Raw genomic sequence first — 72,089 nt, 5'->3', positions numbered from 1 at the left:
AGTAGATAGCAGAGCAGGTGGATACCTCCCTGCTCTGCTATAGTGGCATTGCTACCGCTGTAGAAGCCGCAGCGGCTGCTAGCGGCGCCGCCGTCCATGGCGGGTCCCGTCCCCCATCGCGATGGGCGCCCTCATGCCCGTTGTCTCCGCTAGCAGCCGCTATGGCTGCTACAGCAGCAGTGACGCCACTGAGTGAAGAAGCAATATTAAAACAAAAAAATTGTAAGGATGCACTCCTATTAGTTGGTGCTATTCAGGTTCGGTTTGTACCCCACTAATAGATGTATAGAATAACCTAAAAGCACTCCAAAGACATATGGTTGCATTGATTCCAAGGAAGAATTATTTATTTTCATTCATTCCACATGGTATGATATTGTACAGAACAGAAATTTTTAATGCAAGCGATAGGCATTTAATTGACATTTCGGCCCAACCAAGGCCTTTCTCACAATCGCTGCATGTAGTTTCGGAGACGTATAGTGTAACAACGGCGTCTGTTCTGTACAATATCATACCATGTGGAATGAATGAAAATAAATAATTCTTCCTTGGAATCAATACAACTATATGTCTTTGGACTGCGTGAAGAAGCGGCCGGGCGGAAAGGCAACTGCTGAGTCGCCGGGCCCGGGAGCTTCTCAAACAAGCAGGGGAAGGGAGCCAGCGCAGCGCCCCTTTCACCTGCTGGGGTGATGCGCCATGTTCAATGGCACAGGTCGCACACCCGTAAGGCCGGCCCTGGGTGGGAGGGTAGTCGTCACGGTCTCCGCCTAGAGCAGAATCCCCGGCAATGCTATGGCCGGGGATTCCGCTCCTAGCTCACATCTACCTTCCCGCTGGGTGCTAACGGGATACGGTGACAGACCTCCCTGGGCAACGGAATCAAAAACACTGCAGGTAACGTTTTTAGATCTGGCTCCCAGGGAGGCTCCCATATGGCACCACAACTGATGTCCTCCGTGCCAAAACAGATCCCATAGAAACTATGGGATCCGTTCTAGCATCAGTTTGCCTCCGGATTTTCCTCAACACGCCGGAGGTAAACTGAAGCGGACGCCGGACATATGTGAAGGGCCCCTAACATATATGTGCTGATTGGCATCTAGTTTGCAAAACTCAAAGATGGAAAAGGATGGAAGACCTCACTCACCTCCCTTTTAAAGCAAACCTAACCTTTTTAAGATTACTTTTTAGAATAAGCTGTCATCTGTTTGTGTACATGAGAAAGAACACTATTTCTGAGCATTATATGACTTGTATTCTGCAGTTTTTTTCCCCCCCTGCAGGCTCTATCACTAATATTCAGTTTTCTCTGAACTAGTCGGTGGAGCCTAACTGATACCATATCTTCTATACACTGCACACATAGAAGTGGAGAATCCTGCTCCCCTCTCTTTATCACATATATAAAAGCTGAAGTAGCATGGATGACCTAACACAGCAGTAATGAGCAGTGTACATGTGAATCCAGCAATGGGGTGAGATAATACACCTACTAGGAAGATGCGGCAGCGTCTGTGTCTCTCTCTCTGCCTCTCTCTCGCTTTGCCCCTGCTTCCCCCTCCCCACTCCAAAAACTTCTATGGGCAGCTGTAACCTTATCCCTCTTTGAGCTAATGGTCCATCTTGTCTTAAGGAGACAGAAAAAATCAGTAAATTTAGAGTGAGTGAACAGTTGGGGGAGCAGGAGGCTGGTAAGTGGTGAAAGAGGCATTTTCCTTTAATAAGATATATTTGAACGTTTCTTATATTCGCTTGTACTACTGAGTTATACAAAGTTTTTTGAAAAGTTAGTGACTTAAAGGATACAGAGTCCACCAACTTCACTTGGTACCACTGGCTGGCTTTCCAGGGTACACTGGACTACCACATCTAAGTGACTTTGGCAGATTGTCCTGTCTATTTTTCCGCTCCCTAAACCTAGAGAAAGGTATCTGAGTTTATAGATATCTAACTCACATAGAAAGTTAGATAGATGGAACTATTTAAACACATGAAATAGATAGATAGATAGATAGATAGATAGATAGATAGATAGATAGATAGATAGATACTGGTACGCCTCTGGTGGCGCACAAGACCGCAATACCACACAATTGCAATCACATGGGTGGAGCACGCATCAATACTGACAAAAAACAAAAGGCACCAGTAACTCAACAGTGGATAAGCGGAACTGAATACTGAAAGAGTAGAAGAGACCATGCATAAATGGAGAGTATGGCAGATGAATAGCATGCAAGCAGTTAACAAATAAATAGACTGTGGACAAGAATTAACATCACTCACTGACTCTATCTAAATGCTTTCCCACTGCAGGGTAAGACAACAGCTTGGCAGCAGACAAATGCACAGGAAAGGCAAACAAACAAGTGAAACTACTTATCCTAGGATACACATAAAACTACCATACAAAAACTAGATCTCTCAGAGGACCAACAGGTCACACAGTATAAACAAACATATAGACAAGAACAAAGACACCAACTACATAGTTACATAGTTACATAGTTAGTACGGCTGAAAAAAGACACATGTCCATCAAGTTCAACCAAGGGAAGGGAAAAGGGAAGGAAAAATTTCTACACATAGGAGCTAATATTTTTTTGTTCTAGGAAATTATCTAACCCTTTTTTAAAGCCATCTACTGTCCCTGCTGTGACCAGCTCCTGCGGTAGACTATTCCATAAATTCACCGTTCTTACTGTAAAGAAGCCTTGTCGCCTCTGCAGCTTGAACCTTTTTTTCTCCAGACGGAGGGAGTGCCCCCTTGTTTTTTGAGGGGGTTTTACAAGGAACAGGATTTCACCATATTTTTTGTATGTGCCATTAATATATTTATATAAGTTAATCATGTCCCCCCTTAGTCGTCTTTTTTCAAGGCTAAATAGGTTTAATTCTTTCAATCTTTCCTCATAACTTAAATACTCCATGCCCCTTATTAGCTTCGTTGCTCTTCTTTGTATTTTTTCCAACTCCAGGGCATCCTTTCTATGAACTGGAGCCCAGAACTGGACTGCATATTCTAGATGAGGCCTCACTAATGCTTTGTAAAGTGGTAATATTACATTCCTGTCCCGCGAGTCCATGCCTCTTTTAATACACGACAATATCCTGCTTGCCTTTGAAGCATCTGACTGACACTGCATGCTGTTATTGAGTTTATGATTTACAAGTACACCCAGATCCTTCTCAACAAGTGAATCCGCCAGTGTAGCTCCCCCTAGGACATATGATGCATGCAGGTTGTTGGTACCCAGATGCATAACTTTACATTTATCTACATTAAACTTCATCTGCCAAGTGGACGCCCAAACACTTAGTTTGTTTAACCCCTTCCCGCTCCTTGACGTACTATTACGTCATGGCAGCTGTATCGTTCGCGCTCCATGCCGTAATAGTACGTCTCGGGAGTAACGGCCGTTTCGGCCGTCCTCCCGACACATACAGGAGCTGTGACGCTGCTGTCTTGTTCAGCAGCTGTCACAGCTCCTGCAGCGGGGACCGATCGCTGTGTCCCCGCCGATTAACCCCTTAAAAGCCACGTTCTATAGAGATCGCGGCTTTTTAGGGGTTAAGCTGCCATCGCCGGCCTGCTACGCGATAGCGGCCGGCGATGGTGACTATGGCAACCGGACACCAAACAATGGCGTCCGGCTATGCCATAGACGGAAGCCTAGTGGGTCCTGACAACGTCAGGACCCACTATGCTTGCTGTCAGTGAGTAGCTGACAGTTCTAATACACTGCACTACGCATGTAGTGCAGTGTATTAGAATAGCGATCAGGGCCTCCTGCCCTCAAGTTCCCTAGTGGGACAAAGTAATAAAGTAAAAAAAAAGTTAAAAAAAGATGTGTAAAAATAAGAAAATAAAAGATTTAAAAGTATTAAAAGTAAAAATCCCACCTTTTCCCTTATCAGTCATTTATTATTAATAAAAATATATAAACAAACAAATAAACTATACATAATTGGTATCGCCGCGTCCGTAACGGCCTGAACTACAAAATTATTTCATTATTTATCCCGCACGGTGAACGCCGTAAAATAAAATAATAATAAACCGAACCACAATCACAATTCTTTGGTCACTTCACCTCCCAAAAAATGGAATAAAAAGAGATCAAAAAGTCGCATGTACCGAAAAATGGCCCTGATCGAAACTACAGTTCGTTACGCAAAAAATAAGTCCTCGCACGGCTTTATTGATTGAAAAATAAAAACGTTCTGGCTCTTAGAATAAGGGAACACAAAAAGTGAATGATTGTTTACAAAACTTATTTTATTGTGCAAACGCCATAAGACATAAAAAAAAACTATAAACATCTGGTATCGCCGTAATCGTATCGCCCCGCAGAATAAAGTGAATATGTCATTTATAGCGCACGGTGAACGCTGTAAAAAAAAACGAAAAAAAAAACAATTGTAGAATTGCTGTTTTTTAGTCACCACGCCACCTAAAAATAGAATAAAAACTGATCAAAAAGCCGCATGCACCCCAAGAAAACTACAATGGATTCCTCAAGGGGTCTAGTTTCCAAATTGGGGTCACTTTTGGGGGGTTCCCAATGTTTTGGCACCACAAGACCTCTTCAAACCGGACATGGTGCCTAATAAAAAAGAGGCCTCAAAATCCACTGGGTGCTCCTTTGCTTCGGAGGCCGGTGCTTCAGTCCATTACCGCACTAGGGCCACATGTGGGATATTTCTCTAAACTGCAGAATCTGGGCAATACGTATTAAGTTGCGTTTCACTGATAAATCCTTTTGTGTTATAAAAAAAATGGTATAAAGAGGATTTTCTGACAAAAAAAAAATGTAAATTTCACCTCTACTTTGCTCTAAATTTTTGTGAAACACCTAAAGGGTTCATAAACTTTCTACATGCTGTTGTGAATACTTTGAGGGGTCTAGTTTCTAAAATGGGGTATTTGATAGGGGTTTCTAATATATGGGCCCCTCAAAGCAACTTCAGAACTGAACTAGAACCTAAAAAAATAAATAAATGAGGCAATACTTCGCTTCTTACATTATACTGATAATGAGCCGTGCCCACCCCGAGATGACCCCAGTTTTGACCGTTTGTATAAACGGAGACCCCTATTAGACCGTTCCAGTGCCCGGTTTTCCCAAGCATACACCCCCGAGAAGTGTATTTCTATTGATGAGTCCCTGGTACATTTTAAAGGGAGGGTTCAATTCCGCGAGTACCTGCTTGGTAAGAGGGCAAGGTATGGCGTGAAGATGTATAAGCTGTGAGAGTGCATCAGGGTATACCTACAGGTTTAGGATATATGAAGGAAAGGCCACCCCCAAACCAGACTGCATCCTGGACTACAATAGGTACATGGGAGGGATGGACTTGTAAGATCAAGCCCTGAAGCCCTACAGCGCCATGCGGTGTGGTATAAGAAGCTGGCCGGGCACATCATACAGATGGCATTGTACAAAGCGTACGTGCTACGTTGATGTGCAGGCCAGACGGGAACTTTCCTGGAATTTCAAGAGGTGATTATCAAGAACCTAATCTTTAGGGACCAAGAAAGGGGGGCACCCAGTACTTCTGGAAGCGAGCCCACACGCATCGTACCAGGGCAACACTTTCCAGGAGAAGTTCCCCAAACTGGCAAGAAGGGAAAAAGTCAAAAGAGGTGCAAAGTCTGCTATAAGAGGGGGATAAGGGATGACACAATATATCAATGTGACACGTGTGCCGAATAACCAGAGCTCTGTATGAAAGTGTTTTAAAATTGATCATACATCCCTTGGTTTATAATTTACCCCAATTTTACTTACCCTGATGCACTCCACACAGCTTATCCCCCCTCGTTTTTCCCCTCTGGGCCCTGCTGTGTGTCCAGGCAGCTGATAACAGCCACATGTAGGGTATTGCCATACCCGGGAGAACCCACATTACAGTTTATGGGGTGTAGGTCTCCGGTCAAAATGCTCACTACACCTCTAGATGAATGCCTTAAGGGTGTAGTTTTTAAAACGGGGTCACTTCTTGCGGGTTTCAACTGTACTGGTACCTCAGGGGCTTCTGCATACATGACTTCGCACTAGAAAATCCCCAGTAGGCCAAATGGTGGTCCTTTCCCTCTGAGCCCTCCCATGGGCCCAAACGGCAGTTTATCACAACAAATGGGGTATTGCGGCACTCAGAACAAATTGCGCAACAGAATGGGGTATTTTGTTTCTTGTGAAAATAAGAAATTTTCAGCCAAAACTACATATTATTTGAAAAAAATAATTTTGTTTTCATTCCCAGCCCAATTCAAATAAGTTCTGTGAAAAAACTATGGGGTCAAAATGGTCACAACACCCATAAATGAATTCCTTGAGGGGTGTAGTTTCCAAAATGGGGTCACTTCTGGTGGGTTTCCATTGCTTTGATACCTCTGGGGCTCTGCAAATGCGACATGGCACCCGAAAACCAATCCAGCAAAATCTGTACTCCAAAGAACACACAGCGCTCCTTTCCTTCTGAGCCCTCCCATGGGCCCAAACGGCAGTTTATCACCACAAATGGGGTATTGCCGCACTCAGGACAAATTGGGCAACAAAATGGAGTATTTTATTTCTTGTGAAAATAAGAATTTTTGAGCTAAAATGACATATTATTGGAAAAAAAATATATTTTTTTAATTCCCAGCCCAATTCAAATAAGTTCTGTGAAGAAACTATGGAGTCTAAATGGTCACATTACCCATAAATGAATTCCTTGAGGGGTGTAGTTTCCAAAATGGGGTCACTTCTGGTGCGTTTCCATTGCTTTGATACCTCTGGGGCTCTGCAAATGCGACATGGCACCCGAAAACCAAACCAGCAAAATCTGTACTCCAAAGAACACACAGCGCTCCTTCCCTTCTGAGGCCTCCCATGGGCCCAAACGGCAGTTTATTGCCACAAATGGGGTATTGATGCACTCAGGAGAAATTGGGCAACAAAATTGAGTATTTTGTTCCCTGTGAAAATAAGAAATTTTGGTAAAAAATTACATCTTATTGGAAAAAATGTCATTTTTTTAATGTCACAGCCCAATTGAAATAGGTGCTGTGAAAAAACTGTGTGGTCAAAATGCTAACAACAACCATAAATGAATTCCTTGAGGGGTGTAGTTTCCAAAATGGGGTCACTTTTGGTGGGTTTCCATTGCTTTGATACCTCTGAGGCTCTGCAAATGCAACATGGCACCCGAAAACCAATCCAACAAAATCTGGACTCCAACAAACATATAGCGCTCCTTTCCTTCTGAGCCCTCCCATGGGCCCAAACGGCAGTTTATCACCACAAATGGGGTATTGCCACACTAAGGACAAATTGGGCAACAAAATGGGGTATTTTGTTCCCTGTGAAAATAAGAAATTTTGATCACAAATGACATTTTATTGGAAAAAATGTCATTTTTTTCATTTCAGAGCCCAATTCAAATACGTGCTGTGAAAAAACTGTGCAGTCAAAATGGTAACAACAACCCTAAATGAATTCCTTGAGGGGTGTAGTTTCCAAAATGGGGTCACTATTGGGGGATTCCTACTGTTTTGACACCTCAACACCTCTTCAAACCTGGCATGCTGCCTAAAATATATTCTAATAAAAAAGAGGACTCCAAATGCACTAGGTGCTTCTTTGCTTCTAGGGCTTGTGTTTTAGTCCACGAGCGCAGTAGGGCCACATGTGGGACATTTCTAAAAACTGCAGAATCTGGACAATACATATTTAGTAGTGTTTCTCTGGTAAAACCTTCTATGTTACAGAAAAAAAAATGAATAAAATTGAAATTCAGCAAGAAAAATGAAATTTGAAAATTTCACCTCCACTTTGCTTTAATTCCTGTGAAATGCCTGAAGGGTTAAAAAACCTTCTAACTGCTGTTTTGAATACTTTGAGGGGTCTAGTTTTTAAAATGGGGTGTTTTATCAGGGTTTCTAATACATAGGCCCCACAAAGCCACTTCATAACTCAAGAGGTACCTTAAAAAAAAGGCTTTTGAAATTTTCTTAAAAATATGAGAAATTGCTGGTTATGTTCTAAGCCTTGCAACGTCCAAGAAAAATAAAATAATGTTCAAAAAACTATGGCAATCTAAAGTAGACATATGGGAAATGTGAACTAGTAACTATTTTGGGTGGTATAACCGTCTGTTTTACAAGCAGATGCATTTAAATTCTGAAAAATGCAATTTTTTTCAAAATTTTCTCTAAATTTTGCAATTTTTCACCAATAAACACTGAATATATCGACCAAATTTTACCACGAACATGAAGCCCAATGTGTCACGAGAAAACAATCTCAGAATCGCTTGGGTAGGTTTAAGCATTCCGACGTTATTACCACATAAAGTGAAATATGTCAGATTTGAAAAATGGGCTCTGAGCCTTAAGGCCAAAACTAGGCTGCGTCCTTAAGGGGTTAAATCTGCCTGTAATTCATGAACATCTTCCATAGTCTGAACTATATTACATAGCTTGGTGTCATCTGCAAAAATAGAAATCGTGCTATTAATCCCAACTTCTATATCATTAATAAATAAGTTGAATAATAGTGGTCCCAGCACTGAACCCTGGGGTACACCACTTATTACCGGGGACCATTCAGAGAAGGAATCATTGACCACAACTCTCTGGATACGGTCCTTGAGCCAATTCTCAATCCAATTACAAACTATATTTTCTAAACCTATAGTCCTTAATTTACCCATTAGGCGTCTATGGGGGACAGTGTCAAATGCCTTTGCAAAGTCCAAAAACACTAAATCCACAGCGGCCCCTCTGTCTAGACTTCTGCTCACCTCTTCATAAAAACAAATTAGGTTGGTTTGACAACTTCTGTCCTTAGTAAAACCGTGCTGGCTGTCACTTATAATGCTATTTATTGTCACATAATCCTGTATATAGTCCCTCAATAGCCCCTCAAACATTTTCCCCACGATGGATGTTAAGCTTACTGGTCTATAATTACCCGGGGAAGACCTAGAGCCCTTTTTGAAAATAGGCACCACATTTGCCCTGCGCCAGTCCCTTGGCACTATACCAGTCACTAGAGATTCTCTGAATATTATGAAAAGGGGGACAGAAATAACTGAACTAAGCTCTTTAAGAATTCTAGGGTGTAACCCATCTGGTCCCGGGGCCTTGTGCACATTTATTTTATTTAATTTAGCTTGGACCATCTCTACATTCATCCAATTCAGTATATCAACTGATATATTAACAGCACTGGCACCGGCTACATCAGCTGCTCCTTCTTCAGTTGTATATACAGAGCGGAAGAACCCATTTAGTAACTCTGCCTTCTCTTGATCCCCTGTGACCAACTCCCCATTACCATTATCTAGAGGTCCTACATGTTCAGACCTGGGCTTTTTTGCATTTATATGCTTGAAGAATTTTTTGGGGATTTGTTTTACTATACTTGGCCACCTGCCTTTCATTTTGTATTTTTGCTAATTTTATTACATTTTTACAGATTTTATTAAGCTCTTTATATTTTACAAAGGCTGCAGCTGTACCCTCAGATTTGTATTTTTTAAATGCCCTTTTTTTGTCATGTATTGCCCCTTTCACAGAAGGTGTAAGCTATGTGGGGTTTAATTTGAGTCGTTTATACTTGTTACCTGTAGGAATAAATTTTGCACTATAATAACTCAAAGTAGATTTGAAAATCTCCCATTTATCATTTGTTCCATTATTTGACATTAGTTCTTCCCAGTCCATATCCTGAATTGCAGCCTAGAATCTGGAAAGAGTATAGCACATGCAAGAAACAGTATAACCAGCACCTGAGTAATCCAGGCCTGAAGTATATAAAAGCCCAAAATAAGTACTCCGCCCTAATTTACCATGCAAAGCTAAATGCAGACTCAGATCAAAGGCAACGCCTAAAAAGAAAGATAACAGAAATAATTTATTAGCAGCAGTTCTGCTGATAAATGTAACAGATATAGATAGATAGATAGATAGATAGATAGATAGATAGATAGATAGATAGATAGATAGATAGATAGATAGATAGATAGATAGATAGATAGATAGATAGATAGATAGATTAAGAAAGCAGCAGCAATCAAAAGGAAAAAGGAAGAGCGGGTGCCAGTGAGTAAGAAGAGAAGTGTATGACGCTGATTGGTCAGCGTCATACACTTTTCTTTACAACGCCCAATTGGTGAAACGGAAAAAAAAAATGCCCAGTTGGGCTTTTAGAAAAACTTTGCATAAATCTAAAAATGATCAGAACTTTGTCAATAATAAAAGTTTTTCAAAAAATAAAAAAAAGTAGTTACTACATCAAAGCGTTTATTAGATTAGGTAGGAGATAGAGAAGTATTAAACTGGTGACAGAGCCTCTTTAATGTAATTTTGAGATTTTCTTGTTGGTCACATTGAGGAAGCAATAGAGTGAGTAAAATACCGGGGAAATGTAAATATAAATGTGCATAAGTAAAGCTGCTATATAAGTGGCTCCTTTAATTTTTTCTCCGATACACGATTGTTTTGTATTCACTTGATGACCCATTGACACGAAAGTGGACTGTGGACCACCATGTGGACCTGAAGCAAGTATACCGCTGATCACGGAAGTGTGAGATGGGTGTTCATGATCCACGTGTGGATAAAATTGCCATCTTTCCAGTTGTTCATTTACAATATATAACCCCTATATGTGACAATGCTCCCTATTTTTTGCTTCCTTCATGTGTAAAATAAACATCAGACTCTTTGTCTTCTTAGGTCTCAATGAGTCAGACTAGACGGGCTGTTTTTTTTTATTCCAAATAGCGACACACACATATATATATCTCTCTCAATAGTGGCGATCAATGGAGCGTAGCTCTAGCGGTGTATCAGTGCAGATTACGTTACCTAGTACCGCGTCTCACTCTATGGAGACAGAATGTTACTCTGGGCATGCACACTGACAGATCTGAGGACGCTCAAACTGCTGCTTAGTGATGTATTTCAGTTAGCTGACGTAGCGGTAATGACATGCGCAGTAGTTACATTACGTGTAAACGCCGAACAGACATGATGAATATGTTCTGAGTTTAAATCAACTGAATATTTATACAACCTTTACCTGCGTTTGGTGAGTGCTCCTGGCGTCCCAACTTCTCCACATGTGTGGAATATTTGATTTAGGCTAATTTTAAGTTTTTTATATTTGATGCACATCTGTATTAAAAATGTTGATAGATGCGGTGTCACTGTCACTTATACATCATTGTGATGTTTTATATAATGTAACACAAATTATTTATATGTAAGTTTTATAATGATGTTGAATATTGTAATGAGACACATGGTATATATACCTCCAAATCACTATGTATCACTATGCTGGAAAAGGTCCCAATGTGGGATTGAAACCTTGCACCATGATGCTTCAATAAATCACTGCGTTTTTTACCTCTTTGCCTGGAGCGCTGTGAGATATATTTTTTGTTTAGATAGATAGATAGATAGATAGATAAACAACACAAAAGTTTGAACAGTACATTCCAACAAAATGAAACAAAACGTGTATGCAGGTCCAAGAGCGCCTGTGACTGCAAATTTATACAGCACACAAGAACATGGCGACAGCACACTGTGAACACCAATGTCACCTAAGCCACTAAATATACATTACTGCTAAATCTACTTACAATAGGGAGGTTCTAAGCGCACATTTTGATCAAATTGTGTGAACCCACCTGCCACGACAAGGTGTCCTCCATATGTGGGGACCTACGCTGCACATACACCCAGAACTGGGACTAAGCCTACATATACTTGGGGATGGTAGGAACCAGCATTAAACTAATTCAAATCTCCTAGGGCAGAATGGGAGTAGTGCAAGATCAAAAAATGGAGGCAGTCACTAAACCCACATATATGAATCACATAAATAACACAAAAGTTTGAACAGCACATTGCAACAAAATGTGCGGTAACATGTGGTAGGCTTAGATACAGGGTCCAACAGACATTATCACACATGGGCCCTGTATCTAAGCCTACAACATAGTAGGTTTAGATACATGGCCATGTATGATACTGTCTGATGGGTCCTGTATCTAACCCTACCCCATTGTAGGCTTAGATACATAGTTTACTATATTAGTACAAGGTTACTTATTGCTGGGGCCCTGTATTTAAGTCTATCATGTGTGATACTGTCTGCTGGGCCATGTATCTAAGCCTATCATGTGTGATACTCTCTGCTAGGGCCATGTATCTAAGCCTATCACATATGATACTGTCTGCTGAGGCAAAGCATCCAATTCTGTCCAGCGGTACAGCTATAGGAGCCCCAGTCCTATAGACAGTGCCAGATTATCATTAGGGCGGTACGGGCGGCCGTCCGGTGCCCAAGGCTCCCAGGAGGCCCATGGCCGGCCGAACCGCACATGATCGCACGGTCCCCCTCATGCCCGGTGGCGTCGCTAGCACCGGAGGGGGCCCCAGTGCTAGCGGCAGCCACATTCATTTGTATCTGAGTCCGCCTATAAGGCGCTGGGAAGACTCTCTCCGCAGGCCGGCGTGATGAGGTACTGCATCTCGCCGGTCTGCGCATGCGTCTAGTCCGGAGGATTCACACGCGTCCAGCTGGAGCGGCCGCCACTGGGTAAGGTAAGTAAACTTTATATATTTTTTTAGGTGGGGACTATCGCTGTGTATATATTCAAGGAGGGGGGGATTGCTCCGTTACACTATATACAAGGGGGAGGGTAGTGCTGTGTGGGCCTGTATACAAAGGGGGGAAGAGTGCTCTGTGATACTATATACAAAGGGGGGAGCGCTGAGTACACTATATACAAGGGGGAGCGCTATGTGGCCCTATATGCAAGGGGGAGCGCTGTGTGACACTATATACAAAGGGGGGAGCACTGTGTGACACTATATACAAAGGGGGAGGGCTGTGTAGCACTATATACAAGGGGGGGTTGTGTAACGCTATCCACAGCGGTATGTGTGTGGGGCTCTTTATAGGGGGGCTTTTTGGCGCTATTTACAAGAGGGAAGGGCTGTGTGGTGCTCTCAACAGGGGGCTGTATCGCACTATCTATAGGGGGCTGTGTGTAACGCTCTCTATGGGGGGATGTGTGACATCTACAGGGGGCTGTGTGTGGCGCTATCTATGCGGGTGTGTAATATCTACAGGGGCTGTGTGTGGCACTATGTACAGGGGGCTGTGTGTATGTGGTGGTTTACAGTGTGTGGTATTATTATATTCAGGCGGGCAGTGTTTGGTGCTATTATATTTAGGGGCACAGTATGTGGCACCATGATAACTTTATTTTCGTTTATAGGTGTGGAAATGTTGGAAAAGTGAGGAGCTGAAGATATCTGAGTGGCAAATTCTGTAGAAATGAGTCATGGCCGGGAGAAGTCGTCATGAGCTCTGGACCGGAATGAGAAGAAAAGAGGAAAAAAAACTACTAGAATCTGAGACGCTGTCACCTGTGAGTCACTAGATTTATAGAGAATCTGTCATCTCTCCTGACATGTTTATTATAGGAAATCCTTGTATTTCACAAAAAGTCTTTCTGCAGTCCAGGACTGATAGACAATTCCCCGTCAGGAGGATGTGTCCCAGCACAGTGTGATACTGTCAGTATGTAGGAACACAGCCCTGTGACAGGGGGAATCGTAACACCCATTTGGTAATGCTTGCCCAAAAAGGTAGTGTTAAAAGTAGTTACGACACGGCAGGGCGGCGGTGCGGAAGGGGGGCCCAAGTTTGGGTAACAGCCCAGGGCCTATGGTCTACTTAATCCGCCACTGCTTTTAGATATGATATCGCCGATATATATGTAACACAATATATATTTTTCCGAGGGGGGGGGTGAATATATGTCTCGGGACTTGTGCCCCTGATCTTTTAAGACCCTAGCAACGCCCCTGGATCCATATATGTGGGGTTAGTTACTGCCACCATTTTTTTGATCTTGCACTCCTCCCATTCTGCACAGGGTGATTTTAATTAATTTAATGCTGGTTCCTACCATCCCCAGATATATATGTAGGCTTTAGGGATGCATGATGCATCGAAACTTCGATACTGTTTCGATACCGTGCACACCCAAACGGTTCGATACCGTTATATCATGTATTTCGATACTTAGATGTGCACAGCTCAGTATAGTAACACATGAATGTTGTGTGAGCGGGACTGCGGCTGTGTAATAGATATTGCCCCACTCCGGAATCCTGACATGTGCGCGCGGTCAGCATGAGGTGATGCGGCCAGCGCTGCACTAATGAGCGGCGGCACTGAAGACCGATTATGGCAGGCGCACTGCAAAACACCCCCCACGTTCTGTCTTCAGTGCCTGCACCGCCGCTCATTAGTGCAGCGCCGGCCACATCACCTCGTTCTGACCGCGTGCGCTTGTTGTCAGGAGCGGGGCAATGGCTGTACAGCCACAGTCCCGCTCTATAAAGGCAGAGATGAGAGAAACCTCATTCCTCATTCCGTGACAGGAATCCCTGTGACGCGATTGAGGGACATACCATATATGGGCAGACAGACCAGGGTCCATTGAAGGACCCCAGGGCTGTCTTACCATATTTCCTGTTGTTAGAGCATACTTAGGTATGTCCTAACAACTGCCTGTGTACTATCAGTACACAGGCTAATGTACTGGATATGGATATATGCCAGTACATTAAAGTTAAAACAAAGTAATATTACATTTAAAAAAATACACACACATTTTTTATAATAAACATTAAAATAAGTCTCAATACATAAAATATATACATATTCGGTATTGGCTCGGCCGTAATAACCTTCACAACTATTTTTTTGCATCATTTATGTGTACGCTGTAAAAAAATAAAAACTACTTTCTTTCACTTATTTTGGGGCACGAGGTGTGATGAATTTAACCTACGTGTGCCTCTCATTAATAGTAATTAACCCCATCATGTACCTTACACATTAACCCATTATGACTGAGAAACATGATGGGGTTAATTACTATTGTGAAGCACATTCAAAATTCATCACACCAGAAAATGGAAGAACTTTTTTTTTCTTTTTTTTATTACTGTTGGCAAAGTATTGTTTTGGTATCGAAATCGCAAAACTACACACAGTATCGGTATCGAAGTCCAAATTCTGGTATCGTGACATCCCTAGTAGGCTTAGTCCCAGCTCTGGGTGTATGTGCAGAGTAGGATCCCACCTATGGAGGATGCCTTGTTGTGGCATCTAAGAACCTCCCTATTGTAAGTAGATTTAGAAGTAATGCATATTTATTTATATTTAGCAGTTTAGGTGACATTGGTGTTCACAGATTGCTGTCGCCATTTTTTTGTGTGCTACAGTGAAGGAAATAAGCATTTGATCCCTTGCTGATTTTGTAAGTTTGCCCACTGTCAAAGAACAGTCTAGAATTTTTAGGCTAGGTTAATTTTACCAGTGAGAGATAGATTATATTAAAGAAAAAAACAGAGAATCACATAGTCAAAATTATATATATTTATTTGCATTGTGCACAGAGAAATAAGTATTTGATCCCTTTGGCAAACAAGACTTAATACTTGGTGGCAAAACCCTTGTTGGCAAGCACAGCAGTCAGACGTATTTTGTAGTTGATTATGAGGTTTGCACACATGTTAGATGGAATTTTGGCCCACTCCTCTTTGCAGATCATCTGTAAATCATTAAGATTTCAAGGCTGTAGCTTGGCAACTCGGATCTTCAGCTCCCTCCATAAGTTTTCGATGGGATTAAGGTCTGGAGACTGGCTAGGCCACTCCATGACCTTAATGTGCTTCTCTATGAGCCACTCCTTTGTTGCCTTGGCTGTATGTTTCGGGTCATTGTCGTGCTGGAAGACCCAGCCACGAGCCATTTTTAATGTCCTGGGGGAGGGAAGGAGGTTGTCACTCAGGATTTGATGGTACATGGCTCCAACAATTCTCCCATTGATGCGGTGAAGTAGTCCTGTGCCCTTAGCAGAGAAATACCCCCAAAACATAATGTTTCCACCTCCATGCTTGACAGTGGGGACGGTGTTCTTTGGGTCATAGGCAGCATTTCTCTTCCTCCAAACACGGCGAGTTGAGTTAATGCCAAATAGCTCAATTTTTGTCTCATCTGACCACAGCACCTTCTCCCAATCACTCTCAGAATCATCCAGATGTTCATTTGCAAACTTCAGACGGGCCTGTACATGTGCCTTCTTGAGCAGGGGGACCTTGCGGGCACTGCAGGATTTTAATCCATTACGGGGTAATGTGTTACCAATGGTTTTCTTGGTGACTGTGGTCCCAGCTGCCTTGAGATCATTAACAAGTTCCCCCCGTGTAGTTTTCGGCTGAGCTCTCACCTTCCTCAGGATCAAGGATACCCCACGAGGTGAGATTTTGCATGGAGCCCCAGATCGATGTCGATTGACAGTCATTTTGTATGTCTTCCATTTTCTTACTATTGCACCAACAGTTGTCTCCTTCTCACCCAGCGTCTTACTTATGGTTTTGTAGCCCATTCCAGCCTTGTGCAGGTCTATGATCTTGTCCATGACATCCTTAGAAAGCTCTTTGGTCTTGCCCATGTTGTAGAGGTTAGAGTCAGACTGATTAATTGAGTCTGTGGACAGGAGTCTTTTATACAGGTGACCATTTAAGACAGCTGTCTTTAATGCAGGCACCAAGTTGATTTGGAGCGTGTAACTGGTCTGGAGGAGGCTGAACTCTTAATGGTTGGTAGGGGATCAAATACTTATTTCTCTGTGCACAATGCAAATAAATATATATAATTTTGACTATGTGATTTTCAGTTGTTTTTTTTAATATATATATAATCTATCTCTCACTGGTAAAATTAACCTAGCTTAAAAATTCTAGACTGTTCATGTCTTTGACAGTGGGCAAACTTACAAAATCAGCAAGGGATCAAATACTTATTTCCTTCCCTGTAGATAGATAGATATGAGGTAGATTGATAGATACATGGATAGATGACAATGAAGTGGCCTGATTTTTCCTTCACAGTGGCACCCTGACCACCCATTGGCTGTCCAGGGAAATGTGCAAGTGAATGGGGCTGGCTGCATTTCTCTGCACACCAGGGTAGATGGAAACGCCACTGTGCAGGGAAAATTTTGAAGGGGATGCTTTTCCAAATCAGTTGCCCCTTCATTCTCAGGATCTGTGGGGGTCCAAGTGGCCAATCTGCATAGAAAATAAAGTGATTGCATATTCTAGCGATTTGCCATTACTTTATAAGATGGGAATAACCTTATAAAGCAGGGGCAGGCAACCTTAGAGAGGTGGAGATCTACCTTTATACTTTTGGAGTGTCTTGAGACTTCCTTGGTACCGAGTTGGGACAGGAACATGAGGTGAATGATGTGTAAATTATCAGGGGTTGCTAGGGTCTTAAAATATATGGTCCCTGAATGGATATCAATTTTTAAATTAAATTCAGTGCTACAGAACATACAAGGGAATACAGTTTTGATCAGACGCAGTCACAGGCAGAACACACAACAATGACATTCAGTGACTCACAGGTGGCGTCTTCTTTGATTGTAGTTGTTGTCTTTATTTATCTTCTCCATTTTGCCCAGAATACCATGAATGCTTCTATCCATGACTTGTCTCTGCAGATATTAAGCTCAAATAGTGCCACTTAAAGGGGTTTTCCCATCAGGGACATTTATTGCATATACCAAGGATATGCCATATTACTAATAATAGCTGAGCTACGCTGCTTCCGTAAGTCCCATAGAAGTGAAGGGCAGTTACGGAAACAGCGTAGCTCGCATGCTATACTGTTTCCGTAATTGCCATTCATTACTATGGGAGTTGCGGAAACAGCGTAGCTCAGCGGTAACACAGAAAGCTAGGACGGGGTTTAAGGGGACCCGTTCTAGAGATAGGTGCAGGTCCCAGAGGTGGGACCCGAATCTATCTGACATTTATGGCATATCCTGTGGATAGGTCATAAATGTCCCTGATGGAAAAACCCCTTTAATGGCCACAAAATAACTGTACCAATGGGTCGTACTTTGCAAATTTTAGCAAATTAAAAGGGGCAAATACTAGGTGGCGCATGCAGCACACCGCTGTAAAATATTTTTGGGTCAAACCACACCTTTAGTTATGCTGAATCCTCACCCATAAAGTTGAAGGTTGGAGAGAAAAACAAAATCCACAATGGGGAGAGCGCTCTTCTGTTTTCGTCAGTGCCATAGACCTTCAATTGAACGGCATCGTGCATGCTCGACCTCTGCTCCATTCAAACTCCTCCTAGCTAACTTCCTATCATGGGGGGATAAGTAAAAATAGCTTTACACCCTTTAAAGTCACTTCTTGGTAGACATGTGGGGTGATGGTATCGGAGGGGATATCGGTGGCTAGTGCACACCAGTTATTTGGACATCAGTGGCTGCTAATCACGAATATGGGGCATCAGTGGCGGACACACCCCCTGTTACAGGGGCATCAATGTCTGACAGTCTCTGCTATCGGAGCATCTGTAATGTATGAGGACTTCATTAGCTGGTGCCCCCCTCGTTCCTAAGGGGGGAAATGGGTTGCTACTGTTCACACTTTTACAGGAGGCATTAGTGGCTAGCACTAATCACTGTAGGGTCATTGGTGAGTCACTCTTCGGAACTTTATAAATGGTTCCAAGGGTCATGTGTGGGCAGCATCAGTGTCCATCACCCGGCTCAATTAAAAAAAATCTATACAGCCGGGTGATTCATGTGAGCACGTCCTCTTCTATGGCTAATCCGCAGAAGCCTCAGTATGTCGACGATTACGTGCATAGGACCTGGCTCTCTATGGCAACCGGTAAGCCGGGCAGTCAGTAGTTCAGAATAATCTTTATTCTTTATTACTGACTGGTCGCGATCTACTCGGGACCTGCCCATGATCAATCCGTTGATCTCAATCGACCAGTTGCCGACCTTTGCTTTGAAGGGTCTCATGTATTTCAATTCAGTATTATTAATTCGATATTAGTCTGTAGAAGAGAAATTATGTGTTTCTAAGGAGGATGAACTATGGACTGTATAAGTATCCTTTTGTAAACAGTTGCCTGCCGATTAAGAAGAACTTCAAGCTATTGAGTGACTGTTCAGTCATTTTATGGTGATCGTATTGTGTTGCACTGTATGCAGTATGGATGTAATTTTGTCTTACAGGTTTGTTGAAGGCAGGCCGAGATGCCCTGCAGTGTTGTTGGAGATGTGGTGCTGCCACTGTACAAATGAATGAAAGGCTTCTGGGGGACTGTTACAGGGAAGATATGGAGGACTGGCAGGCCCAAGAAGACCCTGGCATTGGTAGAAGACAGAGTATGATGTGCCATGCTAACATACTGATAGGAGGGGCAGAGGGGTGGCCATATAAGGAAGAGGTCTGGCATGGTTAGTGAGAGAGTGGGTGAACCGTGTGAGGTCCAAAGCGTGGCTGCCGTAGTCTGTGCAGTAGCAGATGGCAATGGCAGATTCTAATATAGGTGGTTTGGGTGGCCGCCCAGGGCCCGAGGCTTCCGAGGGGCACATGGCCGCCAAAAGTGCCCATATTGTAATCTGCCACTCAGAGCTGAAGAGGAAGAGCTGAGCCAAGGCAGTCACATACCCCTTCCCAACCCTCCCTCCCTTCCTCTTATAAGGCTTACTGGAGCTCCACCTTTATTCATGGCGTCGCATGGAGTCACAGAGGTACAGTATATACCTACATATAATCCACACAAATAGTATATACCCCTATATGATACACACAATGCTGTACCTTTGTGTATTATATATGTGTTTATACTGTACCTGTGTGTATTATAAACCTGAATATACTTGTGTATAATAAAAAATAATATATATATATATATATATATATATATATATATACACACATACATACTGTACCTGTATGTATTATATATGAATTCACACAGGTACAATATACAGTATATCCATATATAATACACACAGGTATAGTTTATACCTATATAATACACACAGGTACACAGGGCCGGCTCCGGTTTATGTGGGCCCTTGGGCGATGCAGACTTAGTAGGCCCCTTTGCGAGGGAACTCACGGCGGCAGTAAAATGGCAGAAAACTTTCACTTTGTGCCCTCATATAGATGTTAGGCCCTGTATATGCCCCCATATATAAGTTAGGTCCCCAGTTTGTATCCCCATAAATTTAGTGCCCTCTGTAAATAGTGCCACACAGCCCCTCTCCCAGGGAGTGCCACATAGCCCCCCTCCCAGGTAGTGCCACACAGCCTCCCCTCCCAGGTAGTGGCACACAGCCCCCTCCTCCCAGGTAGTGGCACACAGCCCCCTCCTCCCTGGTAGTGCCACACAGGCCCCCTCCCTGTTAGTGCCACACAGCCCCCCTCCCAGGTAGTGCCACACAGTCCTCCCTCCCTGGTAGTGCCACACAGCCACCCTCCCTGGTAGTGAAACACAGCCGCCCTCCCTGTAGGTAGCGCCTTTGGGGTTCCCTCTAGGAGTGGAATCCCCAGCCAAAGCATTGCCGGCGCTCTGGCTGGGGATTCCGCTTCAGGTGTAGCCCCTGACGTCACAGTCCATATATGGACAGTGTTGTCAGGGGCAACCCCAGAGCTATATTTCCGGGCAGAGCACTACTAGCAATCTGATTGGGACTCCTGCCCTGCTCCTGACATCACTGTCCATATATGGATCGTGATGTCCGGAGCAGAGCTGAAGTCCCAAGCAGAGCGCTAGTAAAGGCTCTGCTCCGGTACTCTGACTCTGGGGAAGCCCCTGACATCACTGTCCATATACAGATAGTGATGTCAGGAGCAACCCCAGAGCCAAAGTTCCTGTCAGAGTGCTACTAGCACTCTGCCTGGGACACTGCTCTGCTTCTGACAACACTGTTCAAAAATGGACAGTGTTGTCAGGACCTTCCCCAGAGACGGAGTCCCGAAGCAGAGCGCTACTAGCACTCTGCCTGGGACTCCTTCTCTCCTCCTGACATCACTGTCCATATATGGACAGGGATGTCAGGGGATTCCCCAGAGACGGAGTCCCAGAGCAGAATCGCTAGTGCTCTGCCTGGGACTTCTTCTCTCCTCCTGACATCGCTGTCCTTATATGACCAGTGATGCCGTGACAACGGCAGCGTTAGCACCCGGCGGCCGAGCAGGCCCCCCCAATGGTAGTGGTATATTTTGTGTATATATATTTTTTTTATTATACACAGTTATATACAGGTATATAATAGACATGGTGCGGCTGTGCAGCGGTGGGGCACAAGTTTAGGGAACAGCCCAGGGCCTATTGTCTACTTAATCCACCACTGGCGGGTCAAACCTACAGTGAGGCAGAAAAAGACTGGAGCTGGCAGCTGCGCAAATGGTGAGCAGAGAGGTGATGCAGACCTACCGGGAGCTTGGTGAGATAACTGACTGAAGGAGTGAATCCTTGGAGGGAAGCAGTCTGGCTGCTTTACCAAGCGAAGTCAGTAGTAGGTGTCACAGAGCAAATGGTGAGTTATTAAGTGACTGTAGAGGGGCCTAGTGAGGAAACTAGAGAGATCCCTGTAATGATGGGCCTGTGAGAAAGCTACAGTGAGGACTGGTTACCCTGTAGGTCTGAGACATGGCATAGTGATTGCCATACTTGAAAAGTCTGGACTGCTAGAGTAGTTAGTAGGAGAGGTAGTGTTTGGTTACCCTTAAGAGTCATGGCCCTAGAGAGAAGACTACCTTGATCTCATGTTGACGAGAAGTATAGGAGGAGATCTGAGACAGGGTCTGGAGGCCTTCTGGTGCAAATGCCTTTGAGGCATGACTGGCGGAAGAATCCTGAGAGACAGTGCCCCTAATATACTTAACCCTTGAGAATCAGGAAGCGGCGGCAGGTGCAGAAACTGAGACAGACGTCTGACAAAAAGACTGGAAAACCTGTGAGGGGGGCGTGAGGCTGTGTGAAGAATCATAGCCTGGTGTGGTCTCAGGAAACAAGTAGGGACCTGTAGTGGGAGATATTCCTGATTGGTTAAAAGGTCATCTGGTTAAGCATTCTTGTAAAGTTTAAGAGACTGTGTTGAAACCGTTCAAGCTTACTGTGCCTCATAAAGAGAAAGTAACCATATGCTATGAGTGCCACTGTAGTATCAGTTTTTTTCAGTAAAAATTATCTGGTCAACATTTATTTGGTCCGCTATTGTGTCTGCTCCAGTTACTGAATGTTGTTATAAATAATATGTCACTTTCTGATGATACATTCCCTTTAAGATATTATGTAGCAAGACTTTTTTTTTTTTTTAAAAGGCGGTTATATTCTGTGCAGTTTCTGAAAACAAGTGCCATTTTTGAGTATTTCCTACTGGACATACATTTAGGAAGCTTGTAGTGTTTTTGAAACGCCAAACCCATGTCTTATACTAGTAGACCCACTGTATTATAGTCCAGAGTTGCATTTACAATTCTATTGCCTACAACTGTAAGGGTATGTTCACACGGCAGCGTCCATTACGGCTGAAATTACGGAGCTGTTTTCAGGAGAAAACAGCTCCGGAATTTCAGACGTAACGGCATGTGTAGGCGTCTTTCGCTGCGTCCATTACGGACGTAATTGGAGCTGTTTTTCCATGGAGTCACTGGAAAACGGCTCCAATTACATCTCAAGAAGTGACATGCACTTCTTTGACGCGGGTGTCTTTTTTACACACCGTCTTTTGACAGCGGCGTGTAAAAAAAATGACCGTCGGCACAGAACATCGTAAAACCCATTCAAATGAATGGGCAGATGTTTGCCGACTCTTTGGAGCCATATTTTCGGACGTAATTCGAGGCTAAAACGCCCGAATTACGTCCGTAAATAGGTTGTGTCAACCCAGCCTAACCAGCTTCACTCTGTCAAAAGACACATTTCTGTCATCCTAGCTGGTCAATTGAGCAATGCTGTTGGTCGTGATAATTCTATGCAGGCCCTGAACAAGCAGGGAACCTTGAGATAAGTGTCTAAAAAAGAATCAACCATAAGACCCATTGTAACTCATCATGTCTAGCACTGAGAAGTATAAAAGGGAAGATGTACCTTTTACATTCTCAAATTCATTGTGAGAAATAAAAAGGCTCTCATACTTTTATAAAGTGGTGTTCCAGAAGGTGCGACATGCTCTAGGACATGTTCGTCTACATCTTCAAGCCCCCTTCTCCCTAAGTCCTGGAATTTGTGTGTTGAGGTAGAATCTGGAAATTGGAAGAATAAAAGATATTAGAGATTTGTGGCCGATTGTTGCCTTTGGGGCACCATTTTGTAAAGGTCTAGGACTGTAGGATGTGTTTATTTACCTGCTGCTGATGATGTTTTAGTCCAACAACCACTTTCATCCCATCAAATCTGCTGCCTGTGGATCGGGCAATTGGCTTTTGCACAACAAATATGGCATTAGATAAAAGACAAACACATAGTAAAGTAACATGTAACATAAATACATATGCAAATGGTTACTAAGCTGTGCATTAAAAATTGTGAGATGAGAATACAAGTTTAAAGATAAGCAGATTAAGCAAAACTGCTAACTAAAATAGCACTGACTATATAATTATTCTTGGGAAACACATGAGGAGGAAATTCATCAAGTTTATATTTCGGCATTTTATTGGGATTGTATGTTACCAGAAAAAGAAATGCCCTACGGAAGAATGCCAGGCAGACACCTGTCTAATATACAAAATACAAAGTATCATAGCACTGGATATATCCGATGTGGGTGCAGGCCTCAATAGGACTTGATCCAAGGTCCCGAGATAGACAAAGGCAAGGCAGCACATCCAAAATATGGGAACTGTATTCAGCCACTGGCACTGTATTGGTATTCTTGACCTGTAAGTCTAATGTCACAGCTCAGATGTATATCTCATAGATGGCTATGCATGTGTTTAATGGTGATATGTATATACAGTGTATGTATATATATATATATATATATATATATATATATATATATATATATATATAAATCTATGAATAGCTTTTAGATCAGGGGTGCGTAACCTGTGGCACAGGGGGCCATATATAACTTGCAAAGCCATTCTGTATGGCCCCCAGTGGCACTGCGTGGCTGGTACTGTTATGGAGGGCATCGTGTGGCTGGCACTCCTGGGGAGCAAGGTGTGACTGGCATTCTTATCAGGGGAGTCGTAAACTGTTACTCTGTTACGTCTAGCACAGACCTGAAGGGGTGGTGATGGCTGGTATTCTCTCTATGGGGGTCTTTAAATTCCTCTGTCATTCACTGCCCTCAGGCTCTGCACTAGGCATAATGCAGTGAGTGAGTTTTACCCAAAGTGATCCTTTAAAGGGGTGGACACTTGGTCACCCATGCATTCTGTTCTTTCTATTGTATTTTATGGGAGTAGCAAATTGGTACCCCACCTTCCAGACATTTATGGCATATACAGTCGATATACCATAAATGCCCCAAGATAATTATATTTCAGCTCTTGGGAGCAGTACAATCTGACAATGTGCTCCTCAGACCAGAACAGGTTCTGCACCCCTGTTTTAGATTGTTTAACTGTCCTCTAAGAAAACCCGGGAGATGGTATCAAGGTAGTATGGGTCTTTACATTGCAGATTGTTTATACATGAATTTCCAAAAAAGAATTCTAATATTGGATTGGCTGGGTAGATTGTTGGGAAGTGTAACCTGTGTGTGACTTCTCCTTTCCTTTGTATAAACCAAGTATTACTTTTCTGTGAAGGCCCAGAATGTAATGCTGGTATTAATATTGATATATGATGTGCTTGCAGCTTAAGGCCTACAAACATCATTGAACCTCACTGTTACTGATATTCTTGAATGGAGGGTTTGAGTCAATGAGTTGTGCTCTCTCAAAATCTTTGGTGTGACTAAAGTAGGGCTGTAGATTCTGGGTGATAGAAGTCTCCGACCAACGTTGATAAATGTAAAGTAATGCACTTAGGACGCAATGAAAGCATTAATTCATATACATTAAATGGAATAAAACTGGGGATAACGGAACAAGAGATGGACCTTGGTATTCTGGTAACAAGTAAGCTAAGCAGCAGCACTCAATGTCAAGCAGCAGCTGCAAAAGCAAATAGGATTTTAGGGTGTATAAAAAGAGAGATAAAAACCTGTGATTGAAATGTAATATTACCCCTCTATAAATCCCTTATAAGGCCACATCTTGAATATGGAATTCAGTTTTGGGCTCCACATTGAAAAAAGGATATAGGAGAACTGGTGCGGGTTTGAAACTAGATTATTAAATGCGATGGGAGGTGTCGCTTAGAATGAAAGGCTAGAGAAATTGGGCTTGTTCAGCTTGGAAAAAAGACGTCTTAGAGGTGATGTTATTAACATGTATAAGTATGTGTGTGATCAATACAGAGAACCAGCACATAATCTGTTCTTTCCATGGACTCTACAAAGGACCAGGGGACATCCATTGCGTGGAAGAAAGACATTTCAGACATCAATATAGGGCTCAAACTATGGAATGCCCTACCCCAAGGGGTAGTGATGGCAAATACTATGTCAGCATTTAACAAAAGCCGAGATGCTTATTTATTGATGAATGGCATTAAAGGTTATAATACATCAAGCAATGAATGACAGGTAATTTACTGAGAAATGTTGGACTTGATGGACCTGTGTCTTTTTTCAACCTATGTAACTATGTAACACTGAAGGGGTTCAAACACTCTACTTTCTAGCCCTTGTCTTAATATAAAACCATCAAATTTGTAAGAAATAAGTCATATACCCAAAAATGTAAGCAACCGCAAAAAAAGAAAACAAGTCTTTGCAATAAATAAATGGTTTATTATTAGATAAATATACATTTTTCAAGATGACGTTGTGCTTACATTTACTTTATTAAGAAGCGGCCTATGGCACTGGCCAATGTATGTTTGGCACTTTTACATAGTAGACTTGTGTAAACAATTCGCATAGTATCATCTTTTTGTTAATTAAATTAAATTATAACAAATATATATGCAAAAAAAAAAGAACACTCAAAACACCACTGTGGCTCCTTTACAAGTAGAATTAATGCAGTTTGTAAAAGTTATAAGAAATTCGAAAGCAATGCCAGCTCTAATAGTTCACACTCTTAAGCGGAAATCATTGTCCAACTTCCTCGAATGCTCTGAATGCATACATGTATTATTTTCCTATGTGTCATCAAGATTTCACATCACACAACCCTCCACCCCCCATGAACAAATCTTCACAGATCACGTCACCTCATTTCCTGTCTTGGTGGAGTGAAAGGCTTATTAAAACACAAGTATGCGGTCTATTCTGTCAGGCCTTTCGGTAGGTTGGTTGATTGAACCAATTATAGTCCTCTCGCGAGTATGTAATGACCATGACCTGACTGCCTTCGGAAACTTCTCAAAGAGGTAGAGATGAAAATAATAGCCACCCCCTCCGGTTTACTTATATCTTATCTCACAACTTAGAAGTGAAGATATGCAATATTTGACCCATAATGCTCTGGTCTGGTGTTTGAATCGTATGCCTGTCTATGTAGAAAATATGTTGCTTTAGTTCCTGCCGTTTCTTTTCTCCTTGACCTCATTCTACAGATTAGACCATCACTATGGTACATTTTAGTGTCTCACGTTAATGTGGTTTTAGCCGTTTTCAAAAGAATTTTGTCCACCATCATTGGAACATCCATCTCTAATCCTAAAGATATTTTGCAATCATTTCCAACAGGACATCTTTCGCCAGTTGTTAGACACTAGAATAATTACTGGAGTCCATTTTAAGCAGGACTGATACATTTTCTGACCAATATAGTTAACATCCATTGCCAATCGTTTGGCCACCATAGTGGAACCAACTGAGTTGTCAGGGCATGTGTACCACTTTAAATAAGTCAAGCTGTACATTTATGATAATGTATTTTAACTCCAGAACTAAAGAAGGGACTTTCTGATATTACCCTCTCATAAAGCCTAAAGGTGATTGTATACCTTAAATAGCTGTCGGCCAAACACTTGATCAGCCACCAATATTTCTACCAACCCAGCCTTACATATGCGCACTCAGCTCAGCCAAGCGTGAATGTGTTTTCCGTGGGAAGAAAAGATCATCCATTAGGGGAGAGTCGGGACATCCCATACACATTAGATAGTCGTCCGCTCTCGAGAGGGGAATAAACTGCTCCCGTGAGAACAAAGGAACATTCATTCCCGATCCTTCTTTCCCGCCGAGATGGGACACCCCCCCATACACATTACATAGCTAGCCGACCGTCATCTAATGTGTATGGGCACCTTAAGATATCTGAAGAGGTGATGCAACCATGTAAAGCACTGACTGAACATTGGAGAGGATGGATTGTGCTTTGATTTCCTGTGAACAAACTTAAACTTCATTATCATGTTATAAAATGAAGACTTTTAGCAAAAATTAAGACAAAAAATTTGACTCAAGTTTGTAAAGTAGAAGAACATTGTGCATTTTCTGAGACTTAACACAAAGTTTGTCCCATAAGGCCATTGACTAGAGAAATAACAATCAGGTAAGTGTAACCAAATCATGCCATTAGAAGCTTTTGCCTTGGGAATCTTTCTCCAAATTCAAAGAGAGAGCTCATATACATATATATATATATATATATATATATATATATATATATATATATATATATATATATATATATATATATATATATATGTATGTAATAATTAACATATATTTTAGTAAACCCAAGGACTGATAAAATGGATTAAATAAAATATTTCACATACGAAAGATCTCTGGTTCCCTTCTAGGTGAACTCCAAATCTTTAAGCATCACAGTATTTCAATGGATAACATTTAGCAGTGCAGTATAATACTAGAATGCAATAAGCCTGCTCTGCTGCCTTTGGTGACTTGGCAGACGTTTTACATTCTGCACTTCTGCTCTCAGTTAACTTTGTCGTCCTACTTGTGAATTTAGTCATTTGCCGTTATATGACCCTGTTTCACTATCTGTTCCCCGGAGCTCTTCAGCACCTGTAACTCAGTAGTGTAGTTTGTCATAATTCTCGGCTTCTCCGTTCTGGGACTTGTTGAAGAACCTTTCATTGGCCAAAACTAAGTGCTAAATTTAAGATCCATTATTCATTACTACAATACTCATGTTATATGTTTCTTTCAAATCTCGCATATTTCAACCACAATTCTGTATCTTGCAGTCATGACACGCCATGGGCATCATCCCTGGAAACCTTGTTTAATTTCAGATTTTAAAAAACCATTAATACACTTCCAAAGTTTTTCCTAATTTAAAGTAAGCCAAGTATTTAAAAAAAATCAGCATGGTACTATTCATATTTTATCCAACTGATTGGACACCAATAAAAGAAGAAGCGTCTCTTCTAGTAGAACTCTTGATTTAAGACTCCAATATAAAGGATGATGAAATGATAAGGATGAAGATGATTATGATGATATGATACTAGATAGGAATAAGCCACAGTTTCAAAGTCACACTTCAGTTATTATATGTGACTGTCCAGAATTTAGATGTTTTTCATCCCCCGGTCCCAATCCATCCAGATGTTCTGCCTTGGAATTGATGTATAAATTCTTAGATTTATCCAGTATTGGACTCCTATCCTTTCCTCTGGTCTTTGGAGTATGAGGTGGACCATTAGGACATGAGCCAACATGATTATACTGGCCTATATCTGAGCACTCTGTCTCACGATGGTAGAAATAACTGAAGTTGGAGACAATGACTGGCACAGGAAGTGAGATGGTCAACACACCGGCAATAGCACAAAGGGAGCCCACCAGTTTACCACCAACAGTCTCAGGAGACATATCTCCATAGCCTACTGTTGTCATTGTGACTACAGCCCACCAAAATGCTTCAGGGATGCTGGTAAACTTGGTTCCTTCATGATCAGCTTCTGCAAAATACACAGAGCTAGAGAAGAGTATAACTCCGATGAACAGAAAAAATATGAGAAGCCCAAGTTCTCGCATACTTGCCTTCAGTGTCTGTCCCAAGATCTGTAATCCCTTAGAGTGCCGGGACAGTTTGAAGATACGGAAGACTCTCACCAAACGGATTACCCTGAGAATAGCCAATGACATAGCTGGTTGGCCCACACCTTTGTTGCGAGCTAGTTCTGTGCCAAGAGCAACAAAGTATGGTATTATAGCCACAAAGTCAATGATGTTCATGATATCCTTGAAGAAGGCCGGCTTGCTAGGAGAAGCGATGAAACGTACAGAGAGTTCAAAAGAGAACCAGCAGATACATATTGTTTCCACAATGAAGAAAGGATCCTCAAATGGACTTTTCTCTTTAAAGTTGTGTGTAATGTTACTCCTATGAAGGGGCTGCACCTGCAATAAAATGGAAAAAAACAAATAAAAAAATAACTTAGAAATGTTGAATATATAAAAGAGGAGAGCGTTCATTGATTAACAACTGGGCGTTACCATTCCCATTGTCAATTGTCATTGACACAGTCTGACACTGACAAATCAGGGCTGCCACCGAGACTGTGTAGGGAATTACCCTATTGACAAAGGGAATGGTAAAGCCCAGTTGTCAATTTATACATATAAACATTTCCAAGAAGAGTAACAGAGGAACTACACAACAAAGATTTGTAAGAAAAGATGCTCCAGAATTGTTATTTCATGGGTGAATACAAGTATATACTAAAACAAACATGTCAGAAGAGCTGACAGATCCTTTTTCAGTACCAGATTGGTGAAATTACTATGAATTATCCCCTTACCCCATACACCCAATGGGGCAGTCAGCTTCGAAGTTGTGAAAGAGGAGCAGTCAAGATGTCTAGCGGGAGTTATCGTATAACATGGCCTGTAGGGTGCAGGCCCACATTGGTATTCCTCCCCTAATGAATTGCATATCAGAGGGCCAGCATGTTATATTAGAGAAAGGTCTAACGAAAAGGTGGAGTACAATGTGAAATCATGATAGAGCGATACACAAGATGAAGGGTGAATATGAACAAAGCACAAAATATGCATTTCCATCTCAAGAAACTAAAATTAGACTAATGAATAACAAGGAATGGCAATTACAACGTATCAATCAAGCTTGCACTATATTCCGTTACAATATAACAAATTCTTTACAAACTTTTAATGAAAGGTTACTTATCCTAGAACTCTGCGTTCTGAACCCGCTGTACTATATTCAGACTTGAAAACAGACCCAGTGCGAGAGATGAGTACTAGTGTAAAATTAAACACAAGTTGGTGACTCTTGAAGGCAAGGTGCCATGAGCTTCAAATAAATACTGCTGTGCAAACACACACCCAATGTGGCTGTTTTAGGGGTCATATCATTTGAAAATGAGATTTATTTTTGGATACTTGATAAGCTGTAATGCTTCAAAAACATCTCTGAGCTTAACTGTGCAGTCGAAGACTTAAAAATTCAGTTCTACTACCGACCTCAAACGCTCTGACCACTCATGTAAATAATATGGGTCACATCAGGACATAACCTTTCAAACTTTAGAGATAGGGTATTCCTAAGTCACTTCGCCTATACGCAGAGCTTTGTGTTTTTGGTTCAATGATATCATAAAAAAGAAATGTATCCATTGAAACATGTTAATTGGGTATCTTTCGTGGTAATATTCACTAGTCCATTATTAAAATAACAGTGTATCCTCTGGGTTTTTAGTTGCAATTTTAATAATTGTTTCGCTGATATAAACCCTACATGAACCTCTCGAAGCCACCTATAAGCTATCAAACAGTCAATGTCATCATCATTCGTCTTGATTCCATCCAGATACAACTATAATGTTTATGTATTGACAATGCCGTTGAAAGCGCTTCTATAGGCAAAATGGCAAATTCAGTTTTTGCCGGGAGATGCCCAGAATTTCCATCCCACTGTAAACATGTTTACCCGGGTCTTACAACTCAGAAGTTTCTGTCAATCTGTAACAATCAGATCCTATAATGTGCCGCAAAAAACTCCAGGTGACCAGGTGGATCATGACAATGCTCAGAGATGGTGTCAGCACCAGGCAAACCTAGACAAATGACAGAGCCCACTGAGCTTGGAGAAGGGGACATTAAAATCTGGGTAAACATGCTCTACGCTTGTGGGGTGGGGTAGGCAAGAGATCCACTGTAAAGCTGCCCATACACTATAGATAGTTGTCGGTCGAGCGGTTGTTTAGCTTGGCCAAGCATACATGGGGGAGAAGGGAATAAGCTTATTCCTCTGGGAAGAAAAGAACTGCCGCCATGGTAGAGACGGATATCCCATATATATTAGATAGTCAAATCGTCAGGCTCAAACAACTTTTATCTACTGGGTATGTCCACCTTAAATCTGTTGTCAAAGGGCCCACATGAACCTGGAACAGTCCTGACAATGCTGTTGTTCTTAAGAGAAAGCCTAACAGGAAGGTTACAAAAGCTTAAAGAGGTACTCCCACAATCTTAATCATGGCTCATTGTCCCCCACTGCCAAAATAAAAAAGGTTGTCAAATACAAGTACATTTAAAAAATTAAAGATGCTCCAGCTTTAACCCCCCAAAAATCCCCATGATAAGAGTTTGTCTCTACCTGGTTGCTCAGGGATACGTCCTCGAGTAGTCCTTTAGATTGAGGACTAACATGCACTGTTTACATGGCTATGTTTCTTTACCAGGTATCCTGTTGGCTCTGTCCAGCGAGATGGTGCATGCGCAGTTGTGTTGTCCTAACTTACTAGGCGACAAGCAGCCTCTCCGTCGTTTGGCTGAACTGCAACTGCTGAATTGAAGGGCCTGACCACCTCGACCTATGCCAAGAGTGCTATGTTAAGCCTTGGTTATTATAGGCAGTGTTGTGCAGGCAGGGGCTTACATAGAAACGAGGTGGCCCCATAGCAAAGTTTAAAATGCTCCCGCCATTTATGTGCCAATTTTTCCCATCGAGGACAGAAGGGCCTCTAAGCCCTTTTCATGATGCTTAGGTCAATTTCCTACCCCATCAGAAGAGAGGACTCCTGCAAAGGTTGTTTCCAACTAGTAACAACTGGTATATGACCAACCAGAACTGGGCCCCTCCCTCCAAGGGCCCCATAGCAGTCACATGGTCTGTCTCTATGGTATGTATGCCCCTGGGTGCAGGAGTCCATTATGGCGGGTGGTGGGTAATTGTCATTCACTGTGGCGCTCCTTAATACTCCTTAAGGCGCTCCTTAATACTGTTTGGCCCAATGGTGTGGTATTCAAACATTGAATTGTTATTGAGCTTAACAGCTGTTATCTTATTTGCACATGGTCCCCACTATATACTTGTCTTTATATTGATTGTTAGTAGTTTGTTAGACCTTGGAACTTGCGCCTTACATTGTCCATCTTTGTTTTTAGTGAGCGCTTTTTAAAGTGTCACGTGAGCGTGGTGGTTCAGTGGTTAGCACTATTGCCTTGCAGTGCTGCGGTCCTGGGTTCAAATTCATTAGAGATAACTTATCCCCAACTATAAATTATTCAAAGGGTTTTCCATTTCTGAGGAAGGGAATGATTCCGTTATTTTTGGACTTGTAATTTTAATCCCTATCAATAAATCCAACCACGTAATGTGCCATTAATATATTTATATAAATTAATCCTGTCCCCCCTTAGTCGTCTTTTTTCAAGGCTAAATAGGTTTAATTCTTTTAATCTTTTCTCATAACTTAGATTCTCCATGCCTCTTATTAGCTTCGTTGCTCTTCTTTGTATTTTGTCCAACTCCAGGGAATCTTTTCTATGAACTGGAGCCCAGAACTGAACTGCATATTCTAGATGAGGCCTCACTAATGCTTTGTAAAGTGGTAATATTATATCCCTGTCCCGCGAGTCCATGCCTCTTTTAATACACGACAATATCTTGCTGGTCTTTGAAGCAGCTGATTGACATTGTGCTGTTATTTATTCTATGATCTACAAGTACACCCAGATCCTTCTCAACAAGTGACTCCCCCAGTGTAGCTCCCCCTAGGACATATGATGCATGCATGTTGTTCGTACCCAGGTGCATAACTTTACATTTATCTACATTAAACTTCATTTTGCCAAGTGGACACCCAAACAGTGTGTCTAAATCAGCTTGCAATTTACGAACATCTTCCATAGACTGAACATTACTACATAGCTTGGTGTCATCTGCAAAAATAGAAATAGTGCTATTAATCCCATCCTCTATATCATTAATAAATAAGTTAAATAATAGTGGCCCAGTACTGAACCCTGGGGTCACCACTTATAACCGGGGACCATTCAGAGTAGGAATCATTGACCACATCTCTCTGGATACGGTCCTTGAGCCAATTCTCAATCCAATTACAAACTATACTTTATAAACCTATAGTCCTTAATTTGCCCATTAGACGTCTATGAGGGACAGTGTCAAATGCCTTTGCAAAGTCCAAAAACAGTATATCCACAGCGGCCCCTCTGTCTAGGCTTCTGCTCACCTCATCATAATAACAAATCAGGTTGGTTTGACAACTTCTGTCCTTAGTAAAACCGTGCTGGCTGTCACTTAAAATACTATTCTTTGTCACATAATCCTGTTTATAGTCCCTCAATAGCCTCTCAAACATTTTCCCCACGATAGATGTTAAGCTTACTGGTCTATAATTACCCAGGGAAGACCTAGAGCCCTTTTTGAAAATAGGCACCACATTCGCCCTGCGCCAGTCCCTTGGCACTATACCAGTCACTAGAGAATCTCTAAATATTATGAAGAAGGGGACAGAAATAACTGAACTAAGCTCTTTAAGAACTCTAGGGTGTAACCCATCTGGTCCCATGGCCTTGTGTACATTTATTTTATTTAACTTAGCTTGGGCCATATCTACATTCATCCAATTCAGTATATCAACTGATATATTAAGAACACTGGCACCGGCTACATCAGCTGCTCTTTCTTCTGTTGTATATACAGAGCTGAAGAACCCATTTAGTAACTCTGCCTTCTCTTGATCCCCTGTTACCAACTCCCCATTACCACTATTTATGGGTCCTACATGTTCAGACCTTGGCTTTTTTGCATTAACATACTTGAAGAATTTTTGGGGATTTGTTTTACTATCCTTGGCCACCTGCCTTTAATTTTGTATTTTTGCTGATTTTATTACTTTTTTGCAGATTTCATTAAAGAGGCTCAGTCACCATATTATCAAATCCCTATCTCCTATTGCATGTGATCGGCGCTGCAATGTAGATAACAGTAACGTTGTTTTTTTTTAAAAAACGATCATTTTTGGCCAAGTTATGAGCAATTTTATATTTATGCAAATGAGCCTTTCTAAGGACAACTGGGCGTGTTTTCTCTAATTTCCAACTGGGCGTGTATTGTGTTTGTAACATCTGGGCGTGTTTACTTGTTTTACTAGCTGGGCGTTGTGAATAGAAGTGGATGATGCTGACATATGATGCTGACAAACACTTCTATTCACAACGCCCAGCTAGTAAAACAAGTAAACACGCCCAGATGTTACAAACACAATACACGCCCAGTTGGAAATAAGAGAAAACACGCCCAGTTGTCCATTAGAAAGGCTCATTTGCATAAATATAAAATTGCTCATAACTTGGCCAAAAATGATCGTTTTTAAAAAAAAAAACAAACTTTACTGTTATCTACATTGCAGCGCCGATCACATGCAATAGGAGATAGGGATTTGATAATCTGGTGACAGTGCCTCTTTAAGCTCTTTATAATTTACAAAGGCTAGAGCTGTAGCCTCAGACTTGTATTTTTCAAATGCCCTTTTTTTTTTGTCATGTATTGCCCTTTTTACAGAAGGTGTAGTCCATGTGGGGTTTAATTTTAGTCGTTTATACTTGTTACCTCTAGGAATACATTTTGCACTATAATTACCCAAAGTAGATTTTAAGATCTCCCATTTATCATTTGTCCCATTATTTGACATTCGTCCTTCCCAGTCTATATCCTGAATTGCAGCCCTCATACTGGGGAAATTAGCCTTCTTAAAATTAAGTGTTTTTGCCCTCCCAGCCTGTGTTTTTGTTTTTTACAGTATAGGTAAAATATAACTATATTATGATCACTGTTACCGAGGTTTTCACGAACATTGACATTCCCAACAAAACAAGCTCTGCATTATTAGAAATGACCAGATCCAACAGAGCTTCACCTCTAGTTGGGTCTTCCAAAAACTCGCCCATAAAATTTTCCTGCAACAGGTTGAGGAAATTTCTCCCCTTTGCAGTTGAAGCCGAACCATGATGCCAATTAATATGCCAGTAATTAAAATCTCCCATTATCACTACAGTACCCCCTGTGCAGCCCACTTCATCTGTTCATATAGCTGACTTTATATCTCTTCAGTTATATTGGGGGGGGGGGGGGGTCTATAGATTACACCAAAAGTATTTTTTCCAGTGTTTACCTCCATTTCTAGTTCTGCCCACAAGGTTTCAACCTGCTCACAATCTTCATCCACTATTGTCTCTTTCACACTCGCCTTCATATCACTTCTCACATACAGACATACACCACCGCCTTTATATCACTTCTCACATACAGACATACACCACCACCTTCATATCACTTCTCACATACAGACATACACCACCGCCTTTCCTATTTGTCCTGTCTTTCCGAAACAGTGTAAAACCCTGTAGATTTACAGCCCAGTCATGCGAAGAGTCTTGCCATGTTTCAGTAACACCAACTATATCAATATGTTCCTCCATTACCAAGGCCTCCAGCTCCCCCATTTTGCTTGCTAGACTTCTGGCATTTGTGAACATACACTTTAACTTGTCTTTAAATTTTTCACTTTCAGTATCAGAAATGTGATTATTTGACATTATTTGGGCATTTTTATTTTTATTGCTGTTTTGTAACAGTTTTGTATCTTGTTGCCTAGTCCTCTCCCCACAGTCTATTTCTCCCCCAGTAATATAGTCTGACCCCTCTCTAACCTAACTATCCCTTTATTTTCTACATTGACCTGCCTCCTCAGCCCTAGTTGAAATACTCCACCACCACAGCTAGAATTCTCTTCCCCAGCACAGCGGACCCCCTTCCATTTAGGTGCAAATCATCTGCAGAATACAGTTTGCACCCCATTGAAAAGTCAGCCCAGTGATCTAGGAACCTAAAGCCTTCTCCTCTACACCAAGACTTAAGCCATGCATTTAACTCCCTGAGCTCCCGCAGCTGTGATGCGCATGGCACCGGCAGTATTCCTGAGAATACTACCTTGGAGGTCCTTCCCTTCAGCTTGTAGCCTAGTTCTTTAAAATTATTCTTAAGGCTCCTCCACATACTGTACCATTTATTATGTCGTTGGTTCCCACATGGACCGCGACAGCTGGATCAACACCAGCCCCTCCCAGTAATTTATCCACCCGTTCCACCACATGCCGAACCCTGGCACCAGGGAGACAGCAAACCATTCGATTGAGGCGGTCTTGGCGACAAATTATTCTATACGTCTTCCTGATTATAGAATCCACTACAACTACTAATTGTCTTGCCTAACCTGCATTACCATCCTTGCCGACTACTAGCTGGGCTGTTCTTCCGGCTGTTAGGGAGATCAGTATCCACTAGGGCTGACATTTCCGAGACCGACACCTTCGCATCATCACCCAACTTGGCAATTTTGCTTGGAATATCTATATACAGGATTGGCCTTCCTTTTCATTGACACCTTTCTACATTAACCCAGCTACTTGCCTGGTCTGGCTGACCCATGTCTTCACCCTTCAGATCTACCCCACGAACTGCTTGCTCAGTGAGCAGCATGCTCCACTCAAGATTATCTATCGCCCTCATTGTTGCATTTTGCTCCTCCTGATCTCTAAAGCGAGCTTCCAGATGAACAACATGCTCACATCTGCCACAGAAGTATTCACCCTGGAACTCCGGCTCCAGTCGTGCATACAAATGGCAAACTGTGCACTGAAGAAAACCTCCAATCTTGCTGTCCATTATCCCAGTTACAAAAAAAACAGTGAACAATTCAAAAAGTAAAAGAAAAGAAGAGTACTTACATTAACTCCTCTATTTAACTCCGGTTTAGTAACTCCACTTGATATACAAGCCACTTAATTTAGCAAGGCCAAAACAGTTACCCTCCACTGTAGTGATTGGGAGCTAAGGAACGCTCTGAGTGAAGTATGTATCATCCCCTATATATATGTACTGTAATCATGCCGTTTATACTCCTAGTAGGAGGTACATTATTATACCTTATAATACCTTATAATACACATCTCAGCTTCCGTGGAACATCTTTTTAAAGTGGAAATGTCAGTGCAAATGACATCTATTTCTATCTATTACGCCACCAATTAAAGTTGTGTTGTTGCCGTTATTCAATAGTTAGCTACGACTATTTTAGCCCCCAGTTATTATTTGTTTTTGAGAACATTTTGGGATATCTGGTACAGGTTTTTTAAGGATCCTACTTAATTATGATTCGTTATTGGAATTATTCAGCTTGTATCCAAAAATGGTGTGCTTTTCGGATATTCCTATCAGACATTTTATTTGGTCCCCGCAATTCTTTATCTCTGAAACCATCCACTAAAAAAGTCTGTAGGGTGCAATGTAGCACATAAGCCTACAACATCATGACCTTTATACCTAAGGGCTATAGCAGTCCTTATGTCTTTGCCATTAGGTAATTGCCAAGTTCCCATAACACCGTCATGCTTACAGTATTTGTTCATTATTCTTATGTTAATGAGAAGATAGATACTAAGGAAATTGTACTGACGCAATGGCAAAATAGAAGAATTTAATCTGCTAATATAAAGATATCAAACTTCAAAAAAACAAGCAGCTTAACAACAGAAAATATGTATTTTATGATTGTTTACAAGATAAAGAAAACTAAAATGTCAAAAATTCTGTCTCTGTTTCTGAAGCTGAGCACAGTCCAACAACACACTGTCCCATCATGTCCTGGATTAAGTGACACTAAGATGTCGTTACACCTCAGAATGTTGTTAATCCTATCAAGAATAGATGTGTAACTATGATGACCCATCACCCGATCCCAACAAACATCATGAAAAGAGAGGGATAGATCTTCTGTAAGGGAGGTCAGGACACAAGCATCCAAAAAGTTCCGATGCATTTTTACTAGTGCTTACTAGTATTTCACTATGATCTAATACCAGCCTATAAGTAGGACTATATAAACGTAGAGCTAAATTAAGTTATGTAAAATACCAAATATATCAACCACCCTGTTAAGGAAAGTGACTCTTTTTGTGTACACGTGACTGTTGCTGGTCAAATACAGGTGGTGTCATATTAGCCATGTTGACTCTCATGGTATGCACATGACAGGAGTGAGAGGTTTAAGAAGAAATCACTCCTTGATCAAGATGTAGATAAAAATAATTTGCCTTTTAGCACTACTCAAACACTCCCAGCTGGCATTTAGTCAGTGGCGGATTATCATTAGGGCGTTTCGGGCGGTCGCCCGGGGCCCAAGGCTCACAGGGGGCCCAAGGCTCCCATGACCGCCCGAACCCCCTCATGCCCAGTGGCGTCACTAGCACCGGAGGGAGCCCCGGTGCCAGGACCGCACCTGTCAGGCGAGGGGAGCTTCGCTTCTACTTAGCAGCCGTGGTCTGTGCTGCTTTAGAAGCTCCCCCTCCAGCCCCCCTTCCCTGCTCTAAACATCTTTCCTCTGCTGCTAGCTGTCGGGACATGGGGGAGGGGAGACTGTCGGCGGGCTCTGTGTCGTGCTGTGAGCAGGAGAAGAGCTGCAGTGAAGACATAAAAGGTAAGTGCATGTGTGTTTAATGTCCATATTCATGTGTGTTTAATGTCCATATTCATGTGTGTTTAATGTCCATATTCATGTGTGTTTAATGTCCATATTCATGTGTGTTTAATGTCCATATTCATGTATGTTTAATGTGTATATTCATGTGTGTTTAATGTCCATATTCATGTGTGTTTAATGTCCATATTCATGTGTGTTTAATGTCCATATTCATGTATGTTTAATGTCCATATTCATGTGTGTTTAATGTCCATATTCATGTGTGTTTAATGTCCATATTCATGTGTGTTTAATGTCCATATTCATGTATGTTTAATGTGTATATTCATGTGTGTTTAATGTCCATATTCATGTGTGTTTAATGTCCATATTCATGTGTGTTTAATGTCCATATTCATGGGTTTACAAGGTGTACTTTGTGTATAATGTGCATACTCGTGTATACTTTGTGTACTATGCATACTTTGTGTATAATGTGCCTACTTTGTACTGTGCGTACTTTGTGCATAATGTGTGTACTGTGCGTACTATGTGTGTACTGTGCGTACTTTGTGTGTACTTTGTGCATAATGTGCGCACTTTGTGCATAATGTGCGTACTTTGTGTACTGTGCATACTTTGTGCATAATGTGCCTACTTTGTGTACTTTGTGCATAATGTGCGTACTTTGTGCATAATGTGCGTACTTTGTGCATAATGTGCCTACTTTGTGTACTTTGTGCATAATGTGCGTACTTTGTGCATAATGTGCGTACTTTATGCATAATGTGCGTACTTTGTGCATAATGTGGTACTTTGTGCATAATGTGCGTACTTTGTGCATAATGTGGTACTTTGTGTACTGTGCGTACTTTGTGCATAATGTGCCTACTTTGTGTACTTTGTGCATAATGTGCGTACTTTGTGCATATGTGGTACTTTGTGTACTGTGCGTACTTTGTGCATAATGTGCCTACTTTGTGTACTTTGTGCATAATGTGCGTACTTTGTGCATAATGTGGTACTTTGTGCATAATGTGCGTACTTTGTGCATAATGTGGTACTTTGTGTACTGTGCGTACTTTGTGCATAATGTGCCTACTTTGTGTACTTTGTGCATAATGTGCGTACTTTGTGCATAATGTGCGTACTTTGTGCATAATGTGCGTACTTTGTGCATAATGTGGTACTTTGTGTACTGTGCGTACTTTGTGCATAATGTGCCTACTTTGTGCATAATGTGCGTACTTTGTGTACTAGTGTTTAGGTAGTGTTAGCAATAGTTACGGCACGGCAGGGTGGCGGTGGAGAAGGGGGGCCCAAGTTTGGGTAACAGCCCAGGGCCCATGGTCTTCTTAATCCGCCACTGCATTTAGTTAAGTGTCATATGCCCAGGGCAAGACAGACATCTCAAGCCTAGGATTTTATGTAATTTCCTCAAGCATGAATATATTTAACCCCTTAATGACCAGCCTATTTTGGACCTTAATGACCAAGCTATTTTTTACGTTTTTCAATCGTCGCATTCCAAGAGCTATAACTCTTTTATTTTTGCGTCGACATAGCTGTATAAGGTCTTGTTTTTTGCGGGACAAGTTGTATTTTTTAATAGCACCATTTTTAGGTACATATTATTTATTGATTAACTTTTATTAACTTTTTTTTGGGGGGGAATAGAAAAAAATCTGAAATTTCGCCACTCTTTTTTGCGTCCTAAATCTACGCCGTTTACCGTGTGATATAAATAACACAATAACTTTATTCAGCGGGTTGTTACGATTGCAACGATACAAAATTTGTATAGTTTTTGTATGTTTTACTACTTTTACACAGTAAAAACGCTTTTTTTTCAAAATTATTTGTTTTTGTGTCTCCATATTTGAAGAGCCGTAACGTTTTTATTTTTTCGCCGATGCGGTTGTATGAGGGCTTTTTTTTTGCGGGACGACTTGTAGTTTTTATTGGTACCATTTTGGAGTAGATGCGACTTTTTGATCACTTTTTATCACATTTTTTTAAAGTCAGTATTCACAGAAAACAGCAATTTTTCCATAGTTTCTTATTAATTTTTTTACGGCGTTCACCGTGCGGGTTAAATAATGTAATAGATTTATAGTCGGGCTCGTTACGGACGCGGCGATACCAAATATGTGTAACTTTTTAACTTTATTTTGTTTTTTTTTAATAGTAAAGCAGTTTGTAAGGGGAAAAGCTGGGTTTTTCATTTTTTTTCACATTTTTTTTTTAAATTAACTTTATTAAACTTTTTTTTCACTTTTTTACTAGTCCCATTAGGGGACTATAATATGCGAATCTGCGATCGCATTTATAATACACTGCAATACTTTTGTGTATTGCAGTGTATTACTGCCTGCCCGTTTAACACGGACAGGCATCTGCTAGGTCATGCCTGCGGCATGATCTAGCAGGCATTCACTCCAGGCAGACCTGGGGGCCTTTATTAGACCCCCGGCTGCCATTAGAGACACAGACACTCGGTGATCGTATCGCCGGGTGTCGGTGGGGGAGAGAGGGAGCTCCCTCCCTCTCTCCAAAACAACTCAGGTGCGGTGCTCGCTATTGAGCACCGCATCTGAGGGGTTAAACGTGTGAGATCGATACTAATATTGATCTCACACGGCATAGCAGGGACGCTCCCAGCCCTCAGCTGCCTCTGGCAGCTGAGAGCAGGGAGATTTGACAGCTCCCTGCTCTGTTTACTTATTCCGATGCCGCGACGTAAAAAGTCTATGGCATCGGAATAAGGCCCGTTAGTGACCGACGTAGAAACACGATGGGCTGGTCACTAACGGGTTAAGGGTACTCTTACACACTTGCACGGCCCGACGTGGGCCGTGTAATGAGTGCCGATCAACGAGACAGCTCATTGATCGGCGGTGGTTGGCTCCTTTCACAAGGAGCTATGTATGATGATGAGTGCTCGTTACTCCGACCGCTGGTCCCCACACATTTCTATAATGTCGGCAGCACGTCCCCCTGTTTACACATAGAAATGTTCTGCCAACAACGATAATATTTTTGGCATTTAAAACGATACAATCAGCCAATGAAAGAGCATTTGATCGTTCATCGTCTGATGGTTGCCGTGTTTGCACAGGGCAATTATCGGGAATGAGCTTTCTGTGAACACTCGTTTGCCCAATAATTGGCCGATGTAAAAGGACCCTTAGACGAAAAGATCAAGATTATAAACAGAATAGTTAATCATTAATGACTTCCTAAAATGTTCAATTTGAGCGTGTTGAGTTTTTTATAGTATATGTAAAATCGTTTATTATTGTTTATGATGCCATCATCTTCCTTGCCAATATTCAACATAAAATCATACAGCATTTCATAGTACAGTAGTACAAAGAAGATGAATTAATATAGGATACATGATGCACAAAGTAAGGCTTTGGTCACACTGGCGCCATGGCTTCCGCTTTATAGGAGGGGTAATGGATACAACAGATCTATTATTATCAGTTTAGTAAGAGGTCCAAATGACTTTGAATTGGCATGTCAGGTTTCCATTTTTTTTTTTTTACTGTGTTCTACATTATTCTGGCAATGAAAGAGCAATGAAAACTTGAAGGAAATGAACGAAAGGAAGTGTGGACAAGGCCTAGGCATTGTAGTCTTGTCAGGTGCATAATGCAATAGAAGTTGAGGTGGCGACCATAGGCCCAGTTATAAACTTGTCTGAAGAGGTTGGTTTTTAGGCTGCATTGGAAGGTTCGGATGGTTAGGTTATGTTCACATCTCGTTTTTATGTATGTCATACAGTGGCATACATCGGCCACTGACTTCTGTTGTAAAAGAAAAATGCATACCATAGGGTTATACGTATTTTTTTACTGTGCACCGCTGCATAGAAAGATGTAGTAGACCATGCTTTGTTATACAGTGAAAAACAGGCCCAGCATATGCCAAAAGTACACTCTTTTGGCATACAATGGGTGCATGGGGGCCTATGGACACGTCAGAGTATGAGTCGGGAAATACTCCTCAACATGCCAAAAAAAAGTAAATGTGACCAGAACCTTAGTAGTGTGAGGAAGAGATTTTCAAAAATGAGGAGTGACCTAAAAGGAGCACTGGATTGGAGAGTGTGTTGAGGTTTTTAGAGTTTCTTAGAGAAAAGTTCATGAGCCGAGTGGAGATTACGTATAGGGTGTTATCTGGACATTAATAAGGAAATATTGGGCCAGTGCTTTATAGGTAAGGATTGTGTAAGAGAAAGCTCGTAGAGCATCTAACATGGGGTGACATGTGAGGAACAAAAGGAAAGGTGAATAAGTCAATGTAACGTCTATGGCCCCATTCGGTCGTTCTAATTTACCCCTCGACGACCGCGACCATGGACGTCCATGGACGTCCTGCTGCTGTGCTGCATCATCCCCCTGTGAGGCGCTGGCACTCACTTCCGGGTATCGAGCCTGTCTCCCGGAGGGTGCGCGCACGCACGCTCCTACCCTCTCTTAAAGGGCCAGCGTGCGCACATGAAAATCATCATCACTAACTCATGATTTCCTGAACTATAAGAAGGTCACCGCCCTTCTTATCCTCGCCTAAGCGTTGTTGTTATTTCCCAAAGTTTGTCTTGAAAATGGTCTCCTAAGTGTCTTCCAGCTTCCCAGTGTTCCCCGTACCTCTATCAAGTATCCTATTTCCCGTGCTATCCAGTACCATCCTGGTCTACTGCCATGCTGAGCTGTTGTCGTGCTGTGCTGCATTTCCACGCCTACTCTGCTACTCCACGCCTGATGTCTACCTGCTGCCTGGTCCCAGCCGAGCCTGCCTTGCTACTGTCTACATTGCCTCAGGTACCCGTTCTGGACTATAGACTCTGTACGATACCTGTTTGGCCAGCTGCCATCCCGCTACGTGGTATGGCCCAGTGGGTCCACACCCCACCTCGTGACAGTACGCTCAGGCCATGGACCCCGCTGATCAATTTAAGGGCATGTCACCCTCCCAAGCCATGCAGGCGGACCTGCAGGATCTCCGAGCAAGACAGGATCAACTTCTTGTGGCAGTGGACTCCATGGCGCAGCAGCTATGGGCGCTAGCTGCTTCCCTTCCTGCCTCTATACATGCTCCTCCGACTGACCCTCCTGCTACACCTCCTGGCGGTTCCGGTTCGGATCTACGGTTCTCGCTGCCATTACCTTCTTGGTTCCATGGTTCCAGTACGTGCAGGGGATTTCTGAACCAATGCTATATCCATTTTACCCTGCACGCCCGAGCATTTCCATCGGACGGAACCAAGATCGCATTCATCGTGTCTTTACTTTATGGCAAGGCCTTGGCATGGGCGAAGCCAATCTGGGAACGTCAGGGATACGAGATTTAAGACTTCCAGGGGTTTGTGCGGTTGTCCCGTACTGTTTTTGAGGAGCCAGGACGAGTCTCATTGGCAGCCACTGCTATCTTCAACCTTCGCCAAGAGGATACCTCCGTGGGTGAATACACCATCCAGTTCCGGACCCTGGCAGGAGAACTATCCTGGAACAATGAGGCCTTGGTAGCATCCTCCTGGTATGGCCTATCGCCCCAGATCAAGGACGAACTTGCTGCAAGTGACCTACCACCTGCCTTGGACGTCCTGATTCTGCCTGCTACTCATGCAGATATAAGGCTCAGGGAGAGATCTCATGAGATGCAATAGGAGAGATGGCTTCATAGATTGGCACCCAACTTCCAGCAACCCCTCTTGCCTTCATCTACTGCTACGCCCGAGGTTCCGATGCAGGTGGATCGCCTAAAATTGTCTGTACAAGATAAACAGCGCAGGCGCACATCTGGACTCTGTCTATATTGCGGCCTCGCTGGCCCTGTCGTGTCTCTGTGTCCACAAAAGCCAAAAAACCCCAACGCCTAGGTTTGGTTGGAGAGAAAACCCTGGGCGCCACTGCATTTAATCGTGAACTCTCTTCCAAACTGTTTATTGCCATGACCATCGTCACTGGCGAGAAGCCCCATCCAGTTTCTGCCTACCTGGACTCTGGCTCTGCTGCTAATTTTATCTGTCAAGACCTTGTGGATCTTCTCCAGTTGCCCACTGTCCGTCTGGAAAGGCCGTTGATCGTCGCCTCGGTAGATGGACTGCCTTTGCCTGACCCAGTTTTGTCCGTAACCAAGCCATTGAGACTTCAAGTGGGAGCTCTTCACACAGAGCTCATCTTCCTGTATGTTCTGCCCAAGGCCGTCAACCCCGTGCTGCTGGGTTTGCCTTGGCTCCGTCTGCACGCCCCAGTCCTGGATTGGAACTCTGGAGAGGTTCTCCAGTGGGGTCCCAAGTGTCTTGACTGCTTTCTGGGTCATATCCATCCACCGCAGCCTTCTCCGCATCAGTCATTGGCAGGGTTGCCTCCTTGTTACTCTCAGTTTGCTGATGTCTTCGACAAGAAGGAAGCAGAGACCTTGCCGCCGCATCGAGCATATAATTGTACGATCGACTTGGTTCCTGATTCATCTCCTCCTCACGGTAGAGTATACCCTCTCTCCCTGCCAGAGACTCAGTCTATGTCGACCTACATCAAGGAGAATCTGGAAAGGGGCTTCATTCGTAAATCCTCATCCCTGGCCGGAGCTGGGTTTTTCTTTGTCAAGAAGAAGGATGGATCCCTCCGCCCCTGCATTTACTACCGAGGCCTCAATCGGATCATGTTGAAGAACAGGTACCCTTTGCCTTTGATTTCGTAACTGTTTGATCGCATACGGGGGCAATTTTTTTTTCTAAACAGGACTTGCGGGGGGCCTACAACCTGATCCGGATTCGTCAGGGAGACCGCATTTAATACTCGTGATGGGCACTATGAATACCTAGTGATGCCCTTCGGCCTGTGTAACGCCCCCGCAGTTTCAAGAATTTGTCAATTCCATTTTTCGTGATCTCCGCTAGATCTGTGTTGTGGTGTATCTCGATGACATTTAGATTTTTCCCAGATCCGGTAACTCATGAGTCCTGTCCGCCAGGTGTTGCTTTGTCTAAGGGAGAATCATCTTTATGCCAAGCTGGAGAAGTGCATGTTTGAAAAAAGATCTCTTCCCTTCCTGGGCTACATCATCTCCGATCTGGGCCTCAAGATGGACCCTGAGAAGGTAAAGGCTGTCCTGGAGTGGCCACGCCCCCAAGGCTTAAGGGCCATACAACATTTCCAGGGATTCGCCAACTTCTACCGGCTGTTCATACCCAACTTCTCGTCATTGACAGTCCCCATCTCTTCCCTCACTTAAAAAAAGGGTATGAATGCCAAAGTGTGGACTCCGGAGTCAGAAGCCGCATTTGAGACCTTGAAAAAAACTTTCATGTCAGCCTCTATTCTTCACCCCCTTGATGTGTCCCTACAGTTTTCTATAGAGGTGGACGCTTCCTCTGTTGGTGCAGGTGCACTGTTGTTCCAGAAAGGTTTGAAGGGCAAGACTGTGGTATGTGGCTACTATTCCAAACAGTTTTTTTCTGCAGAGCGCAACTACTCGATTGGGGATCGGGAGTTACTGGCCATCAAGCTGGCCCTGCAGGAGTGGAGACACCTACTGGAAGGCGCAGTTCACCCTATCCTGATCTTCACAGATCACAAGAATCTGACCTATTTACAGGCGGCTCAACGGTTGAATCCTCGTCAAGCCAGGTGGTCGTTGTTCTTTGCTTGGTTCCGGTTCGAACTCCACTACCGACCTGCCGACAAGAATGTGAGGGCCGATGCCTTGTCTAGGTAATTTGAAACAGAGGACACTGTGGAGTCCCCACAGAATATTATTGATCCTTCCTGCATCTTCTCTGTGAACCCTCTGCAGGTTAGAGACATTCCTCCAGGAAGAACTTTTGTACGTCTGGCAGACAGAGGAAGAATCCTTTGCTGGGGTCACAGTTCCCAGCTGGCAGGTCACGTGGGTACTCGTAAGACCCAAGACCTAATCAGTTCTGGTGGCCCACGCTGCCCAAAGACGTCATGGACTGTATGCGCAGCAAATAAAGTTGCCCACTCCAGACCAGCTGGTCTGCTCCAACCACAGCCTGTGCCCGTTGTCCCCTGGCAGCATGTTGCAATGGACTTTGTCACGGACCTCCCTCTCTCTGCGGGTTGCAGTGTGATCTGGGTGGTGGTGGATCGATTCTCTAAAAAGGCTCATTTTGTTCCACTGACTGGCCTGCCTTCTGCTGCTCAACTGGCTGACCTCTTCATACAACACATCTTCTGTCTACACGGCTCTGCATATTGTCTCGGATCGAGGGGTCCAGTTCACTTCGAAGTTTTGGAGAGCACTCTGCGGTCTCCTTGGTGTAAAGTTGGACTTCTCTTCGGCCTATCATCCCCAGTCCAATGGACAAGTCGAGAGAGGATTAACCAAATTATGGAGAACTATCTGCGGCACTTTGTTTCCAGACGACATGATGACTGGGTGCAGCTGCTCCCGTGGGCAGAATTCTCCTATAATAACCATACTAGTGAGTCCACCACCTCCAGCCCGTTCTTCATAGTCTGTGGCCAACATCCTCGAATACCTCTTCCTGTCTCTACTATGTCCCATGTGCCGGCATCTGACTCGACCTTCAGGGACTTTCTGCAAATATGGCAACAGACCAGGTCTTCTATTCTGCTGGCGGTGGACTGCATGAAGAAAAAGGCAGATACTAGAAGATGGGATCCTCCTTAGTTTCTTCCAGGTACGAGGGTCTGGTTGTCCTCAAAGAATATCCGGCTGAGGGTGCCTCAAATTTGCTCCCATGTTCCTCGGACCCTTCGAGATCCTGCTACAAATTAACCCGGTGTCTTACAAACTGCGGCTGCCTCCTACCCTCTAGATCCCTAACTTCTTCCATGTCTCATTGCTGAAGCCCGTGGACCTGAACCGCTACTCTAGGACTCCTAGTTCCGCAATGGCTCCTGGCGGTTCATCAGGGGCTTTCGAGGTAAGGGAGATTCTAGTTACCAGGAAGGTGGGAGGAAGGACGTTTTATTTGGTGGATTGGAGGGGATTCGGCCCAGAAGAGAGGTCTTGGGAGCCAGAAGAGAACATCGATGCCCCTGTCCTCATAAGGAAGTTTCTCTCCCGTTCTGGCCCCAAGAAGAGGGGGCGTAAGAGGGGGGGATACTGTAATGTCTATGGCCACGGTCGGTCATTCTAACTTACCCCTAGATGACCGCTGTCCTGCTGTAGTGCTGTGTCGTCCATCTGTGAGGACTTCTGACAGACACTCACTTCTGGGTATCGTGCCTGTCTCCCGGAGGGTGCGCGCACGCGCTCGTGCCCAGTCTTAAAGGGCCAGCGCGCACACATGAAAATCATCATCATCAACTCATGATTTCATGGACTATAATAAGGTCACCGCCCTTCTTATCCTCGCCTGAGCATTGTTGTTGTTTGTCTTGCAAATGGTCTCCTAAGTGTCTTCCAGCTTGCCAGTATTCCCCGTACCTGTATCCTGTTTCCCGTGCTATCCAGTACCATCCTGGTCTACTGCCATGCTGAGCTGTTGTCGTGCTGTGCTGCATTTCCACGCCTGCTCTGCTACTTCATGCCTGACGTCTACCTGCTACCTAGTCCCAGCCGAGCCTGCCTTGCTACTGTCTACATTGCTATTCAGGAAAACAGCAGCACAGCCACAAACAATTCTTCAGTGTGAAAGGACAACTCCCCAAACATAGGTGGTGCACGCAGTAAAGAATCCTAGGTCCAAGGGAGACAATCAATATGCAATCGAAGAAAGGAACTGCAGCACTCAAAATAATCCAAAGAAGTGTATTTGATTTATTCACCAAGCATAAAAACACTTGCTCACCAAGCATAAAAACACTTGCTATTGGAAATGGTTTTTATGCTTGGTGAATAAATCAAATACACTTCTTTGGATTATCTTGAGTGCTGCAGTTCCTTTCTTCGATAACTGTCTACATTGCCTCAGGTACCCGTTCTGGACTATAGACTCTGTACCACACCGGTTTGGCCAGCTGCTATCCCGCTACGCGGTATGGCCCAGTGGGTCCACACCCCGCCTCGTGACAGTCAATAGAGTTTAGGATAGATTGAGTAGCAATGTGGAGGTAAGAAGGAGCCAATTTTTCTAATTTCCCAGTACATTTTATGGTACAATAAATGATGATGTGGAAAAACGACAACTTGTACCACAAAAAAATCAAGCCTTCATATGCCTATATCAATGGAAAAATAAAATTTTAGAAGGTGGGGAGAAAAAAAAATAAAAAATGAAAAAACAAAAAATGGCTGTGGCGGCTGGATAGATAATTGAGTACTCGTATACATAATTGTCATTTCAATAGTAATTTCGCAATAATAACTCTAACATCCATGAGCAATGTTCATTGAATGTTGGATAGTGACAGATTGTTTCCTTGATCCTTAGACTTGATTCCAAACAGTCTTTGCAGTTTTGCGATAAAAGCTATTTCATAACTTAAAGTTGTTGTCCGCTTTTTAAAAAACTCATTTTTGTTTAAGGGATCCACATAAAATAAGCTGATCACAGAATGTCCTGCTGCTACGTCTCCTTGATCAGGTGTAATCTGCCAGAAAAACTTGTAGTGTTAAATTCTCCTGCAGCGCCACCACAGGGGAAATGTGACATTACACAGTTCTCATTTTATACCATGTGGTCTTTGTTTAATGCACAGCCGTGCTGTGTCTTCCAGAGACAGAGATGTTTTTATATCCGCTGTCTGATGAGGTTAATTGAAGGATCCTTTTCCATCAACTCAGAATACTCTAATAGTGTCTTTTGAAAATTGTTTTTCAAACCAGACAATCCCTTTTAACCCCTTCCTGCCCTGCAACGTACGATTACATTTCGGCAGAAAAGTAGTTAACGAGAAACGCCATGATAAGTCGCAGTAATGATGCGGGCACAGAATGGCAGAATGGTATTATACAGCTGAGACTGCGCTTTATCGGCCAAGATAAGTGATAAGTCCAATCCCAGGCGTTTAACTTCTTAGATGGAGCAATCAATAGCCGCTGTGGCGCTTAAGTGGTTTTACAGAGAGTGAACGCTTCCTTATGAGCTCATCGGCAGTCCTATGATGCAATCGTGAGGTGCAATGAGTTTCCCAGGCGGCTGACAATGGCCCCCAGATCTGCCATGTACCTACCTAATAGGCTGTCTTTCATACAGGCATAACACAGAAGTATTGCAGTGTATTATAGAAGTCATCAGGAGATAAGATGCTGAAGTTCCATAGGGGGACTAAAAAGTACAATAAAGTTTATAGAAAAATAAAAATAAATTATTTTCCTCTACAAAATGCTTTATAATGGGAGAAATAAAAAAAAATAATACAATTAATTGGTTATTGCCGCATCCCTAAAACTATAACATTATATTATAACATTATTTATCTCGCATAATGAACGCCATAGAAAAAAAAACCACTTAATTGCCAGAATTACTGTTTTGTGGTCATCTTGCCTTGAAAAAAGCAATAAATGGTAATAAAAGAGTCATATTTACTTAAAAATGGTACCAATGGAAACTACAACTCTTTCTGCAAAAAATAAACTCTCAAAGCTACGTTGTTGGAAAATATATATATATCTGTATATGATTCCTAGAATGAAGTGACACAAAATACTAAAAAACTATGTACATTTTGTATCACTGTAATCTTAACGATCGGCAGAATAATGTTAACATGTCGCTTATACTGAACAGGGAACAAAGTAAAAACAAAGCAAAAAATATAGTCGAAATTACTGAATTTTTTTCATTAGGTCCAACATTTTTTCTAAAAGTTGCTTAATACAATAGATGTACCCCAAAGTTGTGCAATTAAAAACTACAACTCATTTACAAATACACGAAATGAGCCCTTCTACAGCTTCAGAATGTATGTCTTTCGAAATGCGGAGATGAAAAAACAAAAACGAGGGCGCGTTAATAAGGGGTTAAGACTGGATTGTAACCCAAATTGTAATGAGAAAGAGGTTGGTGTATTTGTAAATGATTTACCTGAGTACAATGAACGTCATCTATTACACTCAACTATTTTAGTAAGACATTGAAAATCGTGACCTATATTCTCAATGAACATAATATAAAAGCAAATTTTCTACAAACTTCATGTATTACATAGTCACCAACTGTCCCTAATCTCCTGAGATAATCCCGGGTTTTAAAGATTTGTCCCTGGACATGTTTCTGTCTCTTTTTTCTCTCTTGTAATTTGTTATTGACCAGTCACACAGAGATATTCTTCATCGTCTGTATGATCAACTCAATTCCTTCTGCAAATTTGTGAACTGGAATTTAATAAATAAAATAATAATAATAATAATAATAATGGACTTAATTATAAAATGCAGTAATACTTTAGGCTAAGGCTACATGGCGACTTTGGCCAGGAAAATGTTGTGCAGCTTAGATCTCCATTGGTTAAGCCTCCCATACCATCCCAGCTTCTGAGGACCCCAAAAATTTGTAAGGAACTGTGTGATGAAGGAAATGGTATTGGAGAAATGTGGATTAGGAATAGATTGACTGTGGATTTAGTTTAAAGAAAAACATTAGTCACCTTTAATTTTATATTTATAACACTCCTTGTATAATGTTATTTGTGCCAAGGGGCTTATAATGCAGATTTAAAGACTATGTAAACCTTTGAAAGTGATATTTTTTTTTGGGGAATAAAAATGTCAGTGTATTTTGTGGAACTTTCAAATTAGTTTTTATTAAAAAAAATGTTTTACTTTTTGAGATACAGCTGCTTTGTATTCTCTATACAGAGCAGCTGTATCTAGAGCTGAGACCTGAATCTGTCAGTCCCGTGGGCCTGACGGGTTCAGTGTCAGCGGATCCTGTGTGTCTCTGACACACAGGATACACCTGTAATCTATCACATCCTTGTCATGAATTTAGATATGATGGATAACATGCAGGACCCGCTGTCACTGAACCCCTCAGTCCTGCAGACCTGACGGGTACAGGATTCAGCGAATGATACAGCTGCTCTGTATAGAGAATACAAAGCAGCTGTATCTCAAAATGTAAAAATAATTTCTAATAAAAACAAATTTGAAAGTTGCACTAATCACACTGATTGACCTTTTATATTTAAAAAAATTAAACTTTCAAAGCCTTTAGGAACTAGAAATGCCTTACTTTTAAGGTAGGTTGGCTGTCATTTTTTATTTTATAAATCTTTCCAACCCTAAAGTGGTAATTTCAGTGCTTTAGAAAAAAACAATTCTTCCTTCCTTAGAAGCCTTGCCTTTCCTAATACAAGTCGATATCTTAGCTTTTGGCATTGCATGCTATAATTTAGTTTATTATCAAAAATTGTAACCAAATCCTTCACCCAATAGTGATCCAGTAGGTATAAATAGCTTGTATATTTTTTGCCCCAAAATGTATAACCTTACAATTGTCAACAATAAACCTAATTTTACTGCCCATTTAGGCGGGGTTCCGAAGGGACGGATACACTGCGTAAAAATCGTGCAGCATGTCCGACCTGGAACCCACAGGATATTCCATCCGGAAAATCGCACCACATTGTGGTGCGATTTTTCAGATGGAAATTCCGCTGTGGAGGAAAGCCGTTCATACTTCTCCCTCCCTTCTCTGACGTCCGCTCTGGATGACGTTTCAGGCCGTGTGACGCTGCAGCCTGTGATTGGCTGCAGCGGTCACATGGGATGCAACGTCATCCCAGGAGGCCAGACTGCTGAAAGAAGGAGGGCTTTCTGGGTAAGTATGATTTTTTTTCTTCCGGCGTTGTGTTTTTTGTGCCGTAAACGCTGTGATTACACCGTAAAAGCCGCAAAGCTTGGCTTTCTGTTGCGGGTTTTGCATCCCCATTAAATTCAATGGGGAAAACCCGCAACGGAAAATGAACAAAAACGCAGCATAAAATGACGTCCTGCGGAATTAAATTCGCACAGCAGGTCAAGTTATTAACATTTACACTGCGGTTTTTTTCCGCAGCGTCGGCATGAGATTTTCTAAATCTCATCCACTTTGCTGCTACTGTAAACGCTCCGGAATTTCCACACAGAATTCCGTTGCGGAAATTCCACAGCATTTACGCTACGTGGGAACCCGGCCTTAGCCAGTTTATCCAGGACCCCCAGTAAGGATAAGACATTCTGTAAAGTATCTACAACACTGCAGAGCTTCTGTCATCTGCGAATACAGATAAAGTGCCATGAGGTTAAACTTCTACATCATTTATAACAGGTTAACCCCTTAAGGACGCAGCTATTTGGGCTTTGAGAGACAGATTTTTTTCAATTTTTTCATCACTGCATTCTGAGAGCCATAATGTTTTGATTTTTGCATCAACGTAGTCGTATAGGCGCTTGTTTTATGCAGGTGGAGTTGTATTTTTTAATTGCATCATTTGCAACATAGAAATACTCTATAAATAAAATAAAAGATTATTTTCGGGGGAATGGAAATTACTGCACGTGTTTTTTTTGTTTTGTTTTTATCGTTCGGTATAAATGACCTTAACTATCTTCCGCAGGTCATTACAATTAGGGTATGTGCACACGTTAACTGCATTTACGTCTGAAATTACGGAGCTGTTTTCAGGAGAAAACAGCTCCGTAATTTCAGACGTAATTGCTCGTCCTCGCATTTTGCGAGGCGTCATTGACGGCCGTAATTTAGAGCTGTTCTTCATTGAATTCAGTGAAAAACGGCTCAAATTACGTCCAAAGAAGTGTCCTGCACTTCTTTGCCGAGGCAGTCATTTTACGCGTCGTTGTTTGACAGCGACGCGTAAATTACAGGTCGTCGGCACAGTACGTCGGCAAACCCATTCAAATGAATGGGCAGATGTTTGCCGACGTATTGGAGCCGTATTTTCAGGCGTAGATCGAGGCATAATACGCCTCGTTTACGCCTGAAAATAGGTTGTGTGAACCCAGCCTTACAGTAATACCACATATTTATGTTTTACTACTTTTGCACTTTTAAAACCCTTTTTAAAAAAACAAAAACATTTTTTTTCTGTCACCACATTCCTAGTGCCATAACTTTATGAAGGCTTATTTTTGCAGGATGAGTAGTAGATTTCATTAGAATCATTTTGGGGTACATAAAACTTAGTGCTGACATTTTCTTTCTATTTTGGGGAGGAGAATATATAAAGAAAAACGAAATTCTGCCATCATTTTTTTATTTTTTAACAGCATTCACCATACAGGATAAAACAATGTGTTGCTTAAGCGCTTGTCCACACACAATGGAATTGCTGCAGGAAATTTCTGCAGAAATTCTGTTGAAAGTAGCATGCTGGGAGATGCTGACCTCTCCTCTGAAAAACGCAGCAATTCTGTCCACTTTAAGAAGCAGGAATTGACATGCTGCGATCTGAAAATTACGCACCGCAGGTCAATTTCTGCACTGAATTTTTACGCAGCGTGTGAATGAGATTTGTTAAATCTCACACACTTTGCTGCTACTGTATCCTGCTGCGTTTTTCCGTCCGCAATTGCGGACGGAAAAAACGCAGCGATTTTGCTGCGTGTGGACGAGCTCTTATAGTACCGGACGTAATGGTTGCGGCGATGCCAATTATGTGTACTTTTTTTACATTTCATTTTTTTCAAGGTAGCAGATTTTTTTTAAGGGGATGAGGGGTTTCCTTTTGTTTTGTTTTCTACTTTTTTTTTTCTGAACATTTTATTTTACTTTTTTATTAAACATTTTCTTTAGTTCCACTCTAGGACTTGACCAGGCAATAGTTTGATAGTTTACATAATACACATAAGTATATTATGCCTGTCAGTGTAAAATTTATTGGCAGCCAGTTAGGACCTACCTCCGGCTGAAGGAAATAATTTTCTGATGGAGTGCTCCTACATACTTAGAGATTGGCTTGGTAATATGATGGATTGTTTTTCTGCAAAATGTTTCCATCCGTAGACGTACTGAGACATAGGGTTTGGGCAAACTGTCCAGAACTTGTTTCACAGGCCAAAGCCTAGAAAGGGGTTTATTCAGCTAGAGCACAAGGATCTGATAATAGGTAATTAGAGATGGACAATGAATGTTACCTGCTGTCACGATCCTGGGGTATAAAGACCCACTAGGCCGCTCCGCCATAGCGGAGTGCTAGCTGGCCAAACAAAAGTCTATGCAAAAGTCTTTAGCACAAGAGTACATGTAAGAGTCCAGACAGACACAAGATGTAGTAGACGCTTTGGCACACATGGTTCGTGGCACAGATGACATGGCAGATGGCACCAGACGTGGCCGATGACACCAGACGTGGCCGATGACACAAGACGTGGCAGATGGCACCAGACGTGGCAATAACACCAGACATGGCAGATGATACTGGAAGTGGCAGATGGTACCACACGTGGCAGATGGCACCAGACGTGGCAGGTGAGGCACACACGACTCCAACAATAGGCTTAGGGTCAGGAACAAACCCAGCAACAGGTGACCGGATACGGGAAGCAGGAAACGGGAACACTGGGAGCAGGATACAACTAAAAGACCATTTGTAATACAAACATGGGTAGACAATAATGATGCTCAGGCAAGGAGGAAGAGGGCAGAGTCCTTTTTATACAGCAGGGAGAGTAGGGATTGGATAGGGAGCTTTTTGTAGGTGCAGCAGCCGAGGACAGTACAGTATGTCCCGTCGTCTCAGAGGAGGAAGACATCGGCACGAGCTCGTGGGTCTGCATTCACGGCCATCGGTGGATGAGTAATGTCGATGGCCCGCGACTTCGGCCATAACACCTGCAGAAGTAGAATCAAAAACAGCTTGGGCTGTGAAGCAAACTCCAGCGGTGGACCAACTGATGGATACAGTCATCATTGTTAGGGGCATATTCATTGTCTATGGTAGCCTCTCCCATTTGCCCTAGACTTGGAGTTTCCTGGTCTCTCCAGGCATTTATTAAGAAAGTGCGTTTATCACCACAATACAGACAAAGGTTATTAGTGCATCTACTGGGACGTTCCTTAGCAGAGGGTTTCATTATTTTTAAATTTACTTTTCTTTTATTTGGACTTAGACGCAGCACATTCATTCCGCTCTATAATCCAAAGCGCACAAACACAAAAACAATAAACAAAAAAATCTAAGTTCAGTGTCTGTCATACATTACTAAACTAAACTAAAATAATACAACAATACTATTATGGGATATAATACCGATGTCTTAAAAAAAAATAAAAAGATTATTTCGGAAAAATTCCCAAAAGGAGAGGATACAGCCATTGGGGGTTCCAATTAAAAAATAGTGGAAGAAAAAAAGGGGCAAAAAAAGTTTAGCCATTAAACCAGAGTTGTGATTGGATTATCTGTCCAACAAGCCCATTTGGTCTTAATACATGAATCCCTCTTTCATCCATACAGATTTCATATAAATGATAGTGATTAACTTTACTTAGCACTTTTTCTAAAGTCGGGAAGAATTCCAATTTCCAATAGTATGGCACATCTAGATACTGAGAAAATCCTGCTGCAGACCCACCTACATCTATGTGGAATATTTTCACAAATAAAATTTAATAGGGCAAATTCCGGTAAGGGAGACACATATTTAGAACATATCCCAAAGAACAGCCGAAATACCTTCCTCCAGAAATTCATAATCTTTTGACACTCCCACCAGACATGTATCAAAGTGCCCTTAGCGTTACATTTACGCCAACATAAATTTGGATATTCGGAGTAGGATTTAGTTAGTCTGGCAAGAGTTAGATACCAGAGGGTTTAATTCTGTCCACTTGCATGGGTTCGTTCAGACACATAGTGAAAAGTAGGTGCCAGCCGGGGTACCCAACGAACACGGTCTGTTTTTCATAAAAACAAATATGCGATTAGCCAAGGAAATCCAAATCGTCCAATGTAGCGGGTAGATACCGGCCTGCCAGAGCTTCCCAAAATGTAGTGACAAGAGCTTCATTGTTCTACTGTATCTCCATGGCAAGAGTGCTGAACTGGATGGCATATTGTCCTACAGTAAATAATGCCCGACCAGGTTCTTCAAGCACCTCTTTAAAAGTCGTTAGGAATGCTTGAATGTCAAACATGATGGGATTGTTCCTTTCCCATCAAGGGGATTCCCAGGCCAGCCCCTCACCAGACAGTAGAGACAAGATGTAGGCTACCTTTGCCAGGTCAGAAGCAAATTATTGCACCATTACCTCAAAATGGATCATGCCTTGGTTCATGGAATCTTCTGCAAAACTTAAATCACCTTCATAGCGAGGAAGATGAAATCCAGGACTGTAGGCAGCAGCTTGAGGTGGTGGCAGTTGCATAACAGGAGCAGCTGGAGTGGACAAAGCATTTAAATGTGTGGACCTGTTTTGTAAAAGTTGATGCATTTGATCCTGGCGGACACGTTGCCTAGATAATTGTTGGGCCAGGTCAGAAACTTTTGCCAGGGAAATGTCAGCGGGGTCCATGACCTGAGCAAACTGTCACGGGGTCTGCAAAGGATGGTGTGAACCCACTGTGTCTAAGGGGACCCCAGGTATTTACCCTTTGACCCCTATACAGGGATCTGGACTTTGCTGTTTGGGAACCCCAGGTCGATGACCCAGAGTAGTCTCCCTTTGCAACGGCCAACGTAAACAGGCCTAGTAAAACATCAGCAGACAGAATGCAATGTCAGGTATAACAAAAGTTAGGGCACCATTTTTAGTTGGGTCCTCTATTAACTGCCCTGGGAAATTATCTTGCACTAAAGAAAGGAAATTTCTTCCCTTGGCTGTACTAGTGTAGTAAAACCCATTTTTCCAGGTTATCATGATAGTTAAGATCACCTAAAATTATCACACTTCCCTTTGTTCTTGTTCCATTTAATTATGCAGTTCAGACACAGACCCCTCATCACTGCTAGGGGGTTTGTAACATATTCAAAAATTCACATTGTCTATTCCCATTTTAAGATCCACCCATACCAACTCAACTGCATTACTTGGTTCATCCATCATACACACTTTAAAGGCTATGTACACCTTTGACATTGTTGTTTTTTTTTTAATAAAATGAAGCATCAGTGTGATTGATGCAACTTCCTAAATGCATTTTATTAAAAATTATTTTTACTTTTTGAGATACAGCTGCTTTGTATCCTGTATACAGAGCAGCTGTATATTGCACTGAATCCTGCATTCGTCAGCTCCGCCGGACAGATGGGTTCAGTGTCAGCGGATCCTGTGTGTCTCTGACATGCAGGATCGAGCTGCTCACATTTCAGTTCATATCTTAGATGTGATCGATTACAGGTGGATCCTGCATTTTTTTTTTGTTTTGCTTTATTGGGAGTTAATTATACTGTCCTTTGTTTTAGCTTGTAACAGTGGAATCTCCTTACTAGCTGTTATGCCCAGTCCCTGATCTCTGGCTGGCCTGTTTAGCCCACCAATTACCACATCACCTCTACCCCTCTCATCTAGTTTCACCAGTTCCCGGCCGCTCCCTCTATTGGTCCCGGTGATCATGTGACTGGTCACATGATTTCCGGGATGCCGTTAGTGGCAGGCTGCTACTGGGTCTTACTAGACTCAGCACAGCCATATTAGTGACAATAGTCACTATAAGAGGGCTGATTTCCCCTGTAACTGGGGCTGCTGTGCAGCCCTAGTTATAGTGGAAAAACATGGTCTAAAAGAAGAAAGTAAGTAAGTCTTTTCTGACCTATGAGGGACAGACCATAGTAATAAAAAAATGAAAATAAAGTGCAAAAAAAATTAATAATAATTACATATAAAATACCCACCCCCAAAGAAACGGTCCCCCGGCCAATCATTGTCGTAACGCTAGCCCTGACCCAATTACCTTAAAATAAACACGTAATATATTAAAATTTACGGTAGACAAAGACAATCACAAACAAAAGGTCTATTTTAGGGCAAAATTATGTTATTACCAGAAAAAAATTGCTAAAAGGTAAAAAAGCTTATTTTTTTTTACTATTATTTTCAAACTTTAAGCCTAAAAATTCTAAAATAGCAAAAATGATGTGTATAAAAATGATAAAAAAAATAAACCTTCATTCTCTACGGAAAAAACATCACGTCGCTAGCGCAACAAATAAAAAAGTTATAGCTGTTTAACTAATGCATGCTAACAATGGCTAAACCGTGTCTGGTCCTGAAGGCTCAAAATAGGCCGGTCCTGAAGCGGTTAAATACTCCTCCAGCCATTTAGGAAACCTCCCCTAGCACAGTGGTCCCCCTTCCATTTAGGTGCAATCCATCATCAGCATAAAGATTGTACCCCAATCAGTGGCGTAACTACCGCGGTAGCAGCCGTAGCGGCTGCTACGGGCCCCACGGCTTGAGGGGGCCCGTGCCGACACGCCCCCCAATATGCCCGGTGGCGTCGCTAGCAGCCATTATGGCTGCTACAGCGGTAGCGCCGCTACTTTGGGGCCCGCGCCGCAGAGCCTCCAACAAGTATGGGCCGGGCGACACAGGCCCTCTCATGCCCGTAGGCGTTGCGAGCACCAAGGGGGCCCCAGTACTAGCGACAGCCAAATACATGCATTAGCGCTGAATGGCAGGGCATGTTCCGTGCCTGACCATTCAGCGCCTTACAATGACGCTGATTGGCTAGCGGCACGATAATGTCATCGTGCCGCTTCCAAGCTTGAAACGCGCTGATTGACGGGGCAAGTCATTCTGCCCCGCCAATCAGCGTCATTGAACGATGCGTCATTCAGCTCCAGTCGACTTGCCACAGCGTGGGAACTGGATCATGGGAGTATATAACGTTTTTTGTTTGTTTTTTCTCATAAAACTGTGAGTGGCATTATCTTTAGTGGGGGCTCTATCTACAGGGGGAGTCGTCTATATGTGGCCTATATACAGGGGGGTCTATATGTGGGGATGTGGGGCACTAGCTACAGGGGTGGTCTGTATGTGGGGCACAATCTACAAGGGGGTCCATATGTGGGTATGTGGGGCACTATATACAGGGGGTCTATATGTGGGGATGTGGGCCACTATATACAGGGGGGCCTATATTTGGGCCACTATATACAGGGGTGGTTTATATGTGGTCCACTATATACAGGGGGGTCTATATGTGGGGATGTGGGCCACTATCTACAGGGGGGTCTATATGTGGGGACGTGGGCCACTATCTACAGGGGGGATCTATTTGTGGGCCACTATCTACAGGGGGGTCTATATGTGGGGATGTGGGCCACTATCTACAGGGGGGGGCTATATGTAGGGATGTGGGCCACTATATACAGGGGGGTCTATATGTGGGCCACTATCTACAGGGGGGTCTATATGTGGGAATGTGGGGCACTATCTACAAGGGGGTCTATATGTGGGGCACTATCTAAAGGGGGAGCTATATGTTAGACACCATACAGGGGTGGGCTATATGTAGAGCACTATCTATAGGGGAGATATTTTTTAGGGCACTTTCTATAGGGGTGGGCTATATGTGGGACACTATATACAGGAGTGGGTTACCTGTGGGGCACTAGCTACAGGGTGGCTATATGTAGGGGACTGTCTACAGGAGTGGGCTATATGTGGGACACTATATACAGGGGGAGCTATATGTGAGACTATATACAGAGGTGGGCTATACATGGAGCACTAGCTATAAGGGAAGCCATATGTAGGGCAGCACGGTGGCTCAGTGGTTAGCACTATTGTCTTGCAGCTCTGGAGTCCATATGTGGGCACTATCTACAGAGGGCTGTATGCGGGACACTATCTACAGGGGCTTCTATGTAGGTCACTATCTACAGAGGCTCTATGGGGGTCACTATCTACAGGGGGCTATGGGGGCACTATCTTCAGGGGGAACGGTGTGTGTGTGTGTGTGTGTGTGTGTGTGTGTGAGACAGTGTATGGTACTATTATAATCAGGGAAACAGTGTATGGCCCTTTATTATATTTAGAAGTGTTGAGAATTTTAACTTCGTTTATAGGTGCAAAAATGTTTTAAAAGTGAGAAGCTGAAGATATCTGAGCGAAAAACTGCAGAAATGGGTCATGGCTGGTAGAAATCCATCATAGATGTCTGGACCGGAGGGAGAAGAAAAGAACTAGAATCTGAGACGTCACCAGTGAGTCACTTAATGTAAATGCTTATTCTGCCTCTAATCAGCACTGTAGTCACTGTATGATCTGCAGCGAGATGATGGTGGTATGATCATGATATTATTTATTTTTTTGCGAAACAGCATCTCCCAGCATATCCTCACCATTGTTCGGGCCATACTGGGAGCTGTAGTTTTACGCCGTACAAACCTATACGGCAGGGGTTTCACTAAATTGAGCTGTATTTGTTCTGGTGCTGTATATATGTACTGAGCTTGGTTCTGTTGCTGTATTTATGTACTGATCTTGGTTCTGATGCTGTATGTAAGTACTGAGCTTGGTTCTGGTGCTGTATATACATATGAGATTGGTTTTGGGGCTGTTCATATGTAATGAGTTAGGTTCTGAGGATGTATATATGTACTGAGGTTGGTTCTGGTGCTGTATTTATGTACGGAGGTTGGTTCTGGTGCTATATATGTATGGGCTTGGTTCTAGTGCTGTATATATTTATGGGCTTGGTTCTAGTGCTGTATTTATGTACTGATCTTGGTTGTGGTACTGTATGTATGTATGTACTGAGCTTGGTTCTGGTGCTGTATATATGTCAGAGCTTGGTTCTAGTGCTGTATTTATGTACTGAGCTTGGTTGTGGTACTCTGTATATGTCAGAGCTTGGTTCTGTATCTGTAATTATATAGGATATATTTATAATAACAAAATTGCAGGGCAGATGGAATTGTTCTCAATTCATTGTATATTTCATGGGAAACTGCGGTAATACATGACCTGTCAATATTTCCAAACATTCCCTTGTATGTTTTTTTCAGATGCAGCAAGCACAATATATGCTAATTACTCATTAGGTGGTCATGGGGCGGTGCCGCTATCCTGAAGAGTCACATAGTCCTGCCTCCAAACCCACATTTCCATGTTTGAGTGACATCTCCCTGGCTGATACAACTTTCTCGGATGTGCCATTGCCTTGTGGCACTATACACAAGGAAGGGGGCTGTGTGGCACTATACACAAAGGGGGGCTGTGGGGCACTATACACAAGGGGGAGCTGTGTGGCACTATAAACAAGTGGGATCTGTGTGGCACTATACACATGGGGGAACTGTATGGCACTATTTACAAGGGGCTGAGTGTGGCGCAATCTACAGGGGTCTGTGTGTGGCACTATCTACTAAGTGGGGGGCTGTGCTGCACTTTCTACTAAGGGGGGGCTGTGTGGCACTATATACAAGGGAGGGGGCTGTGTGGCACTATATACAGTGGGAGCTGTATAGCGCTATATACAGTGGGGGCTTTATGGCAATATCTACAGGGGGGCTGTATGGCACTATCTACAAGGGGGAGGTAGGGGCGTTATCTACAAATGGGGTGTGACACTGTCTATAGGCGAGGCTATATAGCTCTGTCTACAGGGGGGCTGTATGGCACATTCTACAGGGGGCACTATTTATAAGGGGGGCTGGCACCCGGGGGGGGGCCCGGTCAAGAGTTTGCTATGGTGCCCAGTCTTTCCTAGTTACGCCCCTGACCCCAATGCAAAGTCAGCTCAGTGCTCTATGAACCCAGACCCTTTATCTTACACCAAGACCGGAGCTTGCACTCTCTTTGCTTTGTCTGTGTTGCGCATGGCACTGGCAGTATTCCAGAAAACACAACCTTTGAAGATCTTTTCTTCAATTTCAGATCGAATTCCCGAAACTGGCACTTTAGGATCTTCCACCTACTATTTGTTCTGCCATTAGTTCCAGCATGTTCACTGTTTATGTGATCCATATATGTGGGGTTAGTGACTGCCTCCATTTTTTGATCTTGCACTCCTACCATTCTGCCCTGGGAGATTTTAATTAGTTTAATGCTGCTTTCTACCATCCCCAGATATATGTAGGCTTAGTCCCAGTTTTAGGTGTATGTGCAGAGTAGGTCCCCACCTATGGAGGACGCCTTGTCGTGGCAGATGGGCTCACACAATTTGATCAAAGTGTTCGCTAAGAACCTCCCTATTGTAAGTAGATCTAGCAATAATGCATATTTATTTATATTTAGTGGCTTAGGTGACATTAGTGTTCGCAGTGTACTCTCACCATTTTCTTGTGTGCTGTATAAATTTGCAGTCACAGGCGTTCTTGCACCTGTATACACATATATCTAAACAAAAAATATATCTCACAGCGCTCCAGGTAAAGAGTTAAAAAACACTGTGATTTATTGAAGCATCATGGTGCAAGATTTCAATCCCACATTGGGACCTTTTCCAGCATAATGATACATAGTGATTTGGAGGTATATATACCATGTGTCTCATTACAGTATTCAACATCATTATAGAACTTACATATAAATAATTTGTTTTACAATATATAAAACATCACAATGATACAAGTTACAGTGATGCATCGCAGCTATCAACATTTTTAATACAGATGTGCATCAAATATAAAAAATTTAAAATGAGCCTAAATTTAAAAATTCCACACATGTGGAGAAGTTTGGGACGCCAGGAGCACTCACCAATCGCAGGTAAAGGCTGTATAAATATTCAGAGTTGATTTAAACGCAGAACATATTCATCATGTCTGTTCAGCGTTTACATGTAACTACTGCGCATGTCAGAACCGCTACGTCAGCTGACTGAAATACATCGCTAAGCAGCAGTTTGAGCATCTACGCATCTCTCAGTGCGCATGCCTAGAGTAAGATTCTGTCTCCATAGTGGGAGAAGAGGAGCCCTGAGGTGACTATGTGTTTTTTTATTTTTTATTTCATGGGTGAAGCTGAGGAGGATTAGATGGCGCATGGCCACAGTTGTTGCGCCATAATTGTGGCGCATGGCCAATCTGAAAGATGCGACACATTTATAAAGAGGTTTTCGCCTTTTTATTAATGTGTCAGAGTTTACTCCAATTTTTATTTCTATTAAGACTGCCGTATGACATGCTAGTCTTAATAAATTCCCCCCTATGTGTGAAGGAAGCGTTGGAGTGGAGAAAAACTGTTATCCGTCTTCAAGGACAACCAGCAGAAATTTGAAAGGAACAATTTCTAAATAGAGGATTGATGGAGGTGCTGATTCTCCATGAAGAGATCCAGCTTGTAGGGAGTCTTTAGGGTAACACTCCCTGGGAAAAAGTATGCATTTTGTATGTATGGAGAAAGTAATAAAATAACGCAAAAGAAGTACAAAAAGAGTAAAAAATAAATAAATACATTTACAAAGTTACTCAAATTTTCATTGAGATTTTAACAAAAATGTTGAAACCGGAATTCCATTTTTAAGATAAATAGTCCAAAATATTGGTGTCTTCATGACACATTTATGACCATTTCTTATCCTCCTTGCCCAGAAGAGATCATAAACAACACAGAAGGAGAAAGGAGTCCCCATCAAAATGTGGCCTGGTGGGCTGCTGCCCCCTCTTACCTCAGCCCTCTCTTTTATGTAAATACTAGATGACAAGAGAATAGCTCTGCATTAACTATAACATTTTATGGAGCGTTAATTATGGTATATATAGTTTATATCTAGTCTTCATTCTCATTACTGGAGTAATTTTTACTTAAAAGAGTCCTCGTCACTTGAGCAGCTCGGATCCAGTTCCTTTGTGGCATGGCGTATCTGATTTTGTCTTGAGAGCCAGCCTTAGGGTTGTGTGAAATATGATCGGTGCCGTATTTAGATTTTCTGCTGTGCTAGTCCTTATATATAAATGCACCCTGAAAAATGTGTACCAAAGTCCCTCTGTCCGACCACCCATGGTTGAGTGAGATCTGTGAAAAGTTTAAATAGAGGTAGCGAAGGAAGTTTATCATTTTTACCCTTTAACCTATATCATGAGTACATTATAGTGGAACTCCAGTCATTTTCCAAAAACTATGGAAGGAAAAATTTAATAATTTATCACCCACTAGCACCAACCACTCCAGGAACCACACATCAGATTAAGTGAACCTTGTGCTGGTAACAACATTGTATCTTGATAAACCTCCAGACTGTTGGAGGCAACATTTTGGCAGATGTCCGTCTTTGAAGCAGAAACTTTAAAAGGGGTTGCCAACTTTGGACAATACCTTTCCATTAGTAGTGTCCTTTGGAAATAAGCTAATGACTGAGTGTCCTGCAGCACCACCACAGGGGAAAAAAAGCATTACATGATGCCCATCAATATCAATAGGGTGTCTGTGTGTTGCATGGGCAGATCAGGTCTTCCAGACACTTTTTATAACTGATAGAGATCGGGTGGTATTAGAAAATGGATCTTTGAAAACAGACTACCCCATTTCAGAGAGCAGAAAGACTGAAATTATCCCTGAAAAGGTTTACGCCAGTTTTCTAGCATAACAAAGGTAAGCACCATAGTTACACTAAAATTTTTACCTTTCTCGTCACTTTCCAAAAGTAGCAAGAAAAGGGGAAGAGATTTGCACCTTTTAATACGTTTGGCACATTTCCCAGCAATGCAAACAAGTTTAAAACGACAGTTATAATATATTTTCCCCAATGTCTAATGCCCCAGGTTAGTGCCACCACAGTAGTGCCACATACAGAACATCATGGGACTGTCATCTGGAGTGCGGTATCTGTGGCATGTAGGTGACAGTGCAGGTATGCGGAAGGATTTTACCAGTAATATAAAGTGTATATTTTGTATATAGTTATATTTAGGGTGCATGTATAAGAACAATGTTTCAACATTTTGTAAACATCTAATCCACATACAAAATGTAGTAACTTTGTAAATATATTTTATTATTTATCTTGTATTGATCTTGAGTTATAGCCTGTATTATACTCCAGAGCTGCATTCATAATTCTGCTACTTGCCATTTGAAACAGTCAACAGGCTTGTTGTCAGACACCCCCTAACTTTGATGAAATATTGCTACATGAGAGACCCACATTTTACGTGCCTTGGGTTCTGAAATATACATTTCTGGGGCTACCTGCTCAGGTCCAAGACACTCTCATTGTCTACATCAGGGGTCTCAAGTACGCGGCCCGCGGGCCGCATGCGGCCCTTGGGGCTGTCATCTGCGGCCCACGGGACACAGAGTCGCTAGTATCGGCTCTGCTCCGAGACTCTGGAATTCCCTGACATCGCTGTCCACATATGGACAGCGTGTCAGGGTCTTCCCCAGAGCGGAGTCCCGTACAGAGCGCTAGTATAGGCTCTGCTCTGGGACTCTGTGGAATTCCCTGACATCACTGTCCATATATTGACAGTGTGTCAGGGTCTTCCCCAGAGCGGAGACCCGGGCAGAGCGCTAATATCGGCTCTGCTCCAGGACTCTGTGGAATTCCCTGACATCGGTGTCCATGTTTGGACACACGATGTCTGGGGCTTCCCCAGAGCCGGAGTCCCGGGCAGTGCGCTAGTATAGGCTCTGCTCTGGGACTCTGGGGAAGCCTCTGACATCGCTGTCCATACATCGACAATGATGTCAGGGGCTTCCCCAAAGCAGGAGTCCCAGTGATATCAGGAGCACAGCTGGAGTCCCAGGAAGAGCCTACTAGCGCTCTGCCCGGGACTTTAGCTTTGGGGTTGCCCCTGACATCTTTGTCCATATATGGACAGTGATGTCAGGAGCAGAGCTGGAATCCCAGGCAGAGTGCTAGAAGCAGCTCTGCTCCGGGACTCCATCTCTGGGCAAGCCCCTGACATCACTGTGGCAGCATCTGCGGAGGGCACTGTGGCAGCAACTGCGAAAGGCACTGTGGCAGCATCTGCGGAGGGCACTGTGGCAACATCTGTGGAGGGCACTGTGGCATCTGCGGAGGGCACTGTGGCAGCATCTACGGAGGGAACTGTGGCAGCATCTACGGAGGGCACTGTGGCAGCATCTACAGAGGGCTCTGTGGCAGCATCTACAGAGGGCACTGTGGCAGCATCTACAGAGGGCACTGTGGCAGCATCTACAGAGGGCACTGTGGCAGCATCTACAGAGGGCACTGTGGCATTATCTAGGGGTGTGTTGCATTATCTACAGAGGGCACTGTGGCATTATCTACAGAGGGCACTGTGGCAGCAACTACAGAGGACTCTGTGGCAGCATCTACAGAGGGCACTGTGGCTGCATCTACAGAGGGCACTGCGGCAGCATCCACAGAGGGCACTGCGGCAGCATCCACAGAAGGCACCGCGGCAGCATCCACAGAGGGCACCGCGGCAGCATCCACAGAGGGCACTGCGGCAGCATCCACCCAGGGCACTGCAGCAGCATCCACCAAGGGCACTGTGGCACTATCTAAAAAGGGGCTGCCCAATCTTGACATGTGTCCATGTTTGGACACACGATGTCTGGGGCTTCCCCAGTGTCGGAGTCCCGGGCAGTGCGCTAGTATAGGCTCTGCTCTGGGACTCTGGGGAAGCCTCTGACATCGCTGTCCATACATCGACAATGATGTCAGGGGCTTCCCCAAAGCAGGAGTCCCAGTGATATCAGGAGCACAGCTGGAGTCCCAGGAAGAGCCTACTAGCGCTCTTCCCGGGACTTTAGCTTTGGGGTTGCCCCTGACATCTCTGTCCATATATGGACAGTGATGTCAGGAGCAGAGCTGGAATCCCAGGCAGAGTGCTAGAAGCAGCTCTGCTCCGGGACTCCATCTCTGGGCAAGCCCCTGACATCACTGTGGCAGCATCTGCGGAGGGCACTGTGGCAGCAACTGCGAAAGGCACTGTGGCAGCATCTGCGGAGGGCACTGTGGCAGCATCTGTGGAGGGCACTGTGGCAGCATCTGCGGAGTGCACTGTGGCAGCATCTATGGAGGGCACTGTGGCAGCATCTACAGAGGGCACTGTGGCAGCATCTACAGAGGGCTCTGTGGCAGCATCTACAGAGGGCACTGTGGCAGCATCTACAGAGGGCACTGTGGCAGCATCTACAGAGGGCACTGTGGCATTATCTAGGGGTGTGTTGCATTATCTACAGAGGGCACTGTGGCATTATCTACAGAGGACTCTGTGGCAGCATCTACAGAGGGCACTGTGGCTGCATCTACAGAGGGCACTGCGGCAGCATCCACAGAGGGCACTGCGGCAGCATCCACAGAAAGCACTGCGGCAGCATCCACAGAGGGCACCGCGGCAGCATCCACAGAGGGCACTGCGGCAGCATCCACAGAAGGCACTGCGGCAGCATCCACCCAGGGCACTGCGGCAGGATCCACGGAGGGCACTGTGGCACTATCTAAAAAGGGGCTGCCGAATCTTGACATGTGTGTCTGCCAAACGCTGCTAACTGAGCCGCCGGACTGCATTTAGTGAAACTTAAACTGGAAAACTGGATTGTTGAAATAAGCACGTGGAGAAATATCTCAAATTTTAAACCTAGCGCTATTATTATAGTAATGCAGTATTATTGTAATGTAGTATTGTTATACTAATGTAGTATTATTATAGTAATCTAGTATTATAGTAATGTAGTAGTAGTTCAAATAACTAATTGATTAACAATAATTTAGTATTGTATAATATTTGAAAGTAATGCGACCCGTCAACTTCCCATTTTTTCTATATGCGGCCCACTTACCCGGCTGAGTTTGAGACCCCTGGTCTACATAGAGGGGTGCCATAATCCAGTGGTTCATAATTCCACTCTATACAAAGACTGAAGGTATGTGAGAGTGAACACATAGACATTACAATAATTATTATAATATTAATTGTTACTTTTATGGTAGTGACATGATCGTTTCTGGCCAAAGGAATTTTTTCCAGCTAATTTTCACAGAAGTTACTGATACACGCTACAGCTATGGGACGAAAGCGCACGTGTGCAAGAATACACAGATGAATATTTGCAACAGTGGGGATGATTATCTATGAGGAAAATCATTTCCATCATAGTTGAGTTGAATATATTGGAATCCCACTCGGATTGGGGATATATTTTTCTCACTTTTTCAATTTCAAAGGATTCTATCGATTTTCTACAGAAAATGGAGGCGGTCAGACCTTCCCCTGTCTTATGTAGGCAGACAATAGGTTTGGCCGGTTGGACACCAGAGGTATGTCTCACAGCAGCTCGTCTTCTCCAACTCAATAGAATGAACGCGATTGTCCAGCAAACATTATATTTTTGCATCTATGGCCAACTTTAGATACCTGGTCTGTTGGCTCAGAGGTCCAGCATACTGTAACTGTATGACTGAAGCTAGACTTATAGATTCACCCCGTGCAATGAAAGCTTCATTGCCCAATTTTATTTAATTTTTTGTTACCTTGATTATACTTGTTTTTTTTCTAGAAACATAGTAGTATCTATGTAAATTTCTAATAAAATTTGTCACAAAGATTATTGCTGTAAACTCTCATTGTCAGTTGTATTCTCAAAAGTTTCAGTGTGCCTATGAACAACTTAAGAGGATAAGTGGTTGTCAAGATTGCCTAATACAGCCATAGATGTAAGGTTGGATTCACACATGCAGTTTTTGATGCAGGTTTACGGTAGCCAAAGACATAAGTGGATCATAAAGGAAGGAAAAGTATAAACAAAGGACATCACACCAGAGACTTCCGTCGTAAGCGAATACGTCTGGAGTATTTCCCAACATATACCTCCAACGAAAGGCTCCCATGTATGCCACTGGCATACATCACCCAAAGAGTCTCATTGTAAAAAAAAAAGCGTATACCTGCCTCTGCATGAAAAAGTGTAGTCGACCAATCTATTCTATACAGTAAAAAACAAAAAGTAAGTCAATGCATACTACACGGACATATGCCGGAAGAACACTTTCAGGATTACGGTTAATGGAGCCCTATGATATCTTTGGCATAAGAGCCAGGAGCTTTTACTTGTAAGTTTTAAACAAGATGTGAACCTAGCCTTATGTGTCCTCTTTTTTTTCTACTATCCACTCCTGGCTTTTGGCAGCAAAACTGCATCAAAAACTGCAAGTGTGACCAAGGGAAATGTTTTCAGTCAAAACCAGTATAGAACTCCTCAGTCATGACTGGTTAAACGGTTAACGTTAAATTATTGTAGCTGTTGAATGAGAAACTACCTAGAACGTAATACAGTGAACAATATTTGCAGCAAATTTTTACATAAAAAATCATTCCCATTGTACAAATATTTTTTATTGTATGCCTCTTTCACGACCAGCATCTTGAAAAATATAAGAACCCTGGTTGGTCACTTGAGGTAGTCTTTGACACGGACGTTCTTCTTTAATTTGACATTGATATTATGGTTTGTGGCTAATAAAGGGACAAACCACTGGAACCATTGGGATTTAGGCTACACAGAAAACTTTAGTTGTCGTTCCTCCGAGCTGACAAAAGAGTTTCCATGGATTAACAGTATAAGCAAATATAAGGTCTTGAATGTACCCAAAATATAATAGTTATTTTTTAATAACTTTCAGCATTTTAGTAAAACTTTCTGCCCTAAGATACTACCAGACTTACACCTAAGATGAATAGTTGATGTGAAAAAATGCCTTTAAGAAAAATAGTTTTAACTACAACAGAAAATGTGGAACTTTTGTAAACTCATGCTTTACACTCAAATTCAAATGATTGTCATAGCATTTTGCAAAGGCTCTTTTGAAGTATATAACCAACCTCCAGACATCATTCCCAAAAGAAATGTGCACCTGCTTTGTGCCTTCATTCAAAATTTTCATAGTAGATGTACCAGTATTTTCACAAAAACAACTAAATTACTGTGAATTAGATTGTAACTCTTACCGGTAAAGACAGATCCCTTTCATCTCGGAATTCAGGTAGCGTTTCTAAACAGAAGATCACTATAGAAATCAAGATGACCATGACTGAAATAATGGCAATGATACGAGCTGCAGATGAGCTGTCTGGGTGTTCAAAGAGGAGCCAAACTTGCTTCATAAACTCACATTCAGGAAGAAGTCTCTCCTCCTCTTTAAGAAATCCTTCATCTGCCCTAAATTTCATGATTACTTCATCTCCAAGCTGGTAAAACATCAGCTCCTCCATGAAGACATCTAGGGGTACATTAGTGGGCCGTCTTAATCGACCCCCTGACTGATAAAAGTATAGTATTGAGTCAAAACATGGCCGGTTCCGATCAAAGAAATACTCATTCCTCAATGGATCAAAAAATCGCATTCGTTTCCTTGGGTCTCCCAACAAGGTTTCAGGGAACCGACTCAGTGTCCTTATCTGCGTCTCAAACCTTAATCCGGACACATTGATAACCACTCTTTCACAGCAGTCTTTCAGGCGGCAAAGTTCATACTTCTTCTCATCGGATACCACCACGAGGTTCGAGCTCCCAATTACTTCATCACCGTTCTCCATGACTGAGAGCATTTAAGTGTTCTCAAGGTAATCCCAGTAGAGTTATCATATCCATAGCCTGTCTTTCGTTTTTTTTAATTTACTTGTTATTCTGCTTTCTTTATAGTTTTTACATTTTCTTTTCCCTTCTTCATGTGGTGGCCACTTTCAAAATCTTTCTCTTTTTCTGAGCTGGGAGAGACAAGTTTACATATTATGTCTGGTTGGTTCTCCCTTAAAAGTTTGCCTAATGTTCCTGAAATCCTAAAGTTCCTTTGTAAAGTTTACTTCCAGTGGAGTTTTCTTCCATTAAATGAGGAGACACACCAGATTTCCCTCATAAGCTTGGTCTTTCTGTTTTGTGATCCTGCCTGCCTCGCTGGCTCAGGGGATTAACGTTATGTCACATTTGCTCTTGCTGTCTGTATACTTCTTTCCAGACCTTCATACCAATAGCTGCACTTCATTCTGTGCTGTAAACAGATTCGCAGAGCTCAAGGTATCAGGTTCTCTCTTCTGCATAAGCTAACAGTTCCATGGAAAATAAAAATACACATCTGCAGCTCCACCCTTCCAACTCCCCTTCCCCTGTTAGGGTATGTTCACACGCCCTATTTACAGACGTAACTCAGGCGTTTTACGCCCGAAAAAACGGATCCAAACTGTCTGCAAACATCTGCCCATTGAATTCAATGGGTCTTACGGTATTGTGTGCAGATGGGCTTTTTTTTCATTGACTCCATTGAAAAACAGCTCCAATTACGTCCGTAATTGACGCTGCGAAAAACGCGTACACTTGCAATAACGTCTGAAATTCAGGAGCTGTTTTCCCCTGAAAACAGCTCTGTAATTTCAGACGTATTTTACGTTTGCGTGTGAACATACCCTTAATGTCCTGGAACTCACTGAAGGCTGTAGGTCAGTCCACCACCACGCAGCCTTTAAAAATATGATCTTACTAGTCTGATTAGAACAACCAACAGTATGTGTATATATGTGTGTGTATATATATATATATATATATATATATATATATATACACGAACCATACTCTATAGCAAAAACGGGAGCATTTTAGCAGAAACTTTA

At 42.7% G+C, this 72,089-nt stretch overlaps 1 protein-coding gene across 1 annotated transcript; it reads right to left on the bottom strand.

Moving 5' to 3' along the window:
• Nucleotides 1–28,455: 28,455 nt before the first annotated feature.
• Nucleotides 28,456–71,033, bottom strand: LOC142661529 (potassium voltage-gated channel subfamily A member 7-like). The gene is made up of 2 exons (XM_075838940.1): nucleotides 70,434–71,033; nucleotides 28,456–29,325 (listed from the first exon to the last, which is right to left on the bottom strand). Exons 1-2 carry the CDS (start codon nucleotides 71,031–71,033, stop codon nucleotides 28,456–28,458), a joined length of 1,470 nt encoding a protein of 489 aa, XP_075695055.1.
• Between the last annotated feature and the right edge of the window lie 1,056 nt (nucleotides 71,034–72,089).

The sequence above is a fragment of the Rhinoderma darwinii genome, chromosome 10, assembly GCF_050947455.1.
Source record: "Rhinoderma darwinii isolate aRhiDar2 chromosome 10, aRhiDar2.hap1, whole genome shotgun sequence".
NCBI classification, from domain to species: Eukaryota; Metazoa; Chordata; class Amphibia; order Anura; family Rhinodermatidae; genus Rhinoderma; species Rhinoderma darwinii.
This window is presented reverse-complemented; position numbering and strand designations above follow the sequence as displayed.

What these genes read in the sequence shown, in the direction of transcription:
- LOC142661529 (XM_075838940.1), bottom strand. Translation starts at nt 71,033, where the DNA reads ATGCTCTCAGTCATGGAGAACGGTGATGAAGTAATTGGGAGCTCGAAC. An exon ending in AAAGGGATCTGTCTTTACCG is followed by an intron (nt 29,326 to 70,433) that starts GTAAGAGTTACA and finishes ATTTTATTGCAG; the next exon opens with GTGCAGCCCCTTCATAGGAG.